Below are 51,615 nucleotides of genomic sequence, written 5' to 3'. Positions count from 1 at the left end.
ATTACTACCGAACCAATTGAATAGAAAAAATAATTCTACACAACACGCACGATCTTTACGTAAACTCTTCAACAAGATGACAAAATGACGTCAGGGAACATATACATATATATAAATACTTATCTATTCATACACTTGTATGTCATAAGATTTTTATCATCAATTACACCTGGAAACACACTTTTCCTGAAAGTGAACTTCGAACGAATAAAAATTTACCATGTCCCTAGTAATCCATGTTTACAACACCCTTAACATTACGGTTGTTGACATTCTTAGGATTTCATTTCTAAATCACGAATTGTCAATGGTTTATATCTCATTTATTCAAAACCTTATATGCACTAGATAAAAGGATCTTTTACATAAATTTTCATTAAATTTCGAATACTCAGCAATATTTTTCAAATCGTGTGCTAAAAGTCAGAGATAAATGATTCCATCCGAATTTGTTTAGTGGTTTAATTTGATCTATCAGATAAATCCCTCTCTACCATCAGACCCATACAGTCAAATCAAACGAAAGATCCATCACAAAATAAAGGAGTTAACACACACAAGCTAAAAGTCAGCAATAACCCATCAAGATAGAGATCTACAGGAAAACCTGTCAGTCATATATGGAGAAATTTGAACACGTCACTTCTACTTGAAGTTTGTGCTGATGATGTAGTTCAGGATAATGATGGAAGCTCCACAAACAAACTATCCAGATCAGAGAGCAAAACTCCACTGAAATCATCCAATTGAGTTATGAATCTTCTCCACCATCTCAGAAAACAGGTTGTTGGGGTGGTATAAGGTTTCATGTGATCAGGTCATGTAGACAGGAAAACAGTTGTATGAGCCCTCTCTAGTCCGATTATCATTTAGTACACCTATATTCCCCGTAGGACTCGCGACGTTCTATGCACCAGTTTACCGACCAATGAACAACAACCAAGAATTTAACAATTATCAGTCCTCGAACTGCTTCTAACCTAGTGACTAACCACAAGACGAAGACAGGAAACAGATGATATCTCTATTGTACGTAATTCAATCGTGAATGAAAACATACAATAGTATAGTTGAAAGGTCTTATCACACAGACTGCAACACGATTAAAAAAATACAATGTTTACATAAATTAGCCAACTGATACAATATCAAATTAATAGGGAAATAAATAATTACTGATATGACTAGAATAATAAGACAGATGGCAACGATTTATGGATCAAACAAAATATTAGAAATATACCGATATAAAAACATAACATTAGAGGTGTCTGTTAATTATAGAGTAAGAATATAAGTAATAATAGTTTGGTCTTGGAATGAACTCCACGTTGTCAAGTCATCGAAGCGCATGGTAGTCAATAAGCACGGTCGTATTTACATTTATTTGGTCACTCAGTTGTAGGTATTTGTGAACAATTTCTATTATGGAATTAAATGAAGGTATGGTATTTGGTATGTTGTAATTTTTCTTCAATCACACTGACTTCCTTACACTTGACACGCCTGTAGCATGATGGACTGATATTTTCGTCGTGGAAAACTAAATTTTTCATGTAAACTAGCCAAAACGACAGATGATGAGACAAGTCCTCCTTCATGGACTACGATAGGGTAAATAATAATTCCTGCGTCATTTTGGTCATTTGTCAGGTGCAAGGTTAAAATTGCGGGCAAGATTAGAGTTTATCCTCAGTCATACTTTGTATGATGGTCTTCAAAGTTGTCCTTCCTCACTAATCATCCCATTATATTATATCCATTTGTCTTTGAGAAAAGTTTCAGTTGTATTCCAATCATTTGTGTTAGGTAGAGCTATCGTTTATTCTAAGAAAATTCACAATCTTTCTTCTTAATCACTGTTTACTAATTTAATTTCTTTATAATAGACACCATATTTTTTATTATCACTGTATTTTATTTTATTTTTGATTATACTAAGATTCTTCAGTAGTGAATCGCAGTGCACTTTGAACAAATGCCCGTTTTAGAGAGTTCGTATGATCTGTTGACTGCCAAAGTAAATTAACATTTCTATACAAATTTAACATGAATCGAGCCAGTTATTCTCATTTGTCAATAAAATAATTGTCATAGTTGAAATCATGAGTCAATTGAAGCTAGACTACCAAGGAAAACCTGGAAACACTGGACGGCCGTTTCGTCCTATTGTGGGACTCCTCAGCAGTGAGCATCCATGACCTCGCCTCGCGAGATTCAATTCCAGGACCTACCAGTCTAGCGCCAGAGCATTCACGCTTTCAACTATGAAAAAACTAAATCTCCACAAAACCCCTTCTCAATAAAATAATTATTTGAAAGTTAAAATTCATTATGAATTTCATATAGAATCATCAATGATATAGAAGATTTTCAGCTGAAGAGAAGGATTTTGGTGAAGTTGCATTCTCTCTACTAAATAGTTTAATTAGAAAGTTTGTTTTTGTACTAGTTAATGGAGTTATAAATATAAACTATCAGATATGAATTCAGTAGCTTAATGATGTTGTGCTTTAGGCAATTTTTTATAACATATTTAAACTAATAAATAGAATTAAATTTAGTGTCACAAAAACGGGAACAAATTTCTCACTGAATATTGGAAACTGTTTATTATCTGAGCCTAAACTGTTGTCAGTGTTGTTATGACTTTTGAGTCATATGTATATGTATATATGATTAATCCTTACTTTGGAAAATATTTGCATAATCTAACTAATCTACAAACAGAGATGATTAAAATTCTAATATCTAGTTTAAAGATTGTTTTTAAACTGATTTAAAATAAATAAAAAAATAGTTTGGATAAACAAATGTTTTATTCGAATTGCATATTTATCATGAAACTAGACAAATATAACTCAAATTAATTAAACATTTTGAGGATTTTTACTTTTTTTTTACTTACGCCTGTTACCCCTCGTGGAGGAGCATAGGCCGCCTACTAGTATTCTTCATCCAACCCTGTCCTGGGAAATACTTTCAAGTTCTCTCCAGTTCCCATTCATCCTTTTCATATCTGCTTCTATTTCCCGGTGTAATGTATTCTTTGGCCTTCCTCTTTTCCGATTCCCTTCCGGATTCCAAGCTAGGGATTGCCTTGTGGTGCAGTTTGGTGATTTCCTTAATGTATGTCTTATCCACTTCCAACGTCTTTTCCTAATTTCCTCTTCAGCTTGAAGCTGGTTTGTTCTCTCGCACAGTAGGTTGTTGTGGATAGTGTCCGGCCAGTGAATGTTGAGTATTTTGTGAAGACAATTATTTATAAATACTTGTACCTTCTTGATGATGGATGTAGTAGTTCTCCACGTTCCAGCTCCGTACAGTAGGACTGTCTTGATGTTCGTGTTGAAGATTCTCGCTTTGAAGTTAGTTGACAGTTGTTTTGAGTTCCATATGTTCTTCAATTGTAGGAATGCTGCCTGTTGCTTTTCCCATCCTCGGCTTTACATCTGCATTAAATCCTCCTTGTTTAGCAATGATGCTTCTCAGGTACGTGGAACATTCCACATCTTCCAGAGTTTCTCCATCAAGAGTGATTGGGTTGGTGTTCTCCTTGTTGTATTTGGGAATCTTGGTTTTTCCTTTGTGTATGTTGAGGCCTATTGATGCAGACACTGTTGCTACACTAGTTATGGTCATCTGCATTTGTTCGTGTGTATAAGAGAGGAGGGCTAGGTCATCTGTGAAGTTCAAATCGTCTAATTGATTCTGAGATGCCCATTGTATTCCATATTTCCCCTAAGATGTCGAATTATTCATAATCCAGTCAATCACCAGAAGAAAGGCGATGGTGTAGAGTAGATAGCCTTGTCTGACTTTGGTCCTTACTGGAAATGTATCTGTCAGCTGTCCTCTATGCACAATATGTAATTCACTAGTTTATAACAAAAATTATCTCATTACTGTAATAGTCTTTACAAATCATTTAATTAATCAAATTAATACTAGCTTATTTTAATTTACTTTACATTTTCAAAAATGAAAAAAACAAAACAAAAGAGTTAGGGATATATATTTATATGTACTTTTTTTAAAAAACTTTTAATGAATTTTCTCTTTCTAAAAATAATACTAATTATTATTATTTAATCTATATTGAAAACTAAAAGGTAATGTAAAATAAATTACTATTTATGACCAATTTATAAGAATATGAATAAAGGGAACAAAGTGGATTACAAAGATAAAACACACAAAACAAAAAGAGAACAAATGAAAAGAAATAATAATAATAACAAATAGTATTAAACGAGTATTATAAGTTATAACCATATGACCCTAAAAAAAAAAAAGAAGATATACTACTTATTGAAATTAGAGTTGGGCAGGTTAATTAGGAGGAATCGATCATTATTGTACCAATTGTATATAATGGTTATTTTCCAGTTTACATTATGTATATGCATATATATATATGTATATGTTCTATATGTTTCTTACTGTAATGAATATTTAACTAAAGGATAACTTTTTAAAAAAAATTAATTTTTTTTTAATATGTCATGTTGTGTCCTGTTGTGTGTACCAAATAAAAGTCGAAAGGTACTAAAAGTAATAATGATAGGAATATATATATATGTTAGTAGTACAATTACTAGTCTTAAAAATACAATAAACATTGTTATAGTAGATTTTTCTCCCGTAATGGTTATGAACAGATATATATATATATATATGCATTTATAAATGGGCAAAAGTAAACTGAAAAGAAACAAATGTATACCATCTGAATTATTTAGCATGCAAAGACAAGGAAAAAAATATTCAACAGGTCATCCTTTCACTCGATAAAAACATACACTTAAACATACTCAAATGAAAAAAAAACAACTGATTATTAGTATTATTATTATTATTATCATCATCATCATTAAAGTTTCTTCTTCATGTTGTATTTTCCTCAGGGACTTGTTGTGAAAGTCGACTAACAAAGTGAGTTTTACCCAATGGTCGATCATAATCTTCCATTGACATTCGACGATTTAATTGCATTGGTGTTTTTTGTAATTTCAAATTACTTACTAAATAAAAGAAAAATGAGAAAGAAATTAGCTAACTGGTTGAAAAGCGATGATTATTCAACGGTTGAGGTTATGCAATGTGCTTATATCTTATGCATAAAAGCTTGAAAGAAATAGATGCATAAGACCACTAGTTATTACTCTTTCTTAAACAATAAATATTCGTCAAGACAGTAATGATACAATCTTGAAAGACTAAAAACCAGATTTATGGTATATTTCTATGCAAATACAGAGGGGCTGTAGAAACTGGTTGGTAATACTAAAACTGAAGGTCTCGGGTTCGGTTAGCAGCAGGGTCGTGAATGAGCATTGCTGCAGAGCCCCATTCTGGGTCTAACTAAGGTCTGTTTATGATAAAAACTAGCTTATATTTATGCACAGTATTCAACTCGCTTGATAAATAAATAAAATCATAATATCCAAACTGTCGGAGAAGTTGCTTCACTTTTTCAAAAGTCACGGTAACTATTTGTTTCCTTTTAGTGTTTAAGTCAATGGCATTTATGATAAATCATATCAGATAGATTACATCACTTACAAATAATATAAACCGCGAATTGAATTTGAAACAACCACACTTTAGGTATGGTTGATATATAAATGAAACGATAATAAACGAACGACTAGATCAGTGGTATATTTCCAGATACTAAACAAAACCTTTGAGTTGACAATTTGTGAAGATTGTTAAAGACTTCGCATTGATGTTTAATTACAACTCCTTGTATGACCTACATTTAGATCTTCTAATCTCTTAAATACATATTACCTTTAGGTCACTTGGACAGAGTTCAAACGGAGTCTGTTTTTGCAACATTATGAAGCCATTATTTACATAATTGTTGACACTTATCTCACCCGCTATTATGATTGAACTAAAAACTTTCCCGAATCTCAGTGATGTTAATCCATAGAGAACTTTGAATGATCAGAACGTATCTATTTCATCAGCAACAAGAAGGTCTATACTTCTCAATATGGCACAGACAAACAGTATTTTTATCTGCTTTTCTTTAGCCTTTTTTCATCTTGCATCATTACTACACAACACGTCAGGTTTTATGAAGTTAATCCATAACAAGTGACATTGATACCCTTTACTAAATGGCTTAAATTATTTGACATCCAAACATAGTTCATATAATATCGAGTCACTTAAACTAACGTTTACAATACAGCTTAATAAATAGAATTTGATCAGGACTACGGATAAATAGTTATGAAGTTGGTTTCTATTCAGCAACTACTTAGCAAAATTATCTGGTTATTTTATAAGTGAATTTTCACTTCAGTCAGTTCTGTTTACTTTTATTAGTAAATCTAGAATTCTAGGCAAAATTAAACTATGACAAAATGGTTATAAAGAGAGAATCATTACAGAATTCACACATTGCCACAGAGGTTGAAACTTGAACATCAACAGAGGGATATTTTAAACTCCTGTTAAGAACGATAGAAAAATTAATAAAAATGAATGAACCATGAATGACTGTTTCGTTCTAATTTAAAACTCCTTAATGGTTAGTATCTGGAGTCTTGTAAGATATCATACCTAGGATATTTAGATAGTTTGTTGAGGATGATACTGTTAAATCCGTGAGTTTTGACAAAAAAGACAGATATATGTCAGTTCCATTTGTATGAAATTGTTCACGGCTTTCCAACATCCAATATTTACCACCGAAGTTTCGGGGTTTAAATAAAAATACTTATCGACCTTCAATATTCCTGTAAAGTCAATCTCTGCACTCATCTACCTTATCGAGGCATATCTACATATTTATATATATGACTTACATAAGCCGATTCCTTGTAAAAAGTATTGCATACTGTCAACCACCTTATCCGGCTAAAGTTTTAAACGCAAACAGAAAAAAAAGACAGAAAAAAATGGTTGCATTTAAGCATAACTTTAAATATATAATAATAATATAATTTTTCATAACAAATGACCAGAATCACCTTGTTATTACGTTTAACATATTTTTATTTACATTTGGCTATACACACACATAGGCTAAGAGGTTTAACTAGTTCATTCTTCCCGAACAATTTTAAACAGATGAAAAACAATAATATTTTCAGAATACCAGATATTTCATAGTTTTTTCTCCATTGAAAGCTTATAGTATTTTTCCCTTCTATTTATTAGTGACCTATCGTCGGCTGGATATACCTACACAGTAGTATTTTTGTTCGTACTGTAGTTTGAAACCAGTTCCTAACAAAATGGAATGTGCTTCATGGATTGCATAACTAGTCGCATTCTAAAAATACACAAGCATTTTATTCATGTTCTGAATAAACATAGTCTATGCTGAGTTACAAGAATTTCCTTTTATATTACGCGCGTTCATCATTGTTAACCTTTGTCATCTTCCAGTTGTCCAATAGCAAAGTCACAATAAAATATTTATTTTTCAGAATGTATACTTTGTTAAAGTCAGTTGATAATTACATTCGGTAAGAAATAATAATGAATTATGAATTTAACAGTCCTATACATTTTGTGTAACAAAACAGTTGAATTCTATATTGTTAAAGAATTAATAAGTATATTGGTTACTTGAATAATTAATGAATATTTCTATTACATATGAACTTACTCTTTCGGTGAGAACATTCGATACATCATCAATCATTACAAATTCACTTGAACCTGATTGACCACCAGAATCACGACGTATTTTTTCAAGATCTTCAAATAATTGACGACACTTTTTATGATGTGAAGCTAAAGCTCCTGTGATTAGTAATACAGGACATCTGAAATATAAAACATTACAATGAACATTGAGACAATCTTGTGGAAAAGTGAGAATACTTTTTTTAATTACAATCATCTGATCTTAATTTTATTAGTTCTAACGATAGGGTGATAGATAGAGAGGAAACCTTTAAATGTAGATGACCATATGTTGTAATGATGATAATATATATAAATTGGCTACTTAAATCCAAGTTAATTGGAATGATTGAGAGTTGATATTAAGACAATAACTGACCAGTTATAATTCAGTCATGATCAAAATAACACCGAACCGTATTGTGTTTTTATTTCCTCCAGCGGTTTATTCTTATTACAGTAACGTTAATGATGAACACAATAAAATGTCTGAATATTTAAGATAGTCCAAACTAGCTGAAAACTGTACATACACCAATTGGCATGGAATTCAGAACAATCTTTTTCACTGCTTAGTAGATTGTGATGATCCAAAGTTTATTATTGATATTTTGCGAATGATACAAGTATTTTTACCATTAGTAGTAATAATAGCTTTATTTAATGATAAAAACCGTTCGTTACATAATTAGTTGAGCAATATTGTTACGAATTTATGTCCAAAGTTTAATCAAACTACAATTATTCAGCAAAGTATATTTATTACGTGCAAGCTCAGTGTCAAAACGTTAATATCCTGGGTTTGATCCCCAATAGGAACATGGATACACACCAGTGAGTTGCCCCGAATTAGGACGAAACATCTTCGTGCTTCTTGTTCTTCAATAGTTAATCATTTTGTGGTGTAAACTATGAAAGTATAAAATAGGTAGCTTAATTGACGTATTTGGCAGTTAAAGAATAGATCCGAACGTTTGAAGAAGCCACCTCATGATCATCCAACTAATTTTATGGATGACAAATTCATTTATTCATAATATGTGCATTCTTTTTGGAACTAACTATATGTTACCGAGAGCGTTAATTTGTTTTTAAGCATTTTGAAATAGTTTGCTAAGATGATTAAAGTATAAGAGCGAAATAGACCCTAAGAAGTTATATTTCATCCGTGTGGAACAATAATGAAGTAATAGGAAAGAAAATGTTTTAACGTTGGAGTAAAGTTAGTAAGCTAGATCGTTTGTTTACTGAAAAAATGTTGTTCATGATAAGTATTCATCCCGAGATATTCATTAAATTTCGATTTTATTCTATCGTTTCTTTATATCATGTTATTTAATTAACTTGACTGATTAATAAATTCTACGTGTAATCACACTACTCTATTACTTCCGTTGATGTACAGTTACTATGCTTACAATCATCACTTAATAATCACCAAGGCCTCATTTGCTGGTTTTTTTATAGATCAAGTTACAGTTTGTATCCACTAGTTAAGGTGAATCAACATCACAGTAAATTTTTTTCTTTTTTGGAGGTCATCGACAAGAAACTATTGACTTCTGTTTCGTTATATTTGTTACTAGTCACTAAAGCATTTCTGTATTATTATAAGGACTGATATTCTTCAAACTGGTAACATGGACTAAAATTACATCAATAACCTTGAATTTATGATTTTCCAACCATTTGATTAGTTTAGTTTTGTGGATGTTGGTTCGATTTGAAGGTTGTATTCATGAAACGGGTCGAGATTGAAACACTTGTCTCCCACGTTATTAGGAGATGGGATGCTGTACCAGTGAGTGTTAGACCAGTGATGTAATAATTTGATATTCGTCACAAGATCTAAAGGGCCCAGGTTTGACTGTGGGTAGGGTCAGTGGTTCTCACTATTGAGGAGTCCGTTCTAGATTAGGATAAGATCGCTATCCATTGGTCCCTGGTTTTTAGTGGGACCCTAACATTTGATTATGTTTGTGAATATAATCTGTCTAATTATTTTTATGATAATCTCATGTGTATAATTTTTTATGAATATTGTAATTCACCTCTGGAATATTCTTATTGAAACTTACTTTCATCACATTATATTCTCTAGTAGTCAAACATATATACTGGAATAAATAATCAAAACTTCAAATTTATGACAAAGTTTACTTTAGTGTCACCGAACTCTAAACCTAATGATTCAATTTCATAGCTTATATTGATATTTTAAAATAATCTGATGAATAAGATTTTAACATATTGAATGAACTAATTATCTGGTATATTAGTTCACCTCCAAAATGGTTAATTAAAAAACTCTAATTAAGAGATTTGATACACTCAATTATGCAATAATGAATGACTTTTAAAACAATACCTAATTAAATGACTTCTAATAGGACTATAATAAATCATTTATCTAATTAGATTTTGAAAGTAGATAAAAATTGTTAAATATTTAGCTCATTTGTCAGAACAATCCCAAAATATCAGTTGAACGAATTCTAAAAGACAAACTTACTGTTTAGGGAAAAGAAAAGTTGAATATAAATTAGGTAATTTAAGTAATGAATTATTCTTCACTTCGAAAATCAATGACAACCTTTGTATCACATCAGGATATTTGAGTTTCTTTTGTTTCCATAACATGGAATACTTATAATTATGTAAATCCATTATACTTATTTTCAGATGTATTCCATAAGTTCTAGTAAGCGGTAATAATTATTGGAGTCTAGCTATGTCATGAATGAAACCATCTTCACGAAGATGTATGAATAATGTTCTTCATGAAGAGACTGAGTTTGATCCCTAGAGAGGCTGTAAGCGCCCGTTCCTACAGTTGGATGATGCAGGTGATCAGTGCCTCTGTTTTTCAGTGGTTTTTAATTTGGATATCATTCATCAATTGTGTATCCCGAGTATCGTACGCTAAGTCATTTCATTTATCCCTGTGTGATTTATAAATAGTTTACCAGTTTTAAAGAAGTCACATAATAATTCATTAACTGGTTTACTGATATCAGATTATGAGTAAAATTTAGGATGCAAATAGATCTCATTGCTTTATTTCACTAACGGTTTACCTTTCTATGAGTTCACATGCTTTCAAATATAACTTTAAAGGGAAATCAATTAATAAATGACATGATTTCACGAATGATTGTGTTAGATTACTATATGTAGCAATTTTGCGCGTAAGTTAACACAAATATAAGTAGGATAAGCACACAATATGTTTGGTTACGGAAAAACAAATACACTTTCCTGTATACAATATTTTGTATTATACATACACATTATAATGTACTTACTTCAGACTTGGAAGACTTTCTGAAAGATTTTTACGCCTGTAAATAAATAATGAACATCATAGGACATAAGTGATTCACATGGGTAAAACGTTGCGTAATTATAAATACTGATAAGTTATTATGGCAAGGAAATATGCTTCAAATAATAACCTTTCACTCTCAGTCTGTCGGTTGGTTTTGCTTTTATTAGCTAGATTTTCATTGGAACTGTTTCCATTGTCAAAGCCATTGTGATTATCTCAAGATTGCTAATATGTTTTGTTGATAAAGGTGTACAAAGAGAAATCATCAGTCAATCAATAGCATTCAATCAACCACTTAAAAAACAAACATTTCAGCTTTGTTTGGGTTTGAATTACTAATGAATTATGCAGGTAAGAGTGAAAAACTTATTAAACCTTCCAGACCTTCAAATTACAATGAACAATTTGATAGTATTGGTAAGGACAAGGTACGGTAAGAAATGGTTAGTCGTAAGTAACATGGACCAAATAAAATATCATGTAACTCTTAAAGTTTTGTATAAGAATAGAGATTTTGACACTGGTTAAAAATATTTTTTTAATTTTTCATTTATCACTGATCTTTTTGTAACATGAACGTACTTTTTAATAGATTTACACAATGTCGGTTTCTATTACATAGTCATTTGAAGATGGGGAAATATTAGTTAATCTGAGTAAGAGTTCAAACTAATTTTTTTTGGAAAATAATACTATGAAGTCTGTAAATTCACCGTCGATTCGATACCATTTTAGATTACTGAACTTGGTTTTTACCTGTTTGTCGTGTGATAATTAAGGTTTCAATCCAGCATAAATTCATTAACAAAACGCCCTAAACCAACAGTTTCTTTAGATTTCTCAGGTTTTTCAATGATTTTTTCTAGTTGATATCGGATGAGTAAAAATATTTACTTTTAAGTTTAAAATAAAATGGTAAAAGAATGGTTAACTGATGTACTGACCAGATATAAGATAGGGACTACTGGATAACCTTTGTTTTGATAAAAATTAAATGCTCTATAACTACGACGTATGAAATTGATAAACATGGGAATACTAATGAAAAACAACCACGACTCATGAATTATTGAAGGTTAATCAAATATTTTTTATATTTAAAATTAAAGAACGGACAGTATGAGTATTCATTCATAAGACTATAAAGGATTCTTCTAATCTATACTTAACCTTTATACCTAATCCTAAATCAAAACTATCAACTGGGCTCTAATTCAAACTCTTCTTATATTCTGATTGGATAGAAATAAACCTTATCTTATTTTAATGAATAGCCGTTTGTAATCAGTAACGTAAAATTTGAATGATAAATATGTATAGCAGATTGAAAAGCTAAAATAAAATGGAATAAAGTGATGAATAACTTTTAATTTGGTGTTTTAAAAAAAGAATCATAAAATAATTAACATTTTAAAATTGTTGGATTGTATTTTATCAAAGTAAAGAAGAGAATAAACATTTGGTTAATACGGTGATTGTCAACTAATTAGATTTGAATGAATCAAATTGACGAAAGTATCTTTTTATAGATTAAATATTAACTGTTTAAAAATTTAGTTTAATTAAATAATTTTGAATATAAAATTATTTTCATATGTAAACACTTTTTCAAAAAATTCCAACAAGAAGATCTGACTTTTCAATAATTATACGGCATTATTTTTGTAATAGGATAGTTAGTCATTTAATACAGATTAATATACATTATTATTATTAGAAGGGGTTTTGTGGAGATTTAGTATTTTCATAGTTGAAGTTAGACGTTAACACCGTTGGATGCCGACTCAGTGGTCTATAGATTAAGTGCTCTGGCACGAGACTGGTAGGTGTTGGGTTCGAATCTCGCAAGTGCGGGATCGTGGGTGCGAACTGCTGAGGAATCCCATAATAGGACAAAACGACCGTCCAGTGCTTGCAGGTTTTTGATGGTGATCTAGCTTCAATTGACTCACGCTTTCAACTATAATATACATTAATTTAGTAGATCATAGAGATATTTTAAATATGGCGAGAGTTTTCAGTTACTAATTGACTTATGTAAAGGAATGAGTGAAAACGACAGAGAACTGGGAAGGTGTTTTCAACGAGACATAATTTCTGTATCATTATTTATAAAACAAGTAAATTACTATAAATGTAACCAAGTTATTAATCAAAAGTTTAGTAGGTTGTGTGTGTTCACTTTTCTGGAAGTAAAGGAACCAGTAAACAAATCATTTTGCTTGTTAGTTACTTCAAATAATATTTTGTACAATGATGAACACACTTGTGTCATCTGAAATCACTTTATATACTGAATGGTTCCAAACAAGGTTTATAATGGCTTTTGTTCAAAGAAGTCATCAAACTACCAATTTTAGACCAGAAACTTATCAACTGAATTTTACTGCCAAATTAGTGAGAGAACTGCATAAATATTTTTATTTTTTGTCTTTTATTATTTTAGATGAGTACATAGATTAACTTAAAGTTATTGGTGATCCAAGCACATTATTTTAATTCCATAAACGTCTGATTATTTCTTCTAATATCTAAAAGAACATAAGTGTGAAAAATTATGAAGACCTTATTATGATGATTTGACTGACTTTATATAAAGCTGCATAGATAGTAAGAAAAATTGCTAGCTGCACCCTAACACATCCGTTGGCAATAGATGTAAAATGTGTGTATTTATGGCACAAGAACCATAAACGTTTTCAGACACATTTTAAAACAATCAACTAGGGAAAATCACGGAAAACAGTCTTATCAATACGTTATTAATCTAGATATTGATTGCTTTCATTACTGTTATAAATAATTGTCAGGTAAATGTCATTCTCTCTCATTTTACTTCACCTTCAATAGGTATTTGAATAATAAGCGATTGATGACTACTTGGTTTTTAAAAAAGATAACAGGGACTTTAACGCCTACATCAATTTTTTCCATTTTCCAAACACAGTTTATTCTGATCTTTTTTAGGTTATTATCAATGCTCATATAGTTTTATATAATATATAAGAACTCTCGTCTAAATTAGAACGAATAGTTTCACAGTATTTGAGCGCCGAGTTGATGTAAGACATTAAATAGGAATAATATATTTGTAAAATCTCAGCGAATGAATTTGTAGTAAATCCAACGTTTCGCCTGGCAATCTGGTCCAAGCTTTTTCAAGGAATTATAATCAAACATTAAAATTATCGAATATAAATAGGTACATGGTTCTCCGAGTTCATTATACACTGAATAGGTCATCCAATCAATGTTAACAAAAAGTCTAAACTAGGTATGTTTAAGAGATATGTGATGTGAAGTGATGAGTGTTCATATAATATATTGTATATAAAAAAAAAACGTAAGAGGTGAGAGGCGAAAATTACATTCACATTATATATTGTCTCTTATCAGTGAATTTATAAGGAAACATACAATTTGTAATATATATGATATGAATCATATCTGTCACAGTATGTATAACATGAAGATAATTAAACAAAATAAAAATAAAATATAAAGGTGAAATTTGAAGATCGTAATTTTTGACTGTATGTATGTGTCATATTTAATGTTCCAATGAATTCTTTAACAAATTCCGATAAGATAACAGATTAGAATCATTGAGTGTAAAATGTTGTCATTTTAGATGATACGAATTAGATAAAAAACATTAAGGAGTTCAGGTTGTTACTTATTAATGATTAGCTGCCATGGCACTGCTAATTGTATTCCATCCCTCCTATTAATATTGTTTGGATTAGCCCATATGTATAAGGCTTCAGCTGTTTGTCTCTCCTTGTAAGAATTAAAAGCTTTTTGAAGGATTCTTGTGCCATCGAAATCAATTGTATGACCTGATTCTATCGAATGTAATGCTATCGCTGATTTGTTCTCCAATTTCCTTACATCATCTGAGGATTTAGGAATATGTTTCAAACATTGTTTGTGTTCCTTCACCCTCACATTCAGTTGTCTTGATGTTTCACCTACATACGTTGCATTACAGTCACTACATTTGATGTCATAGACACAATTTTGTTGTTCTTCTTTATGTATTGGATCTTTAATTCTTACTAATTTTGATCTTAGAGTATTGTTTGTTCGAAAAAATACTCTTATATTTTGATTATTTAAGATTCTTCGAATATCTTCCGAAATTCCTTTCCGATATGGGATCACCACTGTGTTAACCCATTCCTTTTTCTGTAATCTTTTTGTATTAACAATGTCATCTTTTCTTTCAATCTTAATTATTCTTTTAATAAAATCTTTTGGATAATTGTTCATAATTAGGGTAGATGTAATTAAATTTATTTCCGTTTTTATATCATTTGGTTCAGTGACAAGTTTTTGAGCTCTTGTAATCATATTTTTGACTACTGTCACTTTGGTTGAGTGTGGATGTGCCGATTTAAAATCTAGATATTTTCCTGAATTTGTCGGCTTTCGAAATATACTAATTTTTAAGCTATTATTAACTTTCCTTTCCACTAAACAGTCTAGGAAAGGTAATTTGTTTTCAGGAGATTCCAACTCTTTGGTGAACTTGATTTTTCTATCAAAGTTGTTGATGAGTTTAAACAGTTCATATAGTTTTCCTTATCAAGTGCACACTGTCAACTTTGAACATCTTTATATATGCGTGTGTGTCTGTATGTTTATCTAGATGACTGATCATCTATCTATTTAATTGTATTTGATATATTCTTTATCTAACATAAAGACGAACTCATACACCACTGTTTTACTGGCTAATGATGATCAAATATCACACAACGAACATTTATTCATATCTACCATTTGTTTACTTGCATAAGAGACCTTGAAATAAATTCTTATAAAACATTTCGTATTTGGCTTTTATAACCACCATTTCACAATAGGGTAAAACTAAATAAGAGATTTACATTTCATTCATCATCATTAGGACTAATCGAGTCAACGTGAGTGCTGTTAAGACGTAGAAGTTTTGTTTTATTCCTATTAGACAATAATAACCTTATTGGGACTGAAGTGAAGTCCTAATCAGAGACATTGTAAGATTTTTATTCATATAAATTAACTTGAAGAAACTGAAAGGTAGCCTATGATCTCTTATTCTACCTTACGGCTGATCAAATATTGTCAATCCAATGAATATCATAAAATTTGTTATCAGTTTTAATCATGAAAAAAAAAATTAAGTTTCCTTTGAATTATTAAATTGAATATTTCACCATAAACTACCATGCTGATTGGTCAGTTCCTGTTTTTTTAAAAAAAAAATTAAATACGAGTCCCAAATAGGACTAAATGCGCGTCCTGGATTCCACTGCTAGTCATTATCCATCTTTACTTCTAATGAAAAAAAAATAATTTTGTTTCATTTGTAAATTTTACGGCCAATGAACAATTCAATTTTTTTTGGATGAAATATTTAATTAGTTTTTTTATTATCGAATTTGTTTGTTTGTTTCTAATAATAAATATATAATGAAAACTGAATGGATATTTATGAAAAACAAGTAATTAATCTAGAAATAATAATTTATAAAATAATAAATACTACTTAAATACGAAGCTTGTTAGTAGATTGATTGTAAATGTTAATATAAAACTATTTTGATGATTTTGTAGGTATCATTACCAAGTTTTGATAAATCAGAGGGGGTTTTGTGGGGAATTTAGTATTTTCATAGTTGAAATCATGGCTCAATTGAAGCTAGACCACCATCGAAAACCTGGAAGCACTGGTCGGCTGTTTCGTCCTATTGTGGGACTCCTCATCAGTGCGCATCCACAATCCCGCCTCGCGAGCGAGATTCGAACCCAGAACCTACCAGTCTGTGTGAATGTTTTCGAATGTTCTCCTTCCAAAAAGTAATTCTTGAAAACCGCAACATAATGATTTGCATTATATCTGTGATTTTCACATAAATTATTCATTCATATGAGATCAGGAATAAAATTTAGGAAGCTGATCCACTCATTCCATGACTCTAAATTAAGTGGTTTTTAACTGTATTCGTATTGATTCCATAATGAACTATATTGAACAAGTATATATATATATATATATATTTGCAAAAAAGAGAAAAACAAGTCTGAGAGCTATTAAAATTTTATAAAATAAAACCTACTGCATATATGATGTGATAAACTTGTTTAAATTTTTCGGATTAATTGAATGACGTAAATTTTGACGAAAACTTTCAACTGCATTGCGTAACTCTACTTCACTCTCAGTTTCAACAACCTGTAAGAAATCAAAAAAATTATCTAAGAGTAAAAATAATGGAAAAAAGCATTTATTCATGATTATGAACACGACGGCATTCACAATTTTTCACGTTTTAGCAATTATTAGTATGTTGAAGAAGTATGTTTAAGCCATGATTTTGGCATTTAAAAGAAGATAGATATTCTCATATACAACCTATTTTTTATATACTACCACCACTAAATTAACTACTTTTATGAATTCGGTGTTCATCTTGTTGTGTTAACGAGGTATGGAAACTTGGATCGATGCATAAATGTGCCTGGTCCTACGTTGTAGCTGACTGATTGACTGACTGAGATAGAGGTATTGTTTTACAATAATTTTATGTGAAAGACTGTATATTAGTATCGATTTTGTAGACTTGGATGGGTATACTTTTAAATCAAATCGGAAGGTAAATGTTCATCAGAAATTAACCTAGTTGTCGCTTTGTCTCTTTCATATTAATTTTTAATTAAAAAGCTGAAAATAAATTGTTTCAGTTTAAATTTCATCATCACAGTGAAATTTATTGACTTTTATTGATAAATGAACATTATTCAGTCTTACTTTCAATTGCTAATCAATATTAAATGGAGCCATTTTAATGCAGACTTAATTTATATTGAGAATAACTTACATTAGGAGAGATTGTAGTGTCTGTTACTATGTCAAACCTACTTGGGCTATTCTAGTTTCCTGACAGATCAATTTATTCATTCTTTTCGAGCTACATTTTTACCATGCTAACTATTTTCGTATTAACCGTGTTTTTATATGGGCGTATGCAAGCTAATTGCTTACATTAATCATTGAGCATCTGTAACTTATTTTTGTCTGACTATAAATATCGAGTCACGCTCGGTCGAATCGAATTGGCTCACTCGCCTTCTCCACTCTATCTCGCTTTCTCGCTTCTTATTCTGAATGTCTGTTTGGATAAACGAGCGTTTGAAATAAATTCCTCCAGCTCAACCCATATTTATCTTCTTATTACTCCTGCCACACAAACGGGGTTAGCCTAGGTGATATACAAAGTTAAATCAAAGATTTATGTACTTTTGTGCGATCAAACCAGAGTCAGATACTGGGCTACAAAAAGTTGTTCAGAGTGAAGAAAGAATATAATACCATTCCGCTCTAGTTTAGTAGATGTAGTGAAAACTGAGTTATTTAACTGTTTGATTATCATTCAGTTTTAGTAATTTCAAGTAGGTTTATGGAAACACTTTATATGGTCATACCACACGTATTCCGTATCAGATTATTACGCTATATTCTATACGAGTGTTCTATTTTTCTAGAGTTACAAACAGATATAATGAAAAATGCTTTGAAACTTCCAGAATGAAATATTTTTTCCATCAGCTTAGTTATTTTATTTTGTTGGTTTTGATGTGTAGTTCGACTTAAATAGTGGAGTTCAGCTAGTCAACGGTTGAAAAATCGCAGAGCACCTGAAGACTTTTTCAGTCTAATTTGAAACACACTAGTCATGCACAACCATAACTTTGAGAAGTGGAAAAAACCTATGTCATTTATATTTAACATGGAAATTAAATAGTCCGAATTTTCAACTCTGATCAGTTTGTGATATATAGCAAGACAAACACAATGATGTTTTTTATTTTAGTCCAGACATGTACAAATTGCATGTGGTTATACATGATGTCTATCAATTAAATTAACGACAGTTTATCAGTGTGTATGTATATACGTATTCATATGAATCTCAAAATAGACAATGATGAATAGAAAAAAGCAGCATTGACAACTTCAATGCATAAAAACAGCATATTGTTACCATTACCAATTAATATAAATTAGGCAGTATATTTTTTGACATATAAATGATAATAGTTTCTAAATTTATAACTAATGGTTGACATTTGAGAGTCAATGAATGATTGTAAATTATGACAGTCAATTGTCAGTGATTATAGACGGATGTAAACTATGTGCTTTCAGAAGTTCTCGAAAATTCTCAATTTTTTCCCAAAAATTCTAGAATTTGAATATGTCTTCTATCTGTTCAGTATTAGAAATAGTCTATATGAATGTTTTTCTAACAATATATAATGTCGTTCAACTGATCATGTTTTTGTTCAAATGGATATGTAAAAGCAAAAATGATGCTCATTTTTTCCAATGTAGTATTATTCAAAATTAATACAATTTATTATGTGATGGTGGAGAAGATTTGTAGCTCAGGTAGATAATTTTGATGGGGTTTTGTTCTCTCAGCTGAATAGTTTGGTCATGATGCTTTCATCATCCTTCTGAACGACATCATCAGCACAAACTTCGGGTAGGATGGTATATTGATCTTTTTTGTTGTGTATTTCAGTTTACATCGATTGGTATTAACTTAATTATCTTAATATGGTAAGGAAAAAATGTTGTCTTTTTCATAACTCAGTAAATAAACTATTGGTTTGCTTTTATTCTATTTCATTAAATATTTTTGCTTTATATGTTTGTATCTGTGTTAGTATTTATCAGTGTTTAGAATACAAAGTGAAGATGATGTTTGTTTCAAAATGTAAACTTTAGTTATCAAAGATAAAACATTAACTGATACAAAATGATAGATGACACAAATAAAAAAGGACATTAAGAAAAATGAATGTCGTTTTGTAAATATTTCAGTAACATTCCATGTATACGACTGTTTATCAAGTGAGGTGAATAGCCGATGAAATTATGCATATTCAGATCATTTTGCAAAGTAATGATGGATAATTTAAGTCTTATAATACTGTTTCTTTGACATTCACCAGTCTGATTAATATAAAATTTGTTAAGTGATCTGAACTTAAACTTTATGTAGTAGTTAGTCATAGTCGACGTAGGGACTGGGATGAATTCGTATCAGTTCAGGTTTCCATGTTAAATGTCAGTAAAGCTAGAGATAAAATAAAAATCTATGACGTGCATGATTCCCAACCAATAAATCCACACCTACTAGCAGTATTTTGACAAACAGTTAATGACTTCATGAACTGTTGGAGTATTTTGATCTGAATGCTCTTAATTTTCCATTTGTTTACTTCTCTCCCAAAATTTACTACACGCCTCAGTAGGCACTTACTGGACATGATATATGGTAAACATTTTAAACTCTAAAAAATAATGCCATTTTTGTCTAATACCCTGAGGCCATAGGCTATTGGGTCAGTGTCCTAATAGCATCGCTTTTGTCTTTATATTTTAATATCTTGGATGGAATTTTACGTAAGTGAATATTTCATATCGTCTTAAAAATACTGCATTTTTAAAATGTACACATGAATATGATACATGTTTACATGTATTCGGGCAAATGTTTTTTTGTTCTGCACAATTTACTGGTGACCTAAATTTTCATCAAACCTTTTTTTCCATTATAGTTTAACCTTATTAAGTTAATGAGCTGATTTCATTAATTAATAACATTAAAAAAAAGAAATGTTGTAGAATAAGTAAAATCAAATAAACTATAAATCATTTGGAATAATTATAAGTAGGGAAAAAAACTAATTTTATTCTTTTCACTGGTTATAATGAAAAAAATATTGACGAAAGAAACCTAATTTTAAACCTCGATAGTCTCTTTTAATTGATATTCTAAACATGTATACAGTTTATACTTCAGTTAAATATTCCTTGGAGATACGAAGTGCTAATGAATAAATAATGTATGAATAAAGCATAAATAGGTATTACTGGTAGTTACGTGTGAATGCAATCTTATTCAAAGACGAGTATACGTACATGAATGTTTCTCCTACCTCAATTTTGTTTGGAACAACTAAACATTTGCTTTTCGATATCTCATCTCGTAAATGACTGTTTGATCAAGTGTTGCGTGTTATTATATTTCAACGCACTTTACATGGCACTCAAAACTAAGGGATTTCCTATTTGTTAATTTAGAGGCACGTTAAAAACATTACCATAATGCATGTGTGCGACTTAATATGAGGAACACCAATGCTGCGGAAAAGTCTTACATAGAGTCAAACACAAGACTATCAGCAATCAGGGTTATCACGATATCAACATGCAGAAATATCAACAGCGGACATGTTCAATTCCGATTTAAGTTGTGATATCATGCATTTATAATCTATGGTCATCAGAGGCATAGTATTAGATTACTATATGTATTCAGTTAGAGGCTAGGTATCTTGATTTCGACAAAGTTTTCTTCCAATGAATGAAGTGTACCTATGTTCTTCCAAAAGTTAAAAGTCTTGATGACCTTAAAAGACAACTACCAGGACTGTAACTGACCTATTATAAAATCTGGTCACTGCCCCATTTCCTTTGTGCTGAGAATTCTATATTGTATGAGAAATATAATATTGGATAAAGTCATTAATAATAAAATGTGACTGACTTCATAGGCCACAAATTGTCTTGGAAACTGTCCTTGGGGCTAGTTACAGTGTTTTTACCGTAATCGTTAGTTTTGTATAGGTTTTTGTATTTTTCTAATGAGCTCTATATTAGGGTTGTGACTACGAATTTATACAAAGCTGTAAATTGACATGAGCTAGTTTTCTTTATTTATATAAATAGAATCACGTGCGATGAGATGGATTGTGAAAGTTTATTCATGGTTTACATAACCAAATGAAGTCAGCTTCATGCGCTCTTGGTTTTTTGAAATAAACCATGAATCGACTAACTTCTATGAGCCTTCTGTTAGTTATTAGCTTAAAAATAAATATCCCATCGAGTTAGAAATAATATAATTGTATTGTGATACGTTTTGGAACTATTTATTAGTTAGTTGAGTATTGACAAGTACTATTCATCAACATAAATCTTTACGTTAGACTATTTACATAATTAAATCTCCCCTCTGCTGCAAACAACCCAAACAAGGTAGGAAACAGTTTCTTTGTATTCTATAACTATAAATAATTTACTGTCTCACCTCATTAAGATTTAAATGGCATTCAAATAATAATCCAAATAATTTTTATTGTAATTGCTTCAAATGAATCAATGAAAGAAAATAAATTGTTTTATTTTAAGTAAGTGTTAACATAAAACTGTGCTAATATCTAACTTACCGAACCGAAACGATGTACAATTAGAAAACTTTCAGTGGCTGGATTCATACCAGATGAGCTTAATTTCCAGTTCATTAACTAAACAAAAATAGTAAATGTTGGAATAGATCAACATTAAATATATTAAAAGGAAAAAGTATGATCAGAGTTTAATTCATGTAATATCACTGAAAAACCAGTCTTATCTCAAGTCATAGCAATTTATACGTATGTATTTATTGTTACTTGTTTGAAGTTAGTCAGTATGAAATCCAAGAACTTGATTTCTTCAATGTCTGACGTTTAATTTTTGAGATTTTATGATTTTATTACAACATAGGAATTGTTTAAAATTACATCCAGTGAAAATTAATAGGATTTATCATCTTCAATAAATATCGGTTAATTATCTATTACAACTCAACAATCCAGCCTCTAAATACTTTGATGTCGACAAAATCACTAACTAATTATTATTTAAACCCAATCGCCGACTGTTGGGTATGTTAAATCCCCAGAACTCACTTGGTAAATGACTTATTTTTGTAATTTTATTTTGAAATTTTGAATTTCCTCGTTTTCGTGCCAAAAGCGCTCCTTTCACCTTCGAGTCGTATTTCCCACTTGGAAATATATTAAACGCTATTGATCCGTTGTATCTTTTAGTGTGCTATTTTGTAATGCTTCCCAAGGACAATTTTATGCTGTATATATATATATATATATTTGTTTTCTTCCTATTGTGATTGCTTGTGCTTCTGACTGCTTACGGAATATATCTTCCCCACTTTCAACTTGGACTCCTCACTCTAGTTAGCTGGGTCTAGGAGGTGTCAGAATAGCTAGCTTATTAGTCTCTGGTCACAAGTCTTTATTCTATTCATTGACTAAGTGAATTCGAAACCGCTTCAGACATAACACCGACCTTATTTCTCCTTAACTTTAACATAGCTAATAAATTCTTCCGTGTTAATTTATAATGTGAATACATTGACAAAATTTATTTATTGATTACATCATCATGAAATGAGTTTAATTCGTAATTAAATTTTTTGTAAATCATAAAAAGTGTCTATAAATAGAAGTTGAACTGATTTCCTGTTAAAATGTTACATGTTGATGAATAACAAAAATCTATATAATAAACAAAAATTGTTTTTCTGTTTATTTTATATCTTGTTAACGTTACATTTTCACACGAATTAAAGGATTGAATGCTCGGTTTGATGAATAAAATCAAACATTTTATTATATTGATTAGGTTAGACATTTTTGTCTGTGTTTTCCAGTGTCTGGGATACATTTCGAGAAGTTTCTATGGTTTAGAAGTATATATTCAGTGTATTTTTTTTAAACATCTGTTTGGTATTTTTTTTATGATGCTTGGTGATTTTGTGACGATTTACATACTACTTAAACTGTAATTTGATTAGATAATAACTGGTATAATTCTTGTTGGGATACAAACTGGAAGCAAGTTGAAAATTTCAACATGTAATCATCAGCCTTTGTAGGGTGGTGGTTTTCACGCTTAGCGATAAAATACAAGGTTCGTGTGTGCTCACAAAATGATGGGCATTATCAAGCTTGAAAAAATACTATCCTATATTTGTACATATTGCTTCACTCCTTGGTAAAGATCATCTTCAAGTTATTCAGGATTTGGACAAAACCAGCTAAACAGTAGTCTCTTTTACTTAGCATATATCTGAGGCATTCATTTTCAGAACTAATACAAATCTTGGCGATTTATTCGACAACATTCAGTAACCTTTAAAATGGTAGATATTTATAAAGTCTAATAAAGCATATTGTATGATATTTATTTTTTTCAGTTACATTTCATCCATATACATAAAACGATAACCATTACACCACATTTTATCCGATAGTTAACATTTACTTATTATCTATTGCTTGAAACATATGAATTGTCGATGTTGCTAAACAAAAATAAACTGTTTTATTTTTTCGAATAAATATTTTGATAAAATAACCATGTGATTGTGCAGTTTTGGATGCATAAATTGTAGTGATTTTCGTATTCTTTAGAAGGTAAACCACATTATAGTAGGACTGTCACTGATCTTAATTTATTTTTTTATTGTTTCTTTGAATCTTCTCTTGATTCCACTGCTAGCCACCATCCATCTTTGCTTATAATGTCATCTATCTATTTGTACGCTTCAGTTTTGCCTCAAGGGGGTAATGGAAATAACGTTTTATCGTAAAGCATTACATTTTGTAAACATTGTCTTCTTCAGAATATATATATATATATATATATATATATATGTAAAGTGCGTATGTATTCAGAGTTGGATAGAGAATGCTGGCGAGCGGCCTATGCTTCTCTATGAGGGGTAACAGGCGTAAGTAAGCAACATATGTATTAGAAACGAGAACACTAATTTCATTTAGTGAAATCCATTTATTTTTATCTACACCTGGATTTATTATTGATACTGATATCAAATATCAGGTCAACTATTTATCATATCAACGTACACTGTAATTCCTTACTGTTTATCATTGGACATTAACAATTATATTTTAATAAGGATTTTGTTATGATTGTTAATCATTGAATGTATATTGGTTATATTTCATTTATCTAATTATCAGTACTAATTAACCATCTGTTTATCAACCTAATGAATACTTTATCTTTTTCCCTATTTACTTTATTATTAACTGGGAGAACAGATTGAAAACACAGGGGGATTCATAAGAAAATGCTAAGTAATCATGAAATTTTTTATCTAATTATAATAAAAAAATTTAAGAATAAAAATAATCAAATGTCATATAATTAAGAAATTATTTTGCTGAGAAAACCTTATTTTTATAAATGGTTCTATTATGAGTATAATATCAATGGGTGTATCATTGAAAATCTAAAAGTTATGAATTCCAAATCTAAATATCTAATTCTGAAACAAACTTTAATCTGTTGGCATTAGATCTTATGAACGAACTAATGAGATATCACATCTTATATTTTTGAATGAAATTTACTTATTTGTGTTGTCACAAAAGACTTCTGCATCATAAATGGTGTCAGTTCGCTATATAAATCCAAGCCCTAAACCTCATATTTCTAATCCTTAATACATAACCATAGCCGAGAACATTGTGGAGATTTTTCGAAATCAATTTAGGTCCTTATATTGGGTTTGGAAAGACGAAAACCAATATCCGTAAAGACGAATTTAAGTAAGTTTTTTTCAATTTGCGGTTAGGATAAGCTATAGAAGTTGTAAACAGACTCATCAAATCCACAAACTCTACTTAGCATTTGTAACGTTAACATTTTCTTTGCCTCGCCATAAACTACCTACTTTCTAAAGTTGTTTATTTTTGGTTGGCTGATCGTTGGTCAAAAATTAGTTGCGGTAGTTTCAAGCCCATCCCTACACTATACAGTTGCTTTGTATTTAAATAGTAGCGTAATTGTGAGTTTAACAACTGAAACATGATTTTTTCAATGTTGTGCAATAATGTACAAACAAATGAAGCCGAAGGTGTTATCTCAAAGCCAAGCCACCATAAATTACTTAATTCTGATTTAAAGTGGCTCTTACAATAACAATGAGATTAAAGTTAGGGAATAAGATGCAACTATATATTAGCTATGTTAGGGGTGATATCAAGTAGTAGTTTGAAAACAAATGAACATGAATAACAAAAGGATAACCAAATTTATATAGAAAATAATTTGAAAAAATCCGATTAATAAAACATCTATGTTACGTTTTCGATGATTCAATAACTATCTGTTTTATTATAGACTGATATATACTAATTCAGTATAAAGATGGTTGTACTGCTTTAGCAAATTACATCATAGGAGAGGATTTTTGTTTTCATTCAATTGTTTGGAAATATTATGGTTGCATCTACTTTAGAATTCAATCAGGGTTAAGGTCTAGATAAATACGATATAGGTGATCAGTGAATTTTCATATCCTGGCCCTTATGTAAAATCACTTTGAATAGTTCAATGGTTACATTTACGACTGTGAAGCTGAGACATATGTGTTGAAATCTATCAGGTTTTACCAGTTTTCCAAATGTCGTAGGTTTCTATAGATGAAAAGTGTCAACTAATGGGAGATATAGATTTAAGGTTTCATGTCAGCTGCCATCAATTAAATAACATTGCAACTTTATTGCAATCTCCAGGACAGTGAAGACAAATACAATAGTATCTTGATATCTGTGCTTAGTGACTTTATTATTTCTGCAATACAGTTGATTGATAAGTGAGGTGAACATAGTTATTCATTGTATTTAATTAAAAGGTCAAGAAAAAACATCAATATTTCCATTTTCTGTATGTTGACGTGAACGTATAAAGTCTGTTTGCAGTTAGGTGTCGAGTCCATAGACACAGATTCCAGCTGAAATATGTTTCAATCTTTGAATTGAAAAACATTTTATATTTCAGTCTTACGCTTTTAAATAAATATAAAACAAGTTGAATTATAAATGTTATTATACTAAATATGAGATCTGAAGTTCATAGACATTTCTACGTGAATTGATGAATGCATTTTGGAATAAAATATTTGACTGAAACTTGTATAAATGGCCGTCTAATTTTAATTTAAATGAATTAATTTATTTTGATTGCAGTGTGACAATCGAGGTAATCATAAATAGTTGAACACGTTTAAAGTTAGTAGAAACATACAAGTTTATATAGATTTGTGATGATAATTTTGTCAAAAAGTACCTTTTTTACGAATTACATATGACGTATATCTTGTAGGATAATTGTGTAACTAATTTTTTAGCAATACTTAAGTGCTAGTTAACAAGATGGAGTTAATAACTCACTTCAATTGATAACAGTTATTGGATACATCAGTAATTTTTTAGGTAATCATACTTTACAATCAGGAATGAAAAGAAAAACAATTTGCATAGAAATAAGAAGATAACATAATTGGCCAGAAAAAAGATTAAAATGTAGGAAGAAAGAAAGAAAGAAACCTAGTTCTTATTGATTTTAAAGATTTTATGTAGATGCAGTCATTTTAGAAGTAGATCTTATCACAAAACTAACGTTAGCTAGAAAAAAGTTGAGAAATGCTAAAAAAAACTACTGAATAGTTTGTCAGTTTTCCTTTAAACAACTTAAGGAATATTTACCTAGTGGCCCTATATAAAAGTTAGCTTAAGAGCACTGTATCCCATCGTGAGAACAGTATTATTGAGTTTATAGGTGAAAATTTCAATGATCTGTATTCTTAATTTTAGTCAAGTTGTATAGTACACACTTCATTTGATATTCTTGATAATTTTGTGTTACTTTTAAGTCGATTAACGAAATGGCATTACAAAACTATAATGATTTCAGTCAAGTCTTGTTTTATTTTCATTGGTTCACAAAATGATGTCATTTAGTGTTGGAATGACTTTTGAAATTAATAAAACCTGACAAGATTTTGAACATTTCACGAAGTATTAAATGTGTATTTATTTGGATGTCTGTTATCAATTTCATGGTCATTCTTCATGACTTGAGGACCAAACTGTAAAAAAGCCTACATTATCTTACTAAGTATAGATGATTACAATCTAAATACTAGGTTGGAAACTGTTTGGTTTACTTTTTTAATTTTAGAATAGTTTAGTTCACATATAGTAACCGTGATAAAAGACATTTTAACGACTTTTTAACTCAAATAACATTAGCTTCACACAAATATACATACCTAAAATAGATGTTTATTATTAAGTAATGATATTAAATTCTTATAAGATGCCTCTATAAACTTAGCCAGATATTTAATGCTTCATCATGAAAAATAATAGAATCACAAATAATGAGCTGTGGCATATACCGTTTACTTATTTAGTGAGCTGACCATCTTTTAGGGGTAAGTTTTTAGATGTTGAAATTTACCCAAAATAAACTCACTAACACAATGAACTGTATACAATGTTGTGGGGTTGAAAAAAATCAGGAAAAAAGTATGAGGGATGGACTTCTATTACCCTCAGTACTGGCTTGCAGAATATATTTCTTATGAATTTATCATTATTCAGCTAATCGGTGTGGTATCTGTCGTTTCATGGTTATAATGGCAAATGTCCTCAATAGTAGTATATATTGGTAGAGTTTGCTGAATTTGTTAACGCTGAAATTAATTTTTACCCAGAACTAACAAAAGTTAGATAACCACCATCGTAGAGATTTTCAAGAGGATGAAGCATTTAATCCATGCTTTTTATTTGTTTCCCATTTGTTTTAGATTCATTAGAAAAAAGAATTCAAACTGGATCGTTCATTATCAGTAAATGCTCGAAAAAAAATAATCTTCTACAGAAAAATTGTGTTGTTAAAAAGTAACACACTACTACATACTTCTTAGCAATATGCTGTTTTAATACAAGAGTTTTGATTTTAAACTGATTGCTCACAACATATAATAATAATATGAATAATTATACACCCTAATGATATAATTTATTCATCTCTTAGTTCAGTTTTCATATCTCCCTACTATTGACATTTCTCAAGTGTGTGTGTGACCATGGAATATGTGTTTACGTTGAATCCTGATATTTTAATGTTGATTCTGAGCTCGGTTTCTTTTTACATAACTTCTGTGGTTTTATTCATCTTTAAGTGTTCAAATTATTTTTTCTCTGGATGAAATAATAATGTTTCACGTTGTTTATTTAAGCAAATATTCTTTAACTCAATTTTATTCATTCTAATTGTATTGATGACTGAATTTTATATGGAAGACACGAATTCATGGTTTACTATAAACAAATATTGGATTATGAGATTATTCATCAGAATGATGACAATAGCTTGGTGATAATATTAAAATATACCTTAAATGAAATATATTCAGTGATTACTTACCTTATCTCTAAGCGACTCAGTAAATGTAGGTGGTGTTCCAGTACAGTTGATTAATATTGCCCCAAGTACAAGATTATCATAAGCAATCTGAAAAAAAGTAAGATGAACAAACAAACAAATAAAAAATGAGAACGAAGAGGAACAAATAATTGATATGACAATAGCACATTTTACTATGCAGTTTCTGAAAAGGCAATTTATACCAGGCAACGAAACATCAGATTAATAAATTTTCCATTTGTTCAAATATTATAAATATATTATTGTTATTTTATTCAGATGAATGATTTATTGAAAGTTTAACTGTACTTGAGTTATAAAGTTGATTTTTGATAAGTGGTATTAAGAATCAAATATTTAAAACAAGTATAATATATGCATGTAATGAAAAGAGTATATTTTAATATCTAGTTTTAGTAAATCGTACACGTCCAATGGTGACACTGAGGCTTAAAGATGAAGTACCTAGAATGACCACGTCATTTTGTATTTATCAGTTCGACTGCTCCTGTGGAGCAAGTTATATTGGTCGAAGTTCTAGGAACTTATATTTTCGTGCTCGTGAACACCTTCCTGCGTGGCTAAGCAAAGGTCTGATGAGGAAAGTGAACAGCTTGATTTTGGTCTATTCAGTACAAACTGGTCACAGTGCCAGAACAAACCAATCCTTTTTAATTATTTGTAGGGTATATATATAGGCCTTTGACTTGGCCATTTTTTCGGATTATTAATTTGGATATATAATTATGGAACCTGAAAAGAATTTATCGAGAAGAATATTCTTCGTTCAAATATTAGTCTTTTAATATGATGGGGATCTTTAAACGATTAAAATAGTACATTGATACACACATAAGTATATATGTGTATGGGACTCCGCAGGAGTGCTTGTCAATATTTCAGATTTTCTGGTATTAAACTATAATTTCTGAAATATTTATTAGATTGTCACTTCAAGGCGTTGATTTGGATTTATAATTGTAGGACTTGGTGAGATTTGCTAAGAAATATATTTTTCGTTCAATTTATATTTATCTAACCTTTAAATGACAATTTTTAAATAAACTTCACCTTGGATTCCAACGTTTTTTCTTTTAATTGGTGCATTATATTATAAAATTATTTAGTGCATCAATAAATCGAAAATCTACACTTTAGAATTTCGCGAACTGCTTCTTTTCGTGTTCCTCTTCAAAAAAATATTTTCAGTGTTCATTACTCATAAGTAGTATAGGGTTTATTCAATATTCATTGTTAAATGAGAATAAACATTGTATTGTATTATTTTTGGACAAGATATATAACTTCTCATTCAATTTTCGAGCTTATTCATTAAATGATAAAATCAATGGTTTGATCAATTAAAACAATCAGTAACTACAACAATGGTTATTTTAAAAATGAAAGTGTTTTATTTTAATAAATAAAGTTTTCAGTTTAATTTTGTGTTGTTTTTAAATTTTATGAATTTACCCTCCTTCATTGTATCCCATTTAGAGATTGGTTTTTTCACGTCATTATCTATAATATGGATCTAATGAACAAAACGAATTGAATACTATTATCCGGAAAATTTGAATATCTACTGGATTAATATCGAAATTTAAACTGCAGGAATTGTCGTCAAATCTATTTTCAGTGATCCTTGTTTTACTATTTATCAGTGCTACAATAAATATTTCAAGATATAAGAGTCGCAATTTCATAGATCCGTCTATTCTTTATTTAAATGTACATCTTGAGTTCCAGTATTTCTTCATACATAACTTACTTTCCAACCCTTTTGAATCATATTATTAATGCTTAGTTTTTTCATTATCATTCCTACTACAGTAGTTCAATTCCTCTGAAATTCACTATGTTCATTTCCTTTCACTGTGTTAATTTGGAATGGAAACTTGGACCAAAGCACATTTATTCAATGCTCGACATTGGTTTTAAGACTTATTTACTTACGCCTGTTATCCCTCGACAAGGAGCATAGACCGAACACCAGCACACTCCATCCAAACCTATTGTGGGCAATCCTTTCCAGCTCTTTCCAGTCCCCATTCATCCTTTTCATATCTGCTTCTATTTCCCGACGTAATGTGTTCTTTGGCCTCTCTCTTTTCTGATTCCCTTCAGGATTCCAAGCTAGGGATTGCATCGTGATGCAGTTTGGTGATTTCCTTAATGTATGTCCTATTTACTTCCAACGCTTTTTCTAATTTCCACTTCAGATGGAATTTTCTTTGTCTTCTTCCACGGAAGGCTGTTGCTGATGTTATCCGGCCAATGGATGTTGAGTATTTTGCGTAGACAACTGTTTATAAATAGTTCTCCACGTTTCAGCTCCTTACAGTAGATTTAACTGTCTTGAAGATTGTGATTTTGAAATTAGTTGACAGTTGTTTAGAGTTCCATATGTTCTACAACTGTGGGAATGCTGTCCTTGATTTGCCAACCCTCACCTTTACGTCTCCACCACATTCTCCGTGTTCATCGATGATGCTTCCCAGGTGCGTGAAAGATTCCATATCTTCCGGAGTTTCTCCATCAAGTGTGACTGGGTTGGTGTTCTCCTTGTTGTATTTGAGGCCTATTGATTCAGACACTGCTGCTACACTAGTCATGGTCATCTGAATTTGTTCGTGTGTATGGGATAAGAGGGCTAGGTCATCTGTGAAGTCCGAATCGTCTAATTGATTCAGAGCTGTCTATTGTATTCTGTGCTTTCCCCCAGATGTCGAGGTATTCATAATACAGTCGACGACTCGAAGAAGGAGGAAGAGGGAAAGTAGACAACCTTGCTTGACTCTGGTCCTCACTTGGAATGCGTTCGTCAGCTGTCGTACATGGACGACTTTTCAATGTAGTCCGTTGTATGAGTTCCGGATGATGTTGACAATCTTCCCAGTTACTCGCTCCATAGTGTTGAAGAAGGTCCCATACGTGATTATGTAATGAGGAGTACAAATCGATCGACACGTCTGTTCATAAAAAGATATTCAATTCGGATCACACCTCACACCATGAATTTTTATTCACAATCCTCCAAAAAGCAAGAAGAATTAGCTCAAAAAAGGTTTGGATGGTGAATTTGTGCAAAACCGAGGCTGTGGCGATTCACCATTTCAAACTCGAAGTCTGTGTACGGAAAAGTCGTATTCAATCCCATATTCTTATCACCCCTATGAATTTTACAAATTGTAAGTGCTGATTATTACTTTATTCTTTTCCTTCATTGAGCAGATTGTTATATTTAGCTGTTGTCCTATAAATTATTACCACTTATGACTTCAGGAACTATTACTTTGCTAAAGGATGCAACCGTTTTTATTCAGTACTTGAAAACTTCAATTACATCTAAATAACATCCTTCTATTGATAAATTATTATATTAAGTGCTTGAAAACATTTTTCAGAATCTTTACTAAACTATACAACATCTTCTAGAGTTGCTGACGCTCTTAAGCCCGAGTAAAAGAGGAGGGTTGGGCATGAGATTGGCAACCCTATTCCGTAGAAAACATTTTGCTAAAAAACGCCAACCAGATTTAAAAAAATTGGTTTTAAGAGACTGAGGTGAAATAATAAATTGTAAAGAGATATTCAATCAATGGTATAGAATTGTTTTACTGAATATCTGCATGTGGACGAGAAATATTGTCTGACTATGTTTTCAGTGAACTCATTTAACAGGCAATTTGTTCATTCTAAAGGCAACTTTGTAAAATAACTCGGCAATAAATTCATTTGAACAAATGTCATTTAGATTGATCAGAATACTTTTGTTCAATTCATAATTATTTTGATTCGACAGTGATTTCTGAAGTTAAATAGAAATTCGTATTGACTGTCAAATAAAATCTCTTTATTAAAATTATCCTAAACTCTTCTGCACATAACTTCATCTTGGAATCATTTATGTATTATGACCAAGTAAATTTAGTGACAAACGAAGAGGATATGAACTGATAATGTCCTAGTCAACAACTAATATGATTTCTACCCTCCTCTCAAAACCTTATATCCCACTGAGTCATGGAATATCACAAGACAAAGTTTGACCAGTGACTATTAAGAATAGACTTTATAAAAAAATGATACCTTTTTACTGGTATATTTTCTTTAAGTAGTTATTGGCTAAACTCAAATAAATTTAGCGCGAATGAATATCAGACTAAATGAATGCATAACAGATTTTATCAGTCTGCAATCGTGCGATTACCAAAGGAAATTAATCCACAAACTAGATCCTAATCTTTTTCTATCGATATCATTATTTAGGATTACTGAAAAAAATGGCATACAGAGATTTTATGTAATTAGTCAGTTATAATATTCTTGGAGTTTAGTGGGGCATAATGTATAGATTAAAAAAGAACTTTAAATTTATATTCTACTGTTATTACACTGTATTATTATTAATTATGGCTTTGTTCAATATTATATTTTTGGTACACTATGAAATTCTCAGGACATGGTATTTCGGCAAGTTTTTTTTTACAAAAAAGGAAACAAGTAAAAGGAACTAATAACTGCATATATAAGTTACGTAGATAAACTACGTGAAATTAAATAAAAAGATTTCCCAAGAAGATTCGAATCTGTACACATTTTTAATTAGAAACATATTTGAGAATAAAAATTACTAACTAGGTCAGCTCTAAAAACCCTTTCGACACATAGTATATTATCCAGTTAAGGTATCGAAGAGCTATAATGTTTCGATTGCGTGCGTGGATTCTAATGTATTGACGTTTCGTTCTGCCAGAAGACATAGAAGGAGAAGGGACTGAATGAAGTGGGTGGTTAGTATCTGATAACACCTGCTAGGATTTCGCAAGGTTTTAGATGTCTGTCACAACAATATTAATAATGACCTTAAAAGATTCACCACACACCCTGTTAATTGTCATCAGCGCAAGGTGTTTAAGTGCTTTTTATGTCTCAGGCTAAAGTTGACAGTTTGACGGATTAAGTGTGAGATCATTAACAAAAGAATATCATTCATTTCAAGGGGATGTGAAGAGATGGAAATCAGTGCACATGCAGTGAGATTATCGGTACATTGAATAAGTGTTTTCTGTAGAAGTTGGCAGACCATGAAGAAGAAAAGATGAAAGAGCAACTCCCTGTGGCACACTCTCACGAGTTAGTAGAGGCGTTGAACACTTTCCTCCAAACACAGTGTACTGTTCTGTTCCAGAAAGGAAGGAATACAAGCAGTTGGCTATCCAGCTGTCAGTGTTGAAGCTGATTAACTTCTCAAGTAGAAGTCATCTTAGAGCGAAGTCAAAGGCAGAAGTGTAATCTGGAAATGGGCATCAAACATACTTCTTACCCTTTTCCAAGCTGAACACCATATCCTGATGAAGAACAAGAGCAGCATTTAAGGTGCTTTCTTCACATTTGTAAGCAAACTGGCAATGTGTTCTTTTAATGTAGGTTGAAGTAGAAGTACCAATAACTTTTCTATTGTTTTAAGAAAAGGTTAAGTTTTTGTTATGGGTCTAAATTTCACATTATTATTGCCAAATAATTTCCTAGGTATTGAGATGACTTTAAACTTTTTCCACATTTTAGGTATGAGATTAGTTGAGAAGGATTCGTTAACGACTCTCGTTAACGAATAACACAGAACGTCAGCACACTTCTTAAGAAGAAGGTATGGAATCTTATCAGGTCGTAAACATTGGAACAAGTTAGGTGACTGTAGATATTTTTGGACATCGATCTCACGGAAAACCGGAACACAACTATTGCCAAACCCTGTGGATATAAGAAGCATGACATCAGATGACTGCAATACAAAAGACTTATCTAAGTCACAAACATTCATTTGGTTATCACTTCTAATATGTCTCTCACCTGTAAGCTCTTTCAATAGTTTCCACGTATTTGAAAAGTTTTTATAAAATAAGGGTTTTTGAGTAAACATTGATTTCAGAAGTCTAATCTCTAGGTGCATATGACCATTTACCTTTCGAACTACAGTGGCGTTTTTCTTTTTGTACATTCTTTCTTCTACCCTTTGTAATCGTTTTAACTGTGGAGATGTAAGTCGATCAAGACTCACAAAAATGGTTTCAATAGTATGAAAAATATAGAGACCAAATTTAAGATAACAAGTGATAACATCAACAATGTTTTGCAATTAGCCATACAGTTAGCAGTACGAAATATGTTTTTCAGATTCTGGATATGTTTTTCTGAGTAATTCATGTACTTGAATTCCTTTGTCTGATGTAAGAATGTACTGTTTTCAAGCTTGCTATATACTTTAAGTAGAACATGAATTATACAGCGATTTGAGCTAGACAAAGGAGAATGTTTACGAGTCACATATGTTCCCATATAATTATTGAAAATCAAGTCTAAATGGGCATCCAAACGTGTGGAAAGTTCCACTACATTTTGGTGACCTAGTGAAAAAAAGCTACAGTTACATGAATTAAAATCACCACATATAATTGAAAGTGAACTAATGAAGGCAGTAACAGCAAATTCAGTGAATTCATCGGCAAAAAAGGATAGTGCAGATAATATGCAGCCCGAAGTCACGTAGATGATGGTGACACAAACATAGTCGTATTTAATTAAGTATTGTGGACGGCGTCTTAAAGTTAGACAGTCGATAAAGTGGTTTTAATACATAAAACAAGTAAAAGTAAATCGACATCGGTTCAGGTTTACAAATGTAGCTACACCGCTGACAAACCTTTTCTTACTGCTAAGCCCATCCTGACGATATATATTAAAATCTTGTAGTGATACTAAGTAATCGTCTTGTAAGTCATTTAATCAAGATTTTCGAATTGTGATTACACTACAATTACGATACATGTTTTGATTTAGTAGGAACTGAGGATAGTCCTCCTTGCCCATTAGTGATCGACCGTTGAAAATAAAAAGTTCAGGAATAGACATATAGATAATGTTCATTCTTCTCAACACATGTTGTCAGCCACCACAATGTCTTTGATTGCGCTTTTTTGTACCTTGTAAAGCGATAGGTCGTAAACGTTTCATAAACGCATCTGAATAGGTTATGTGATTAATAGACATGTATTAAAGTAAAATATAGTAGAAAAGATAATTTTTTGAAATGTCTAAAAGATAGATTACTTAATAGAATATGTAATTTTTTACGATTTGAATTAATTGATTGAAAAGGAAATGATAAAATGACAGAATGAACTTTAAAAGCATGAATTTAGTGGTTGAGCATTAACATAAAAAAAATTGGAAGAATTTAAGGTAGAACACTTTCACATATAAACTAACATTGTTATGACACAGATCGATGTTTCGTCCAATTGAGAACTCGTCAATCGAATGTATTTGAATTCTGGTGCTGATGTTCACATTAGAGCTAGAATAATATTCTGGCTATTTATGTTCACTATTCATCCAATTGTTGACTTAATCAAAGAATAAACTCAAATAATATTTAATGAATAAGACTTTTATATGTTAATAAGATAGTTGACGCTTTTTGTTGTTTGAATAAAGAACAGTAAACAAACCAACAGAAAACAACGAAAGAATGTACAAATGGGATAGATAAAAAGTTGCTGATTTGGTTCTATTTGGACTTATTATTTTTGTTATTGTTTACCTAAATGCTTCATATAACAAAATAAAGATTCAATTTATCAAGTCATTTTTGTCTTGTTCAAATTTCTATGTGATACAAAGTTAATTTTGATCACTATCTTGAGTTATTTGATCAAAATCCTGTGAATATTTGATTGTTGTTTCAACTTAATGTAATAACATTTTATATTGAGTACCAAAGACGAAACTAATGAGGCGTAACAAAGAATACAGCAATAATAATATGAAGAATGACAACAGAAAGGAAATTTAATTAAAAATTCCAGGAAGTCGTTCGCTGAATTTAAATTTTGTAGTATTAGATGTTGTGGATTAGATGAAATCTCGAGAATGTATTCATTTATCTGACCAATGACCTCAAGTGCAGAGATAATTAAGGTAGAAGAATGATTGAAGATGCAAGTTGAAAAAAATTTATATGTATATTAGAAATGTCTATGTAATTTTGCACAGGTTAGAGGCTTTTCGGACTCAGTAGCTAAGTAGATAATGTAATGGAGCTTGGAGTGAAAGAAACTGGGTTTGAGTACCGGACTGAATGTCAGCTCTGAGATGGATTACATTCAACTCATGAGTCCAAAATAGGGTGAAACTCCCTTCCTGGATTTCACTGTTAGCCTCATTCCATCTACTCTTCGCGAAGTTGTGTCACAATAATGATATCAAGTTTCTGTCACAAACATCCACAACAGGATAATCCAATCCATTTCAAAATTGAATTAATTTTGAATAGTTTTACATGCAACTAAACTTATGAATCTAAATCGTAGTAGATTTAAAACATTCAGACCAACGGTTTTTGTTCACTTGTAATGCATATTTTCAATCCTTGACCAATTGTACGATTATCTTTATGAAAGCTTACAATTTTTTACATTTACAAATCTTTAATTATATTAGGTTAAAAACAGTCAGTTAGTTTTGACCGATGGATGTAGCCTGGACTATTAATAAAACAAAGTAAATTACTGCCTGCTTTCTGATTCAAACGCTCAACATAGAATAGAGAGAGAAGTAAAAAAATATCCAGCCAAGTGTTTGATGTTAAAATCTTTTAGTCAGTTAGGTATGACTTCAAAATCTCAAATATTCTGAAGCTAAGGATTTTACAATCGACAATGTAGGTTAACATTACTATGCCCAGTCAACGAGTATATGACATTTCGAAATAGTTAAAAAATGATATACAAACATACAGTGTACTTATAATAATCTACTAGATAATCTGAATAAGATGTTCATCTCTGTCAGTCACATTATTCAATCATTGTCCTGAATAATCCAAAAACAATCATAAACATATCGAAAATCAGTAAAAACCAGAAAGTGCTAGGTAACTGTTTTTTGACAATTAACTTCATGAAGCAAACTTCGTGGAACACTAAATTGTTATTCTATATTACTTTGGAACCTTACGACAAAGCAGATGAATGTAAAAGGATTTATTTGTACATATTTTTAAGTTGTCATCTGTCACAAATGTTGTACAAATGTAGCGAGTAGATTTGTAATAACCTCAAATCATAATTTCCTTTTAAACAAGTAACTTAATTTTGAAGTATAGAGATAGATATACCCATATTTAATAATAATAATTATAGTAATCAATTATAGGAAGAATGAAAATAAAAAAATTGTTACATAATAAAATATTATGAATATTAAATAAATATATTTTCAAAGAAATGAAGAAGACAAAATGTTCTACTATCATGAAACCGTAAAAATAGGTATAAATACATCTAGGAAGTAAGATAGTTAAGTAGAAAACTCAAAAAACTATAGGGATAAATTCAATTAGTATTGTTTGTTTGAATCTTCCCATCGATGTGTTAGGACTGCAACTGGTCAGTCTCTAATTGGCATATGTGCATACTGTGCGTATTGCCTCGAAATAGCCTTAATTCACAAGCATGGTAAGTAGAGATGCATAGTGGCTAGCTGTGGCCGAGTGGATAACGCGATGGCGTTTGAAGCGAGGGTACTGGGTTCGAGTCCCAGAGTGAACATCAACTCTGAGATGCAGGTACATCCAGCTGACGAGTCCCAAATAGAAAGGAACGCGCGTCAAACTGGATTGCACTGCTAGCCACTATCCATCTCTGCTTACCATATATGGATAAAGATATATAAATGTATATGTGTAGATGAGTCTTCTGTTCTGGTAGTATGCATCATGTACAATAAGTCTTTTTCCTAAGCTAATCTTTTTTTAACAATTGACAGTAATTATCATAATTATAGGAATAACTTTATTATTGTTATTATGACTATAATTATTATAATTGTAAGGGATTTATTGAAATACGAATTTTTGAAATAAAAAGTATAAAGAATTTTGAATAATTTTATACTGTGAAATAATATTGATTGCTTTCTTCAGTGAGACTCGGTATAAACATATATCATATTACTTTTGACTCATTGGATTCCTACAAGGACATAAAATTATCAGGGGAAGTGTCCCAGAGAGGTAGAGGTAGTAACATTATTATTGATCGTAGAGAAGATTAGGTATGGAGATCAGAAAAATGTTTACGTACATTTCATGACTGAGGACTTGAGATAAGACAAAGAGTGAATCATGAGTGTATGTCACTGCCAGTGATTCTGAACCACATCAGTAACAGTCTCTAACCATTAGTTACAATAATCATGAGTACCTCAAACAGATAGTCCTCAACTACCTACATAGATAAACCTTATTAAACTTTTGATACCATCTAATTTTTATCGGTTTTCGTTCTTAATAAAATTTGTACAAAAATGTTAACAGCTTTACAGGTTAGAAAAATAGTTTTTGGCAAATTAATTAGTATGACTGCAATATTTTAAGCATCAGTTTTAATCTGGATTATTTTTTAATTGTCAAAATGTTATCTGATATCAGAGAAAGTAGTACTATTAAATGACACTAACTAAGCCACGATACTTCTTGCTTGTCTTATATTTACTAACCAATTAATATAACACTCGGAGGATAATTAGATGCGATGGGTTTTTTAAAATAAGTTGTCTTGCTTTGTCATTTATACTTAGCTACACTTGAGAATACTTGGATACGTTTAGCACAAATGTAAATGTGTACACGCAAGTGATGATGATTCAATGATTAAAGACCTTGTATCTAATTGTCAGTAAGAGGTTACAGAGACCGTCGCTGCTGAGGATTCTCATGGTGGGACGAAACGGTCATCCAGTGCTTCCAGGTTTTCACTGGTAATTTGACACTTATCAGTTTATAATTTCAAAGGAATCTTAAATCTAAGTTTGCAAAATGCTCAGTCTAATGGTTTTATTCTTTTTTTCCAAGATTTTCCCTAAAAGACATTCTCGACATAACTACCAGTTTTTCGAACCAGGATAAACTATTTCAGACACTAATTAATAATTAAAGGATAGCAGTCATCCATACTCTATACATTCACGAAAACCATTTAAGTTAGTGTTTGACAAAAATGTAATATTCAGTTTCTCCAATGTAACTCTTCTTCATAGAAATCTTAACAGAATCTGATTTCAGTGATTTTTAGCAGTAGTGTAGTGAACGAAGACTTGGTGAGGATAGCCAATTTATTATCTAACGCAAAATTACAGAGTTCTTTGGTAAAATGTGAAAACAATATACATTAAATATTACATTTGCAAACATTTCATCAATTTTTCTTTATGTCTTTCATGATCTTCAATTGCTCAATTCCTTTCTTTTTTCTACAGTTCAATCTTCTTTGACAGGCCTTTCACTTCTAATCAGTGTTACACACCACTTATATCTGTCAATATAAGTAGCATGCATCACAGTAGAATTTCATATATCATTTGAACTAGTTTACTGATTATATATTTGTATTTTACAGTAAGTTCGATATCTTGTTTGATGATACATGCCTAGGTGATTTGTTAATTATCTTAAAGTGATCATTTAAAGATAAGATTTCTCGATCAGAATAAAAGAAATGATCGTTGTTCTATGCATAACATATTAAATATTTTCAGATAATAACAGTTAAATCAATATGTCTTCATATTATAATTTTTTTTTAAACGATAGAACGTGTGAGTGTGAAAAACATAGTAAAACAAACGTTCACATTTTTTTTTCTCTTTGTAAACAAATATAAAACCCTATCAAAAGATTTATGATTTAACTAAAATAATGGGAGAAAGATATTTACCCGTCGGAAGTTTATAATTATTTGAAAAGTATAATCATTCTATTTTATATAATAGTCTCTTTCCTCTTTTGGTAATTAGAAATAAATCTGAATAACATTGTTAATTTGATAGAATAATATTTAAAGTATTAATAAGAATAATGATAATAAATAATGGGATAACACAACAAGTTCCGGTTACTGGTTATATATTTATATACACTCTTTTGAATTACTAGTTTATTGATTATGGAACGAACAGTTGAATTGTTCATTGATAATATGCATTTATAAACAGAGCAAGATAATAGTTTAAATGGCTAGAAGTTTTGTATAAGCCAAATAGTTAAAATAGATGATATGACGATAAAACTAGGATACTTTTTAGTTATTTCATGCACTATTAAACAAATTATTTTGATAATCGTCTAGAAATTAAGTTACAAGTAACTAAGGTTACAGAACAGGTTTTAAGAGCTGATCTAGTCATTAAATTGTACTGCAAAACATGTTGCTAATTAAAGACTGTACAAATTCTTATCCTGTTAAAAAACGTTTCATTTAATTCCAGATAGTTTATTTACTTAATTCAAGTATAACTGTATCCAGTCGTCGGTCACTTTTTTATGAAAGGAACATGTTGAATGAAATACTTTGGTCTAAAAATATCCTATATTGTACCAAAAATATAATATTGAATAAAGTCATTAATAATAATAATGATAAAACATCAAGTCATATTTATTTGGTGAGCATTAATAAAATCGAGCATATGGTTGATAGACAAAAAACGTAGATCATCTGTTGAAGCTAATAAATCATACGGATTAAATCGTGATGTAGAATGAGAAAATTTATCTCAACATACTATATCAACAGAGTTAGTTGTTTAATGAAATAACATATAACAGTATAATCAAGACAATTTTAGCACTTTATGAATTCCAGGACTACGTGTCTAAGACGTAATAAATTACAACTAATGGAATTAACATCAATTAATGTTTCAAGGTGATGAATGTTTTTTTATTTAACTTACAAATGTCTAATGGTTCCTTAACGGTGTCTATCCAAATACTACAAGTCAATTTCATTGCTCTAGCAAGAGTTTAAATGGAATGCACAATCATCTCAATCATTTAATACACTTCCAAAAAGCACTAGTTCATCTGTTTCAGTATTATGGATTCAGATATATTTCAAGTAACTAATTAATGTATCATTAGTTTATTTCTGGTTTCCATACCTAAAATATTTGGGGAGGAATCAGTAGTTTTGTGGTCAAAATAATCGAATCCTTATCTCAACGTTACATATTTAAACATTAATTAATGTCCATATGGACAGCTGGCTGATATTTTAGGTCGTGTTCTTCATTGGGAATTTCACTTTACGCCATAAATTTCAGTAAATTTATGTTTTTCTTCCGACATGATAAATCAGACCACACTAACATGTTCTTCGTGAAGTATAGGATAATTCCGGAATTTTTAAAAGAAATATTTAGTAATCCCATATTCTGTTATGAATTAGACACCAATAAAATGAACGGAAAAATGAATGAAAGTGTGTGATACAACAAAATGACTGAATTTTGAAAACCCTGGTCAAATTTTTTAAAAATAGAAATGATATCACTGAGTACTTTATCTACACTAGCTTTCACTTACATCAAAAGAGGCTTTTTATTTCAAAAAATAGATAGAAATTAGACAACTACTCTTCTTTTCATTTCTACTACTCTTTACTTTGTGAAAAAAACGAGCAAGAGTTACACAAATAGGCACTGAACTTTAAATGTATATCAGCAAATATAAAACTGTGAGTCACCGAGATTTTGTTCTCACTTATTGTTGAACTAAATTAAACTCTGGACTGTCTTCGAAATTAAGTCAATTTTAATCAAAGTAGGATCTGTGAAATTTGTCATCACACCATACCAGTAGAATGAGATTGAATTATCGAATGAAATATCAGAATATTGTCGGTAGTAGAAAATATTAAACATAGACAATATGATTTGAGGAGAAAGAATTAATTCACGAAAGAAAATACATTGTAGGCGAAATGCAAATACATTTGCGCAACTGTGATCAATCATAAGGTATGTAACACAGCGTCTCCAAATATCAGTTACATTGATCGAGTTGACACTAAGCTGGTAGTCTGCATCTGTCATCAAGGCCCAACCTGTCTGTCATTGGTTTCATGAACTAGTTCGACATCTTTGTTTGAACTTTTTCATCTAAACTACTGTGCCAGAAAGCATCTCAGACCTTGGTTCAGTATACGTAATAAATGCATTTGAAAAATACGACATATTATTATTATTATTGTAAAGATATCGTAGTTTAGAATTTCAAAGTGATTGTTTTTTTTCAGAACTATTATTTTTGTTTTGTGCTACCTAGTAGTGTACGATTTATGGTTAAATAGTCAATTGTTTTCTCATTATTTTCATTCTGTGAAATTCTTATTTTAAATCGACATAATGCTGTTTGAGAACGTATTCATAATTTTATCAATCATATATATAGTTAATCTTCCATTCAATTTGGCCAATGAAGCTTTCTTCTCACTCTCGGCCTTTTCATTTCAATAGCTATTTGTGTTTAGGTTTAAGAAGCTTGTGTATCAGAATCGGACACCACTTAACACAACATGTTGAGTGGATTTTCTCATTATTTTTTCATACAAAGGTTTGCATTGGTTCAGTCATCATATGCATGAGAACAAATAAATTATAAGCAAGTCATTATTAACAGTTACAATATAAAGTAAAATGACCTCATTTCCTTTGTTTAGACTGTAACAATTGCAAATGTATGATATTTCAATGTGTTGTATGTTAATACATGACACTAAATGTCAAGCATATAATAGCGTAGATAGATAAAAAGGAAGATCAGTACGTAACACTAAGAAGAGAAAAAAATATAAATATATAGGATGACATTTCGAAAAAAGTACCAAGATTGAATTAATAATATTAAGGAAGTGACACAAGAATACGCATATAAATATACAAGGGAGCATAAAAACGAAATAGTTCATCATGGAGGTACAGTATTTAGTAAGTTACATATTTATAGTATTTTATATTGTCCTAGTTTTAAGTTTCTACGTGACGTGATAAGTGGCCGTATAACTTTTGCTGATCATAAGTTATAGTAAATTAGCTGGAAACTTGTTACTCAATTATGCTATAAATATCCTACTCAGTATCAGTGTATGAGTACGTAATTCAAGTTATTTGTTATCAGACACTTATGAATTTCTATAGCTTCCAGATAAATTCAGTTCTCACTTACACTCAATTAATCTTAATGTTAGTTGACATCAATAAATGGGCAACAACTATCAACGTTAGGTCCACTATAACATACAGACAGATTTTAATAGTTAAGTTCAAATTATAAGCTATTGGTTAATGAATAACATCACAGAGCGAATACTACGTACATCACGACTATTTGAAGTTACATTAGTGACGCATTATAATAGATATTGCATAACCAGTATTAAGATTTTGCTAATCACATGTATAAAAAGTACAAGTAATCTTTCTAGTAAATATTTAACCATAAAGTATGAAATATACTTATCATAGAATAGTACCGTTTATCAATTTACATATTCATAACTGTTAAATTACAAAACTTACTGCAAACCGTGCCAAAATGTTTGCTCCAGCACCTTCACCAAAAAGAACCACGTTTTTTATTCTTAATCAAAAAAAGATCCAAAAATAAACATGTTTTCAATTGATAAACAACAATAGAATTGTATCATATTACTCGTGCAATTTGGTTCTATTCTAAAGACAGATGAACACAAATGACTACTTCACTTAGATTGAGAATTTTATTAGATATGAAGAGTTAGTGCATGATGAGGTTCCAAAATGTAAGCGATATTATAGTTTACCTTTTTTAAACATCAACTTGTAGTGGTTTTCTTACTACCGGGAAGTATCATCACCTAGTAATATTCAGATCTAGAGCGAATTTCTCGGTAGAGAAATATTGATTGTTTGACAAGTGATAATCCTATTGACGATCTGTTACAACGAACCAAAACGTACCCTTATAAGTTCAAGTAATATGGGTAAGATTTATGTTAATAAACAGTGTGAGATCATGAAATCAATGGATTCTTGCTGTCGTGTGTATATAAAATTTTTGTATTTTGATGCTATATTATTTTACATATTGTTATAACAATTAAATTTAGTATTATTCCATAATCGAAAAAATTCTTTATTTGATTCTCTGTTTCGCGGCAATATTTCTGAGACTTTATTTCTAATTACAGTTCAAATCATAATTGTCAATATTCTCATCAATGTCTTGAGAATTTTTTTTCATCAGGGGACTTTAAACAGTAAATACATGTCATTAGTTTTATGCTTCTTATTTTCATGCATATCAGCTTATCTTTAATTGGCAGATATGGAGCTTAAACTGTTTCAAGATTACCAGAAGGCGGTTTTATGGAGATCTTAGTAATTTTCTGTGGTTGAAATCATGAGTCAATTGAAGCTAGACCACCATGGAAAACCTGGAAGCACTGGAAAACCGTTTCGTCCTATTTTGGGACTCCTCAGTAGTGCGCGTCCACGATCCCACCTCGCGAGTTTCGAACCCAAGACCTATCATTCTTGCGCGTGAGCGCTTAACCACTACACCACTGAGCCGGCATCCAACGGTGTTAATGTCTAACTTCAACCAATCCACGAAGTTGAGCAACGATTCACCAATGTCTTTAGTGTTTCAAGATTGTCTACAACAGTCACTTTAAATACTATTTTAATTTTTCAAATATCAAGTAGATTTTAAGAATTATTCTGAAGTTAATCATTTTCCAAGGATAAAAAAAACATTAGATTCAATGAAAATTCTCTTTGTATTTCCAGATATTTAACGGATTTCTCAATTATTTTGATCAATAAATAAATGAACACAATTGTGATGTAAATGATTCAAAATACTTTATTGAGAAATTTCATTCTACCGAATGATCATCATTAAAAACATTATTATTATTATTATTACTATAATTATTGCGTCTAATCAAACACTAATGTCATCAGTCTTTGTTACTGTTATTTATTTATTGTCATCATTATTCTTAAATAAACAAATAAAATATACAACTGATATATAAATGGATAATAAAATGAAAAGTAAACTAACGCTTGAATCAATTTATTTTAAAGAGAACCAGTGACAACCACTATCACGATCATCTTCAAGGAAGAACAACAATATCAGAGAACAACACAAAAAATAAACAAACAAAATTTACGTATCCTTAAGCATTGAAAACTGAATATTTCCTAGTTGACAGTTGATCGGTGTACTAACACAAAGAAAAACAGAAACAACTTAGTTTAAACGTAAACAAAAACAAATAAACTGATTACAGTCGTTTATATATCTCCATTGATATATTACTAACAAGGATAAGAGTTAAAAAAAAATTCCCCTTGCTTTGAAGTAGAACAACTCAGACAATAGAAGAGTAATGTTCTCAATTAGACCTTTATTAGGCTTTACTCTAATATAAAAAAAGTGATCAGCATATATATTTATATATTGAAATGAATATATATATATATATATAATATGAAATCGATTAAGACAGTTTATGGGTCAGTAAAAACAAGAAAATAGACTACGTAACTATACATTTCCTATCCAACCAATGATATTTTCTTGAACAAGGGACAAGTTACATGATTTCCTTATTCAATGTGGATCAACAGAATTAGCCGCTCCTGTACGGGAAGTTATAATGACTACACCACTACTCAGCATAACCTACGAATAAGTGAATATCTTCTTTCGCAGTTTGTAAAGGTTCAAACGGTAACAACACGTATTTCCATTTTATCACACTGGTCATGTGTGTATGAAACTTAGTCATTTTTATTGATCTACGGTATATATTTGTTATTCTTCAACAGGGTTCGAACTCGTCTTCAGCAAGTAACAAAATCGGTGGGGATTTGAGCCTTTAACTCTAATCTAAGTGTCCAGAAGAAATGTATACTATTCCTTGTTAATTGCTTAGCCGGATAATATTAAAATAAAAAGACCTTACTAACTTTCCACATCTGCCGTATGTTTTTCTTTACTCCTGTATATATATTTATTACTACCTCGTTATTTACACGTTTCTCAGTGTGTAATTCTAACGATTTTTAATGATTATTGTTTCAGTTTATATTTTCTCAAGGTTTAATCTCCTTCAAATGCTGAAACTTCGTGATTACCTATATCATCTTGGTATTTATACGTTTTACTTATTTATTGATATACCATATGTTGTTGTTATTATTGACCCATAATTAGCCTTGATTAGTTCAATGTTTTATATGTGTATATAAATATTACTGCTTAACGTTTGAGTAAAACCTTATGAGGATATGATTTTAAACAGTATTTTTCGCTTATGTGTACTGTTCTAATGATGAGATAGAAAATTTAATACTTTTTGTCTAGAGGGTTTTCGGAAGTTTGCTAAATTTTCGTAGTTCGCATCATGAAATGATTTTAATCAAACTACCACCGAAAACTGGGGTACACTGGTCATTTGTTTTGTTCTACTATGGGACTCAACGTATAAATTGATTCGAGACTTTTATTATCAAATGAAGATGCGTAATAATCAGAGGGTAAGAGAAGAATATCAGAATAGAAATAATTTACGCGTGAGATAATTATCCACTTGACAGATATGAAGAAAAACGAAAAACACAAAGGTTATAACAGCAAGAACTGAATAATAATCATGAAAAATTGTTTAGGGATAATAATAACTGATTGTTTTGCGAAACGATTACTAGTTCACTACAGGAACATTTATTCAACTAGGGACGAATTACTCCGAAGGAGTCTTTTTTTTAAATAATCCATACGGTCAAAGCAATTGGATCGAAGGGAGGTCGAATCAAAAGCTTATGCACTATTGAGGCATTGGCAATCCGCCAACTCAAGCCCTAACTCAGTGTGCAAAGACGATACGTCCAACCTCTCATCCTTCCTTGACCCTCGTTCGCCTTTTGTCGTATGTTTTGTTTGTTTTATCATTATTTCTTTTTATTCTTTTAAATTAGTGTTTTGTAATTCTAAACCGTAATCAGCCTTTTAAAGTGTTCGAAATATATTCCTCTTGTAGTATCTTTTGACCAATGTTCATCGCTTCTTCTTATTTCTTTGTTCCAACTTCCTTTTTACTTGGTTATCAGCTGTTGTGTCATAATCCTTCGTGTTTCATCCTACTTCCTTTTTTATAAATGAATAGGATGTATGAGAATATATGTTTTACCATATTTCGCTAGCCAGTTGGCTTGTTTGAATTATTCAATTTCATTAGTTATGTGTTTCATTCCCAAAAGTTGCCTTAATAACAAGTCAAACACGGATGAGATTTGAATCATCTTAACGGGAAAAAAACCTGGATATTTTGCTTCAAAATTTAAACGAAAATAGAGTAGTATTAGGTAAATTTTCAATGTATCAGTTACAAGCCGGAAACCGAGGATCAGAGTGCTTAATCTTGTAGGAAATAGAAAATTTCATAATATATAATCTTTATACGCTCACATATATATACGCATTGACACACACCCAAAAAAAGCATAAAAATATATAGCTATATGAAATAAAATACATGTCACTATACAGTAACGATATTAAGTTCGGGAAACTTAATGAATTGAGAAGATTTTTCAAATGTTAAACAGAAAAAAAGAACACTAGAAAATGTTGATATAACAATGATAGTAATGATGGAACTCACAAACCTAAATCATGAGATTAAGTCATTGAACATTTGGACACAAAATATGTACTAATTATAAGTAAAATGTCATTAGAAAAAAGTCATAACGTAAAAGGTTACTTTAAAAAAACTTTAAATGTTATATCGATACTTGTTTAGTACTTTTTGTATTTATTTCAGTGACCTGGAATCCAATATATATTTCATGTTACAGGGTATTTACTGTTTATTATAAAAATTGAAAAACCAAGACGCCTTTACAATTAATTGTTACTTTTGAGGGTGAAAAATGAAGTAATTATGTACACAGGTTATGCATTATAATTTTAACAATTCGTTAAATTCGGAAGTATTTTTAAAGTTTCCGCCATTATGTAACATTACCCTAGAAGGAGGGAAATATTTACATGGTCTTTTGCATAAAAACCAAAAAGATAGATAACAATAGTATGTTTACCAGTGAATTACTCCAAACTTGATAAACCGAGACATTTATTGCAATTATAGCAACTCTCCTACGAACATTTTCGATTATCGTTAACTTTTGGTTAGGCCCTTTTATTAACTTAACAGACAATGCTGTCCGAACAGTAACAATTCGTATATTTCTTTGTACTATTATGATAATTATGAGATGGTGGAGAAGATTTGTAGCTCAGGTGGGTGATTTTGAAGTAGGTTTGTTCTCTGAGCTGGATGGTTTGGTCGTGACGACCTACATCAAAATTATGATAATTATCTTGTCTGCATAAACGTGTATGCCTGATCACATGACAGCCTACACACGTATCTCTCTCGAGCTTAAATGTCAATAGCTTAAATGTCGCTCCATGAATCATCCTCTGTCACATGTAAATATGTACTCGAATCCTGTTATTAAACTCTGCTTTGCCTTGCTGCGTCTTGATTCAATGTGACCATAAATCCACCTCATTGTTTGTTCTCATACACACATTCGCCTCTCTGCTTTAAACTCGCTCGGTGTGCGTGTAATTTTGCTATCCGTGCTATCCGCAAATAAACTGTAGTCTCCGCTTATTATTGCCTTCTGATTTCAAACTCCGTTTGGATTTATATAATAACGGTTATCGAGGTGATTGGTCGCTGGTGAATAGAAAGTAGCAGGTAAGTCGTTGACATCTTTGAAAAAGAAGTTTTTGTTAATTTATTGGTGTAAGCCTTCACTTTCAACATTGAAGTGGAAATTTTTAACCCCGTTTCATTACATTCGTTTAGAGAGATCAAACAGCATAAATAGTTCAAATTAGAGTACATGACACTAAAATTGCTAAATTAGGCGTTACATATCTGAGTAATTGTAAACAGTTATGAATGGGTTCAGAGATAGACAACATTAAAGAACGGCTAAGTAGCTTACAAGTAAATATATATGTATGCGAGTAAATAAAAGTAAGTTTTACATCATTAGCAATGTATTTTTAACTTTTAAAGATAAATACCCATCTAAAGTACTAGTTGCATTGCGTAATTGACCAGACATGTGCAAATACTCATAGCTTTGTGTATAGGCATAAACTATGAAATTTTAATACTTGTAAAGAAGTAATCGAAACACAACTGGATTGAAGAACTTAGTTGTGGATTTTAGATAGATAGAACAGTATTAATGATCAAATTCTAAAAGCATTCAATGTACGTCATAGGATGGAGTAACACTATTTTAGAAGTTCAAATATCAGGCCAATAGTCTATGTGAGTTACATAGCTGCTCATCTCAATGGTCATATTAAAAATTTAATAATGTCATTGAGCCATCACTGAGAATGTGACAGCATATCATTGTTTACTAAAAAAGACTCATCAGCGTACTGAATCTTGTTTTCTTCAGGATGAAATCGCAGTGACACTGTGATACATTAATCCAGATGAGAAAACTAAAAGAACCTCATGTTAACAGTACAAATATAGGTCATTTAAAGCGGCTATGTTTTTTGGAAACGATTTAGGAGATATATTTACTTCAATGAATGATATAATACTCTTATCTAAAATCAAACTCCGTAGGAACATTAATCTAATAAAGCTTATGTAAGTTGTTTTTTTTCAATGGACTGAAACAATTAACCCGAATTATACGACCTATTTTTATTTTCACAAATGTTTGTATTACACAGCGGCATTAAACTACCACTAACCAATAAACAGTGAAAGCGGATTACACAACGACAATCATAATATGAAACTGAATAGAAATGGAAAAAAAGAATAATACAAAGATATCGATTTGTCCCTTCAAGATAGAATTTTTAAAAAAACTAAAATAAACCATGGTTAGCAGAGATGGATAGTGGCTAGCAGTGGAATCCAGGACGCGCGTTTCGTCCTATTTGGGACTCGTCAGCTGGATGTAATGAAGAACCTTTAGGTCTCGCAGTGAGCTTTTAACATTTAGATCCTTGGGTTGGCATCTAACTTCAATCGATTTGCTATATTGTACAAACATTCTCCAGTGTTGTTAGTGTTTACTTGCTCAACACTCAACACGGTTGAACGATACTGGTTACAACTTCCCAGTAGAACTCCGAGAACTACTTCTCAAAACGAGTCATCGGTAAACACATGATTGCTATAAATATAGGAGGTTTTCGGAGATAGTTGAATGTTACTGATATGGTATTCATGAACTATTAGTCGATAATAACTTTGCGTCAAATATAACACTCTTCTTTTCAGTAAACTAACATGTAATGAAGTTTATTAGTAGTCTTATAAAGTATAATGATTTTGTAAGTATAATAATGAATTAATATATCTCTATGAAATGTAAATTTTTGTCTTAGGAAAGAAACAAAAGCCAAGTTAAAAAGAGAAAACTAATTGTTTCAAAGTTAAGTTTTATCTTAAACTAATTTCAATGGTGTCATTATTTGATAACCGAGAAATATATTGAAAAATTGTGCAATTCTCATGTG

At 30.6% G+C, this 51,615-nt stretch overlaps 2 protein-coding genes and 1 non-coding gene across 3 annotated transcripts; 2 read left to right on the top strand and 1 right to left on the bottom strand.

The window, feature by feature from the left end:
- Positions 1-4,887: 4,887 nt before the first annotated feature.
- Smp_000320 (Ndr family, putative) lies at positions 4,888-32,362 on the bottom strand (the record flags this gene model as incomplete). The annotated part of the gene is made up of 7 exons (XM_018791412.1): positions 4,888-5,024; positions 6,825-6,876; positions 7,634-7,793; positions 19,861-19,988; positions 22,271-22,348; positions 29,136-29,222; positions 32,345-32,362. The coding sequence occupies 7 exons, from the start codon at positions 32,360-32,362 to the stop codon at positions 4,888-4,890; spliced, it is 660 nt and encodes a 219-aa protein (XP_018645360.1).
- A 6,315-nt stretch (positions 32,363-38,677) lies between these two features.
- Positions 38,678-38,749, top strand: Smp_tRNA_00026_Pseudo_TTG.1.1. Its single transcript has one exon. It is a non-coding gene (tRNA).
- A 3,327-nt stretch (positions 38,750-42,076) lies between these two features.
- Positions 42,077-44,065, top strand: Smp_197660 (hypothetical protein; the record flags this gene model as incomplete). Its single annotated transcript, XM_018791411.1, has 2 exons — positions 42,077-42,097; positions 43,889-44,065. 2 exons carry the CDS (start codon positions 42,077-42,079, stop codon positions 44,063-44,065), a joined length of 198 nt encoding a protein of 65 aa, XP_018645359.1.
- Between the last annotated feature and the right edge of the window lie 7,550 nt (positions 44,066-51,615).

This window comes from Schistosoma mansoni (assembly GCF_000237925.1).
Source record: "Schistosoma mansoni, WGS project CABG00000000 data, chromosome 3 unplaced supercontig 0044, strain Puerto Rico, whole genome shotgun sequence".
Classification (NCBI taxonomy): Eukaryota; Metazoa; Platyhelminthes; class Trematoda; order Strigeidida; family Schistosomatidae; genus Schistosoma; species Schistosoma mansoni.
This window is presented reverse-complemented; position numbering and strand designations above follow the sequence as displayed.